Below are 71,199 nucleotides of genomic sequence, written 5' to 3' on the forward strand. Positions count from 1 at the left end.
AAGGAGGAGACGTCATCCGCTCCGTACGTGTGTTGAACGCGGAGGTGCCGTCCGTTCGGCGCTTGGTCATCGGTGATTTGGATCAAGGCGAGTACGACACCATCATCCACGTTCTAGTGAACGCTTCCGCTCGCGATCTACAAAGGTATGTAGATGCAATCTGAATACTCGTTGCTAGATGAACTCATAGATGGATCTTGGTGAAACCGTAGGAAAATTTTTGTTTTCTGCAACGTTCCCCAACAGTGGTATCAGAGCTAGGTCTATGTGTAGTTCTCTTTGCACGAGTAGAACACAATTGTTGTGGGCGTAGATGTTGTCAACTTTCTTGCCGCTACTAGTCTTATTTTGCTTCAGCGGTATTGTGGGATGAAGCAGCCCGGACCAACCTTACACGTACGCTTACGTGAGACCGGTTCCACCGACTGACATGCACTAGTTGCATAAGGTGGCTGGCGGGTGTCTGTCTCTCCCACTTTAGTTGGAGCGGATTCTACGAAAAGGGTCCTTATGAAGGGTAACTAGAAGTTGACAAATCACGTTGTGGCTTTCACGTAGGTAAGAAAACGTTCTTGCTAGAACCCTATTGCAGCCACGTAAAACTTGCAACAACAATTAGAGGACGTCTAACTTGTTTTTGCAGCAAGTGCTTTGTGATATGATATGGCCAAAGTTGTGATGGATGATGAATGATATATATGTGATGTATGAGATCATGTTCATGTAATAGGAATCACGACTTGCATGTCGATGAGTATGACAACCGGCAGGAGCCATATGAGTTGTCATTATTTTTTATGACCTGCGTGTCAATGGAAACGCCATGTAAATTACTTTACTTTATTGCTAAACGTGTTAGCCTTAGTAGTAGAAGTAATAGTTGGCGAGCAACTTCATGGAGACACGATGATGGAGATCATGGTGTCATGCCGGTGACAAGATGATCATGGAGCCCCAAGATGGAGATCAAAGGAGCTATATGATATTGGCCATATCATGTCACTATTATTATTTGATTGCATGTGATGTTTATCATGTTTTGAATCTTGTTTACTTAGAACGACGGTAGTAAATAAGATGATCCCTTATAACAATTTCAAGAAAGTGTTCCCCCTAACTGTGCGCCGTTGCGACAGTTTGTTGTTTTGAAGCACCACGTGATGATCGGGTGTGATAGATTCCAACGTTCACATACAACGGGTGTAAGACAGATTTACACATGCAAACACTTAGGTTGACTTGACGAGCCTAGCATGTACAGACATGGCCTCGGAACACAAGAGACCGAAAGGTCGAACATGAGTCGTATGGAAGATACGATCAACATGGAGATGTTCACCGATGATGACTAGTCCGTCTCACGTGTTGATCGGACACGGCCTAGTCGAGTCGGATCATGTTTCACTTAGATGACTAGAGGGATGTCTAATTTGAGTGGGAGTTCATTATATAATTTGATTATATGAACTTAATTATCATGAACTTAGTCTAAATAAACTTTGCAATATGTCTTGTAGATCAAATGGCCCAAGCTAATGTCAACATGAACTTCAACGCGTTCCTAGAGAAAACCAAGCTGAAAGATGATGGCAGCAACTATACGGACTGGGTCCGGAACCTGAGGATCATCCTCATAGCTGCCAGGAAACAATATGTCCTAGAAGCACCGCTAGGTGAAGCACCCATCCCAGAGAACCAAGACATTATGAATGCTTGGCAGCAGCGTGCTGACGATTACTCCCTCGTTCAGTGCGGCATGCTTTACAGCTTAGAACCGGGGTTCCAAAAGCGTTTTCAGCTACACGGAGCATATGAGATGTTCGAAGAGCTGAAAATGGTTTTCCAAGCTCATGCCCGGGTCGAGAGATATGAAGTCTCCGACAAATTCTACAGTTGTAAGATGGAGGAAAATAGCTCTGTCAGTGAACACATACTCAAGATGTCTAGGTTACACAACCGCTTGACTCAGCTGGAGATTAACCTCCCAGATGAGGCGGTCATTGACAGAATCCTTCAATCGCTCCCACCTAGCTACAAGAGCTTTGTGATGAACTACAATATGCAGGGGATGGTAAAGACCATTCCTGAGGTATTTGCTATGCTGAAATCAGCAGAGGTTGAAATCAAAAAGGAACATCAAGTGTTTATGGTCAATAAAACCACTAAGTTCAAGAAAGGCAAGGGTAAGAAGAACTTCAAGAAGGACGGCAAGGATGTTGCCGCGCCCGGTAAGCAAGTTGCCGGGAAGAAGTCAAAGAATGGACCCAAGCCTGAGACTGAGTGCTTTTATTGCAAAGGGAATGGTCACTGGAAGCGGAGCTGCCCCAAATACTTAGCGGACAAGAAGGCCGGCAACACTAAAGGTATATGTGATATACATGTAATTGATGTGTACCTTACCAGTGCTCGTAGTAGCTCCTGGGTATTTGATACCGGTGCCGTTGCTCATATTTGTAACTCAAAACAGGAGCTGCGGAATAAGCGGAGACTGGTGAAGGACGAGGTGACGATGCGCGTCAGGAATGGTTCCAAGGTCGATGTGATCGCCGTCGACACGCTACCTCTACATTTACCTACGGGATTAGTTTTAAACCTCAATAATTGTTATTTAGTGCCAAGTTTGAGCATGAACATTGTATCTGGATCTCGTTTAATACGAGATGGCTACTCATTTAAATCCGAGAATAATGGTTGTTCTATTTATATGAGTGATATGTTTTATGGTCATGCTCCGATGGTCAATGGTTTATTCCTAATGAATCTCGTACATGATAATACACATATTCATAGTGTGAATACCAAAAGGTGTAAAGTTGATAACGATAGTCCCACATACTTGTGGCACTGCCGCCTTGGTCACATTGGTGTCAAGCGCATGAAGGAGCTCCATGCTAATGGACTTTTAGAGTCTCTCGATTATGAATCATTTGACACATGCGAACCATGCCTCATGGGCAAAATGACCAAGACTCCGTTCAACGGGACAATGGAGCGAGCAACCAACTTATTGGAAATCATACATACTGATGTGTGCGGTCCAATGAGTGTTGAGGCTCGCGGAGGATATCGTTATGTTCTCACTCTCATGGATGACTTGAGTAGATATGGGTATGTCTACTTGATGAAACACAAGTCTAAGACCTTTGAAAAGTTCAAGGAATTTCAGAATGAGGTAGAGAATCAACGTGACCGAAAAATAAAGTTCTTACGATCAGATCGTGGAGGAGAATATTTAAGTCACGAATTTGGCACACACTTAAGGAAATGTGGAATCGTTTCACAACTCACGCCGCCTGGAACACCTCAACGTAACGGTGTGTCTGAACGTCGTAATCGCACTCTATTGGATATGGTGCGATCTATGATGTCTCTTACAGATTTACCGCTATCATTTTGGGGATACGCTCTAGAGACGGCCGCATTCACTTTAAATAGGGCACCATCTAAATCCGTTGAGACGACACCGTGTGAATTATGGTTTGGGAAGAAACCTAAGCTGTCGTTTCTAAAAGTTTAGGGATGCGATGCTTATGTCAAGAAACTTCAACCTGAAAAGCTCGAACCCAAATCAGAAAAATGCGTCTTCATAGGATACCCTAAGGAAACCATTGGGTATACCTTCTACCTAAGATCCGAAGGCAAGATCTTTGTTGCCAAGAACGGATCCTTTCTGGAGAAAGAGTTTCTCTCGAAAGAAGTAAGTGGGAGGAAAGTGGAACTTGATGAAGTATCACCTCTTGAACCGGAGAGTAGCGCAGCTCAAGAAAATGTTTCTGTGGTGCCTCCACCGGTTAGAGAGGAGGTTAATGATGATGATCATGAAACTTCGGATCAAGTTACTACTGAACTTCGTAGGTCCACAAGGACACGTCCCGCACCAGAGTGGTACGGCAACCCTGTCCTGGAAATCATGTTGTTAGACAATGGTGAACCTTCAAACTATGAAGAAGCGATGGCGGGCCCAGATTCCAACAAATGGCTAGAGGCCATGCAATCCGAGATAGGATCCATGTATGAAAACAAAGTATGGACTTTGACAGACTTGCCCGATGATCGGCGAGCGATAGAAAACAAATGGATCTTTAAGAAGAAGACGGACGCGGATGGTAATGTTACCATCTATAAAGCTCGACTTGTCGCTAAGGGTTATCGGCAAGTTCAAGGGGTTGACTACGATGAGACTTTCTCTCCCGTAGCGAAGCTGAAGTCCGTCCGAATCATGTTAGCAATTGCCGCATACTATGATTATGAGATATGGCAAATGGACGTCAAAACAGCATTCCTTAACGGTTATCTTAAGAAAGAACTGTATATGATGCAGCCGGAAGGTTTTGTCGACCCTAAGAATGCTAACAGGGTATGCAAGCTCCAGCGATCCATTTATGGGCTGGTGCAAGCATCTCGGAGTTGGAACATTCGCTTTGATGAGATGATCAAGGCGTTTGGGTTTACGCAGACTTATGGAGAAGCCTGTGTTTACAAGAAAGTGAGTGGGAGCTCTGTAGCATTTCTCATATTATATGTAGATGACATAATTTTGATGGGAAATGATATAGAACTTCTGGACAGCATTAAGGCCTATTTGAATAAGAGTTTTTCAATGAAGGACCTTGGAGAAGCTGCTTATATATTAGGAATCAAGATCTATAGAGATAGATCAAGACGCCTCATAGGTCTTTCACAAAGCACATACCTTGAAAAGATATTGAAGAAGTTCAATATGGATCAGTCCAAGAAGGGGTTCTTGCCTGTATTGCAAGGTGTGAAATTGAGCTCAGCTCAATGCCCGACCACGGCAGAAGATATAGAAGAGATGAGTGTCATCCCCTATGCCTCGGCCATAGGGTCTATTATGTATGCCATGCTGTGTACCAGACCTGATGTAAACCTTGCCGTAAGTTTGGTAGGTAGGTACCAAAGTAATCCCGGCAAGGAACACTGGACAGTGGTCAAGAATATCCTGAAGTACCTGAAAAGGACTAAGGACATGTTTCTCGTTTATGGAGGTGACGAAGAGCTCGTCGTAAAGGGTTACGTCGACGCTAGCTTCGACACAGATCTGGATGACTCTAAGTTACAAACCAGATACATGTATATGTTTAATGGTGGAGCAGTAAGCTGGTGCAGTTGCAAGTAGAGCGTCGTGGCGGGATCTACATGTGAAGCGGAGTACATGGCAGCCTCGGAGGCAGCGCATGAAGCAATTTGGATGAAGGAGTTCATCACCGACCTAGGAGTCATACCCAATGCGTCGGGGCCGATCAAAACTCTTCTGTGACAACACTGGAGCTATTACACTTGCCAAGGAGCCCAGGTTTCACAAGAAGACCAGGCACATCAAGCGTCGCTTCAACTCCATTCATGAAAATGTTCAAGATGGAGACATAGAAATTTGTAAAGTGCATACGGATCTGAATGTCGCAGATCCGTTGACCAAACCTCTCCCTAAAGCAAAACATGATCAACACCAGAACTCCATGGGTGTTCGATTCATCACAATGTAACTAGATTATTGACTCTAGTGCAAGTGGGAGACTGTTGGAAATATGCCCTAGAGGCAATAATAAAAGCATTATTATTATATTTCCATGTTCATGATAATTGTCTTTTATTCATGCTATAATTGTGTTATCCGGAAATCGTAATACATGTGTGAATACATAGACACCAATATGTCCCTAGTAAGCCTCTAGTTGACTAGCTCGTTGATCAACTGATAGTCATGGTTTCCTGACTATGGACATTGGATGTCATTGATAACGAGATCACATCATTAGGAGAATGATGTGATGGACAAGACCCAATCCTAAGCATAAGCACAAGATCGCATAATTCGTTTGCTAGAGCTTTTCCAATGTCAAGTATCTTTTCCTTAGACCATGAGATCGTGTAACTCCCGGATACCGTAGGAGTGCTTTGGGTGTGCCAAATGTCACAACGTAACTGGGTGACTATAAAGGTATACTACGGGTATCTCCGAAAGTGTCTGTTGGTTGACATGGATCGAGACTGGGATTTGTCACTCCGTATGACGGAGAGGTATCACCGGGCCCACTCAGTAATGCATCATCATAATGAGCTCAATGTGATCAAAGTGTTTGATCACGGGATCATGCATTACGGTACGAGTAAAGTGACTTGCCGGTAACGAGATTGAACGAGGTATTGGGATACCGACGATCGAATCTCGGGCAAGTAAAATACCGATTGACAAAGGGAATTGCATACGGGATTGATTGAATCCTCGACATCGTGGTTCATCCGATGAGATCATCGAGGAGTATGTGGGAGCCAACATGGGTATCCAGATCCCGCTGTTGGTTATTGGCCAGAGAGGTGTCTCGGTCATGTCTGCATGTCTCCCGAACCCGTAGGGTCTACACACTTAAGGTTCGGTGACGCTAGGGTTGTAGAGATATGAGTATGCAGTAATCCGAAAGTTGTTCGGAGTCCCGGATGAGATCTCGAACGTCACGAGAAGTTCCGGAATGGTCCGGAGGTAAAGAATTATATATAGGAAGTGCAGTTTCGACCATCGGGAGTGATTCGGGGGTCACCGGTATTGTGTCGGGACCACCGGATGGGTCCGGGGGTCCGCCGGGTGGGGCCAACCATCCCGGAGAGCCCCATGGGCTGAAGTGGGAGGGGGAACCAGCCCTTAGTGGGCTGGTGCGCCCCCCCTAGGCCCACCCCCTGCGCCTAGGGTTGGAACCCTAGGGTGGGGGCGCCCCACTTGCCTTGGGGGGTACTCCACCCCCCTGGCCGCCGCCCCCCCTTGGAGATGGGATCTCCAGGGCCGGCGCCCCCCACGGGGCTATATAAAGGGGGGGGGAGGGGCAGCCGCACCCTGAGCCCTGGCGCCTCCCTCTCCCCTGCTACACCTCTCCCTCTCGCGTAGACGCTCGGCGAAGCCCTGCTGCAGGTGACAACTGCATCCACCACCACGCCGTCGTGCTGCTGGATCTTCATCAACCTCTCCTTCCCCCTTGTTGGATCAAGAAGGAGGAGACGTCATCCGCTCCGTACGTGTGTTGAACGCGGAGGTGCCGTCCGTTCGGCGCTTGGTCATCGGTGATTTGGATCACGACGAGTACGACTCCATCATCCACGTTCTAGTGAACGCTTCCGCTCGCGATCTACAAAGGTATGTAGATGCAATCTGAATACTCGTTGCTAGATGAACTCATAGATGGATCTTGGTGAAACCGTAGGAAAATTTTTGTTTTCTGCAACGTTCCCCAACATCTGTTGCTACATACAGACAGAGGTCAGTACCCAACCCAATCATCCAGGACCTAATCAACGCCGCACCTGAAACAAATCCAACTAGGCTCAGGGGGAGACCGTTAAGCCATGCGACCTGAACACCAGGAACTAGATATCTACTAGGCCATATCAAGAACAGGGGGCCTGGCCATGTCCGAGTATGAATCCCGAACGGATCACGGACGATTGAGGTGAGGGGGTCGAGCACGTACGCATGTAGGAGGCGGGGAGTGAGATCCGGACGGATCACGGACGATCCCCGCTCGCAAGAAAGAAAGCCAGCGGCGGCGGCAGAGGAGAGGGGAGGAGGAAAGCCAGCTGCGGCGGCGGCAGAGGAGAGGGGAGGAGGAAAGCCAGCTGCGGCGACGGATCACTGACCAAGCACCGCCCTACCCCTCCTTCGCCGCTCCGGCGCCACGGCCACGCGCACGCGGCTACGGCGGGAGCTGCGAGGGACCAGCGAGGAGGCGAGGGTCCGCGCGAGGGAGGCGGCGGCGGTGGCTTCCATGGGGATTGGAGCGGAGGAAGGCGGGAGCTTGGGGGAGTGTTGCGCGCGGCCGGTGCTCGCCGGAACCGGCCGGCGTGGGTGGTGGCGGCGGCGAGGAGATCGTGGGGAGAGGAGCCGAGCCGGGGTGGGGTGGATCGAGGTGAGTTCGTGAGAGAGTTTTTTTTAGGGATGAGATAGAGTGTGTGGTGGGGTGGGAGTGGATCGGGCCGGGGTGGACATGCTTAGTAGTAGCGTGGGAGTCTACCTGCGCTACTACTACTTACTTAGTAGTAGCGCCGGTTTTACACCCCTTGCTACTACTGTGGTCTATTCCAGGGGCATTGTTCGAGACAACTTAGTAGCAGCGCGGGTTTATACCCCTCGCTACTACTATCAACTTAGTAGTAGCGCGGTTTTTATACCCCTCGTTACTACTAATTAGCAATAGCGCCCACTTTTAAACCGCGCTACTGATAAACTTTTGTGTATAAGGTTTTTCCTAGTAGTGCTCCTTATTACGCACCAAAAAATGAATACCCCTGCTAGCTGGCACCCACCATAGTGGGTGGCTGACTTGTGGGCCTACTAAGTTGACGAGGACGGAGGGCTTTTTCAAATTAGTCAATATGAACGATTCTAGCTCCAGTGACCGTACGATGTCCATCCAACGGCCATAGTGCTTCTTCAACCTCTGGTCTTCTTGCTTCAGCCGCCCAAAGCAGCGCCGGTCGTGCCGCATGCTCCTGCCTCTCGTGGCCAGCTGTGATGCCGCGGAGGCCTCACCGCCCCCTACTACTCCCACCGCTGGCCCAGGGTATCCCTCTACTCACCCACACCCCCTGTTATTCTGCGGCGACGGCAGCCTCACGCCGCAGCCGAACCAGTGAACCCTCGTACTCCTCTCCGCGTGGGCATCCACTGCGGTGTCTTCCCCGGCTCCGCGTCGTCCCCTTCCTAGGCCTTGCCGTCATCTACCGCCTTGGTGCTCTCGGCGCGGCGTGGTCAATGTGGTCAACGACCGACTTCCATCGAAAGAGTACTGTACGTGGAGAGGCTAACAGTTGGGTCCACGGCCACAGCCCAGTTTTTTGTGATTTGCCAAGTAAGTCGCTTTGTCAAGCCTATTGGGCTACAAATCTTTCAAGACGAGGAGAGCTTCATTCGGCTGGCCGAGAAAATGGCCTATCAGTAATGAGAAATGGGTTATACATTTTTAAAACACATCAAACCGGTAATTAGTTTCAAATATCTTTTTTTTTCATTTCGAGATTTTAAATTACATTAATTTTTATGAGTGGAGAATTTGTTGGATTTTATATTGATATACATTTATTTTTTAAATCAGTTTGAATGTGAGTCAAAATTTTGGGATTAAAAACAGTTCGGACCGCACCGAAATATGCAAAATTTTGTACTATATTTTTTTAACCATGGCCACAATATGGGTTGTAATGCTAACAAAAAGAATATGGGCTCCAAAAAAACCTTAAGAATTAGCAAATGGGCTGTAAATTATTAGAAATAACGGCAGATGGGTTGTATGCTATTTTCCACAGATTTGAGGCTTTCCTAAAAAAGGTTGACGCACAAGCAGTGACTGTTGGATGTCCATCGAACGGCCGTCGTGCTTCTTCAATCTCTGCTCTTCCTGCTCCAGCCGCTCAAACAAGCGCCGGCGGGACTGCCTGCTCCCTCCTCCCCGTGGTCGGCTGTGCTGCCGCGCAGGCCTCACCGCCCCACCGTACTCCCATCGCTGGCCTAGCCATCCCTCTACTCACCCACACCTGCTGTTATTCTCCGGCGACGGCAGACGAACCAGTAAACCCTCGTACAGTCGTACTCCCCTCCGCGTGGGAAACAACTGTCGAGTCTTCCCTGCCTCCGTGTCATTCCCTTCCGAGGCCTCGCCGTCGTCCACCGCCCTGGTGCTCTCGGCGCGGCCTGGTCAACGTGGTCAACGACCGACATGCATCTGAAGTGGACTGTACGTGGAGAGGCCGACAGCTGGGTCCACGGCCGCACGCAAGGAAATGCCTCCTTATTACGCGCAAAATAATGATTCCTCCACCTGACATCAGGGACCCACCGAAAGTGCCTCTGTATTTCGTGAAAAAAACGTTACCGCCGCTGACAGCTCGGACCCACCAGCTATATCTTCGAATGCAAGGAAGTGCCTCCTTATTATGCACAAAAAAATGAATACTCCCCCTGTTAGCTGGGACCCTGTATAGTGACAGGCTGACTTGTGGGCCTACTAAGTTGACGGGGACGGAGGGCTTTGTCAACTTAGTCAATATGCACGATTCTAGCTCCAGTGACCGTACGATGTCCATCCAATGGTCATAGTGCTTCTTCAACCTCTGGTCTACTTGCTCCAGCCGCCCAAACCAGCGCCGGTCGTGCCTCGTGCTCCTCCCTCCCGTGGCCGGCTGCGATGCGGCGGAGGCCTCACCGCCCCCTACTACTCCCACCGCTGGACAGGCCGTCCCTCTACATACCCACACCCCCTGTTATTCTGCGGCGACGGCAGCCTCACACCGCAGCGAACTAGTGAACCCTCGTACTCCTCTATGCGTGGGCATCCACTGCCGCATCTTCCCCAGCTCCGCGTCGTCCCCTTCCTAGGCCTCGCCATCGTCACCGCCCTGGTGCTCTCGGCGCGGCGTGGTCAACGTGGTCAAGGAATGGCTTCCATCGGACGTGGACTGTACGTGGAGAGGTTGGCAGCTGGATCCACGGCCGCAGCAAGGAAGTGCATCCTTATTACGTGCAAAATAATTATTCCTCCACCTGACAGCGGGGACCCACCGGACGGGCCACCGTATTTCGCGAAAAAAACGTTTTCCCCTGACTGCTGGGACCCACCAGCTACACCTTCGCACGCAAGGAAGTGCGTCCGGACAAAAAAAACAAAACGATTCGCCCCCCTGACTGCTGGGACCCACCAGCTACATCTTCGCACACAAGGAAGTGCCTGACAGTCGGGACCCACCTGGTCGAAGCGTACGTAGCGTTGTCATTCTGGTCGCGAACGTGTACGTACATATATACTGGTGGATGTAGAGGCGCGCACGTGTCGTAGTAGAGGCGGCCAGGGTGCAAGAAAGAAAATACGGCCACGTATGTGTACATACGGGCGGGGTCTTGAACGCCTACTCGCGCGTACGTACGGCAAGGGCTTGTTGACATGGTTGGGTCGGAACGGAGAAACAGCGTTGTCGTCATGTTCATGAGGAGGCAACGGAATGCGTCGTGTTCATGGGGAGTCAACAGAATGCGTTGTGTTCATCGGGAGGCAACGGAACGCGTGGGAGCCAACCGGCTGGGTCGGAACGGAATGCGTGGTCGTGTTCATCGAGAGGGCTTGGACGAAACAGGCGATGGAAACGAGGCCTGGCGTACCGCAGAACGGAGGAAACGGACCTCCTACGGTGGAAACGGGGGTCCTATTGATCGGGAGGGGTGTGACGTACCGCAAAATGGACGAAACGGACCTCCTACGGTTGAAACGGGGGTCCTGTTGATCGGGAGGGGTGTGGCGTACCGCAAAATGGACGAAACGGACCTCCTACGGTCGAAATGGGGGTCATGTTCATCGGGAGGGGTGTGGCGTACCGCAAAACAGGACTCCATGGGATACTGTTCATCTCCACCGTCGACCCCCTCCAGCCTCCATGAGCTACTGTTCATCCACCGTCGACCTCCTCCAGCCTCCACCTGCGACTGTTCATCCACAGGCTCATGTTCATCCAGCCTCCACCGCGCGCTACTCCACCGGCTACTGTTCAACAAGCCCTCTCCACGGGCTCCTGTTCAACCACCCCTCCATGGGCTACTGTTCATCCAGCCCTCCACCGTCTACTGTTCATCCTGCCCTCCACGGGGTGGTCCTGTTCATCCAGCCCTCCACGGGGTCCTATTCATCCAGCCCCAACCGGCTCGATCGATCGGGGTCCTGCTCATCCAGAGGCAACACCACGGGGTCTGTTCATCCACCCCCACCAGGAACTGTTCATCCAACCCCCCCCCTCCCCGCAATGCTCACTGTTCATCCAGAGGCAGCATCGATCGGCTTCAGTTAGTAGCAGTAGCGAAGGAATCGCTCGATCGTGTTCAGTTAACAGCCATCGATCGATCGCTCGGGTTCAGTAATGCATAGCCTGTAGTGCAATCGCTCGGGTTCAGTTAGAGCCCAACGCCTCGCTCGGGTTCAGTTAGAGCCAACGCCTCGCACACACGCGCGTATGTGTACGAGAGAAACGCGCATCGCTCGGCCCCCGACCTCCCACCGTAACCGGGAACTCCCCGAAATTTTCCTCCCCCTCGCATCTACCACGGTTTTTTCCATCATGGACGGCCCAAAGAATGTCATGCAGATGCGTCTCCGGCTCGCCCAGGACAAAAAGCCCATTTTCTATCATGATTTTTTGTCATAGAAGTAGGAGCCCACCACATCTATGATGATACCGGGTTTTGTCACAATTATCGTCATAGAAGTGTCATATGTATGACAAAAAAAATTCGTTCGGCCCAAAATTTCACGGATGTGTCTTTTTTTTTGTAGTGTAAACTATTTTACTAGCCATAGATTCATCAAAATAAGTAAACAACACAATGAAAACAGAATCTGTCAAAAACAGAACAGTCTGTAGTAATCTGTAACTAACGCAAACTTCTGGAACTCCAACAATTCTAAAATAAATTGTTGGACCTGAGGAATTTGTCTAGTAATCATCTGCAAAAAGAATCAACTAAATAGCACTCTCCAGTAAAAAGTTGAAGCTAATCTCGTGAGCGCTAAAATTCTGTTTTTTACAACATGATCATAAAGACTTCACCCAAGTCTTCCCAAAGGTTCTACTTGGCACAAACACTAATTAAAACACAAAACCACATCTAAACAGAAGCTATATGGATTGTTTATTCCTAATAGAACCAAAAAGCAAGAAACTAAAATAAAATTGGGTTGCCTCCCAACAAGTGCTACCGTTTAACGCCCCTAGCTAGGCACGATGATTTCAATGATGCTCGCATAAAAGATAAGAATTGAAACACAAAGAGAGCATCATGAAGAATATGACTAGCACATTTAAGTCTAACCCACTTCCTATGCATAGGGATTTTGTGATCAAACAACTTATGGGAACAATAATCAACTAGCATAGGAACGCAAATCAAGCATAACTTCAAAACCTTAAGCACATAGAGAGGAAACTTGATATTATTGCAATTCCTACAAGCATATGATCCTCTCTCGTAATAATTTTCAGTAGCATCATGAATGAATTCAACAATATAACCAGCACCTAAAGCATTCTTTTCATGATCTACTTGCATAGAAATTTTATTACTCTCCACATAAGCAAATTTATTCTCATGAATAGTAGTGGGAGCAAACTCAACAAAATAACTATCATATGATTGAAAATTAAGATCAAGATGACAAGTTTCATGGTTATCATTATTCTTTAAAGCATACGTGTCATCACAATAATCATCATAGATAGGAGGCATGCTTTCATCATAGTAAATTTGCTCATCAAAGCTTGGGGGACAAAAAGTATCATCTTCATCAAACATAGCTTCCCCAAGATTGTGGCTTTGCATATCATTAGCATCATGGATATTCAAGGAATTCATACTAACAACATTGCAATCATGCTCATCATTCACATATTTTAGGCCAAGCATTCTATGTAATTCTTCTTCTAGTGCTTGAGCATAATTTTCCTTCCCACATTTTCACGAAAGACATTAAAAAGATGAAGCGTATGAGACAAACTCAATTCCATTTTTTTGTAGTTTTCTTTTATAAACTAAACTAGTGCTAAAACAAGAAACAAAAAGATTCGATAGCAAGATCTAAAGATATACCTTCAAGCACTCACCTCCCCGGCAATGGCGCCAGAAAAGAACTTAGTTGACGGGGTGTGAGTGCCGCTTACCTAGCCTCCCTGACAACGGCGCCAGAAAAGAGCGTGATGTCTACTACGCAACCTTCTCCTTGTAGACGTTGTTGGGCCTCCAAATGCAAAGTTTTGTAGGACAGTAGCAAATTTCCCTTAAGTGGATGACCTAAGGTTTATCAATCCGTGGGAGGCATAGGATGAAAATGGTATCTCTCAAGCAACCGTGCAACCAAATAACAAAGAGTCTCTTGTGTCCCCAACACACCCGATACAATGGTAAATTGTATAGGTGCACTAGTTCGGCGAAGAGATGGTGATACAAGTGCAATATGGATGGTAGATATAGGTTTTTGTAATCCGAAAATATAAAAACAGCAAGGTAACAAGTGGTAAAAGTGAGCGTAAACGGTATTGCAATGCTTTGAAACAAGCCTAGGGTTCATACTTTCACTAGTGCAAGTTCTCTCAACAATAATAACATAATTGGATCATATAACTATCCCTCAACATGCAACAAAGAGTCACTCCAAAGTCACTAATAGGGAGAACAAACGAAGAGATTATGCTAGGGTACGAAACCACCTCAAAGTTATTCTTTCCAATCAATCCGTTGGGCTATTCCTATAAGTGTCACAAACAGCCCTAGAGTTCATACTAGAATAACACCTTAAGACACAAATCAACCAAATCCCTAATGTCACCTAGATACTCCAATGTCACCTCAAGTATCCGTGGGTATGATTATACGATATGCATCACACAATCTCAGATTCATCTATTCAACCAACACATAGAACCTCAAAGAGTGCCCCAAAGTTTCTACCGGAGGATCAAGACGAAAACGTGTGCCAACCCCTATGCATAGGTTCATGGGCGGAACCCACAAGTTGATCACCAAAACATACATCAAGTGAATCACGTGATATCCCATTGTCACCACAGATACACACGGCAAGACATACATCAAGTGTTCTCAAATCATTAAAGACTCAATCCGATAAGATAACTTCGAAGGGAAAACTCAATCCATTACAAGAGAGTAGAGGGGGAGAAGAAATATAAGATCCAACTATAATAGCAAAGCTCGCGATACATCAAGATCGTGCCAAATCAAGAACAAGAGAGAGAGAGAGATCAAACACATAGCTACTGGTACATACCCTCAGCCCCGAGGGTGAACTACTCCCTCCTCGTCATGGAGAGCGCCGGGATGATGAAGATGGCCACCGGCGAGGGTTCCCCCTCCGGCAGGGTGCCGAAACAGGGTCCCGATTGGTTTTTGGTGGCTACAGAGGCTTGCGGCGGCGGAACTCCCGATCTCTTCTGTTCTTCGGAAGTTTTAGGGTGCGTGGGTATATATGGGTGAAAGAAATACGTCGGTGGACCTTCGGGCTGTCCACGAGGCAGGGGGGCGCGCCCCCCACCCTCGTGGGCAGCCCGGGACTCCCCTGGCGTGCACTCCAAGTTTTTCCGGTAGCTTTCCTTCCAAAAATAACTTCTCCAGTTGATTTCATTCCATTTCGACTCCGTTTGATATTCCTTTTCTTCGAAACACTGAAATAGGCAAAAAAACAGCAATTCTGGGCTAGGCCTCCGGTTAATAGGTTAGTCCCAAAAATAATATGAAAGTGGATAATAAAGCCCAATATTGCCCAAAATAGTAGATAATATAGCATGAAGCAATCAAAAATTATAGATACGTTGGAGACGTATCAACTGCAAAGACCTTTGGTGATGATTTCTTCGTGTACCTCGTGGATGATACTCCCACTTCTATTTCAGAAGTGTATGCCTCTCCAGAAGCTGACTACTAGAAGGATGCAGTCCGTAGCGAGATGGACTCGATCATGGCTAACGTGACATGGGAGATCACTGACCGTCCCTATGGTTGCAAACCACTGGGATGTAAGTGGGTGTTCAAAAAGAAGCTTAGGCCCGATGGTACGATTGAAAAGTACAAGGCTAGGCTTGTGGCCAAGGGCTATGACTAGCAAGAAGAGGAAGATTTCTTCGATACTTATTCACCTGTGGCTAGACTAACCACCATTCGAGTATTAATCTCGTTGGCGGCCTCACATGGTCTTCTCGTCCATCAGATGGATGTTAAGACGGCTTTTCTAAATGGAGAGCTAAACGAGGAAATCTACATGCAACAGCCTGATGGCTTTGTGATAGATGGTCAGGAAAGAAAGGTGTGTAGGTTGATAAAATCTTTATATGGCCTGAAACAAGCACCTAAGCAATGGCATGATAAGTTTAATACAACTATGACATCTGTTGGTTTCGTTGTTAATGAGGCTGACAAATGTGTATATTATCGCCATGGTGGGGGCGAAGGAGTTATACTGTGCTTGTATGTTGATGACATACTGATATTCGGAACAAACCTCAAAGTCATTGAGGAGGTCAAATCGTTTCTATCTCAGAACTTTGAGATGAAAGACCTTGGTGTGGCTGATGTTATCTTGAACATCAAGCTACTAAGAGATAATGAGGGTGGGATCACACTTCTGCAATCCCACTATGTTGAGAAGGTGTTGAGTCGTTTTGGATATTCGGACTGCACACCATCTCAAACACCATATGATCCTAGCATGTTGATTCAAAAGTCCAAAGGCATGGCTAAAGATCAATTGAGATACTCTCAAATCATTGGTTCACTGATGTACCTAGCGAGCGCAACGAGGCCTGACATCGCGTTTGCTGTGAGCAAACTGAGCCGGTTTGTTTCCAAACCAGGTGATGTACATTGTCATGTTGTTGAGAGAGTTATGCGCTATCTGAAAGGTACTATGAACTATGGACTTCACTATACCGGATACCCGTCGGTACTTGAAGGGTATAGTGATGCGAATTGGATCTCTGATGCTGATGAGATGAAGGCCACAACTGGGCATATGTTTACTCTTGGAGGTGGCGCTGTTTCCTGGAAGTCTTGCAAGCAAACGATCTTAACGAGATCGACAATGGAAGCAGAATTGACGGCATTAGACACATCTGGTGTTGAAGCCAGATGGCTTTGAGATCTTTTGATGGACTTGCCATTGGTTGATAAATCGGTTCCGGCTATCCTTATGAACTGTGACAATCAGACTGTCATCACCAAGGTGAAGAGTTCAAAGGACAACATGAAGTCCACCAAACACATAAGAATGAGATTAAAAGCTGTCAGAAAATTAAGAAACTCTGGAGTGATAGCGTTGGACTATGTCCATACGGCTAAGAATCTGGCAGATCCCTTTACGAAAGGGCTATCACGTGTTGTGATAGATAATGCATCGAGGGAGATGGGTATGAGACCCACATGAGTTGCCATGGTAGTAACCCAATCTATGTGATCGGAGATCCCGTGAATTAGGACCTGGGAAAACAAGCCAGTGGTGAACTGAGGAGAGTAACTATACTAACCCACTCCGTTGGAGATGCAATACTCTCGATACTGTATGGTAAGATGACTACTGTCTTAATGTGTTCTGAAGCTTATATAAGCAAGATGCTATCCTACAAAGCGATCTTTGGAGGAATACACCTATATGAGCCCGACTGCTGATCACAGTTTATTAGATTGGGGTGATCTCTAGTAAGCTCATGAATAGGCCAGGAGTGTGACTTATATGCTCCACCCGAGGGGTCAGCCTTCGGCAGCCCAGTACTAGTGAGACATGTGGTGAAACTTCTTTACGCCAAACTAACAATTCAAGGTATAGTCCATTGTTCAGTTGTGAAGGTGTGTAGCTACTTGCTCTAGGTGAAGTTCAGCCTTAATAGGTCTTCACTGAAACACGGGTATATCGAAATAGTAATTGGAACAGAGGACACAATGGGCCCTCGAGATCTGGTGGGGGATTGCTGAAATTTGAGATGGGCTCTAGGCCCATATAGCAATTTCTGAAAAATCTCTAAGGGCCCATGTGGGTTATATGGCACTAGGTGTAGTGGGAAATTTAGTCCCACCCCGGAAGTGGAAGAGGAGTTGGACCTCCTTATAAGGGTTTCTCTTCTACATGCTATTGGAGCTTGAGAAGAGAAGAGGCCCTTGCGCACTCCTCCTCCGCCGCCCGCCTCGCCACGCCACGCCTCGTCACGACGCGCCGCGGGTTGCGGGATTGAGCCGAGCCGAGCTCACACCTGACTCGGACGTGGGTCGAGCCCACGTCTCTCCACGCGGTTGCGCCTATATAAGTGTGCGGTGTCTCCTAACCCTAGCCGCCACGAACAGATCACATCTGCTTCACATGCACGCCCACCGTCGTTCCTTTGCTGCTGCTGCCGCCGGTGACTCCATCCCGTCCGCTGCGTACACGGTCGACGGGAGAGCAGGTCTCCGAAACCACGCCCTTCTGGTTCCTGTACGGGGTGAGGGGCGAATAGGTTTTTGGGCAGCAATTACGCGACTGCTCACTTCCGATCGTCTACTTCCTGTGCGTCTGCGTCGCCTTCATCATCACCATGTCCACCGACGCCGAACGTGCCACCGCCGAGAAAGCTGAAGCTGACAAGAAGGCCGCCGAGGACGCCGCTGCTGCCACCAAAGCCGCGGCCTCTGCATGGCCTACTGGAGGGTATAATTCGTTTATCCCGCTCCTATTGTTTTCTGTTTTAGCTATGCTAGCATTATACGTAGATCTTTCTGCAATTAGCGTATTATGTGCTAGTTTGACTGAATATCAGTATGCGTTTATTTGCGTCAATGCCATGCTAGTGATTTACTCGTGGATTAATTTAATCAAGAAATTGTCTATTTACTCAACATTATGGTTGGATGGTTAGAGGACCAGTGGTATTTTCAGTCCATCAGGGTTTGAGTCCTGATGCTTGTAATATTTCTGAATTTATTTCAGCATTTTCGGCAATGTGCTTTTAGTGAGAGGAGACGTTCCCGTTGATGATGAGGCGTCTACGGTGACTTCGTAAATCTCAAGATGATATACCGGCTCAGTCTGTCGTAGATGCTCACTATGAAGATAGTAATTTAGACTAGTGTCATATGCATGACACTAGTATAAGGCTAGTCATAGTGGGGAGTAACTTAGACTAGTGTCATGCATATGACACTAGTCTTTGTTACGACCTTCATAGTGCAAAATAATATACAAGTAGTATCATAGATGATAGCATTTATTACATTATAGACTCATTTTGCTTTGGCTTGCGTTATGTTACAGTACTCCAAACACCTCTCTCTTCATTAACTCTATGCCACATAAGCAAACTTGTCTTGAAATGCGCTATATTACTTGCTAAGTTACTCCCTCTATGGCCAGCCTAAGTTACTCCCCACTATGACCAACCTAAAAAAACAGGGCCGCCTAGCGCCTTTCCCATGCCTTCTCGTGACTTGTCACTTCAATCAAGCACCTTTTGACCAGCGCCGCCTCGCCATTACTCCCCGCGACCCCCGAATCAAAGCCAAGAGGCACTGAGGCCGGAGCGAGCCTGCAGAGAAGCGAGGCGACGGAGGAGAGGAGCCGCCGCCGCCTCAGCAGCAGCAGCAGGAAGATGAAGGCCGTCGGCCCGAACGCCACCGTCGACCTTGAGGGCCTGGAATGCACCTTATGCTTCAGCCCCCTCCGGCCTCCGGTCTTCCAGGTCACCTCTTCACACCCCTTTCTTACAAGATTCTCCCTTCCCCGAGCGAACTGCTATCAATCGATTAAACTACCTCGTTTGATCCGCCGTTGCGTAGCGTCGGGATATCAATGCCATGCCCGGACGGTAAGCGATTTGATGGACGGGGGAGTGATTTATGTTTTACTGTTAGGGTTTGCTCCGCCGCCGGCGGAATGCGGCGGAGGAGGACGCCGTCGCTGGGGGAGGCGTTGTCGATCTCCTTTTTTTTTCGTTGGAAAGGAACCATGTCTATCATGGTTTCAGCTATTTGGCACAGGAATCGCTAGCTGCAGGGTAGTACAATTGAAGTTGCAAGTTGGTACCAGATTTACACTTCCTAGTAGCAAGTTCAACATCACCGGGCTGCGCTCTGACAAATTCCAGCAAGAGGACTGTGTGGCAGACTGATTCAGGATTATGTACTGCTATCCACGTTTCTCATGCTTGTATCGCAATTTTCGTTCTATACGTGGTCTTTTTTGTTCTCCTGCCCAATGTATTTTGTTCTCCTAATGCCAGCCAAGCTCTTTGATTTGAGCAACTTATCCCAACCTGCCCAATGTATTTTGTTCTCCTAATCCTGGTATTATTCGAGCTACACTAAAATCTGTAGGCCATGTATATTGTTCACTTGATCAAAAAAGGTCTTCTCAAATAGGAACAGGAGTTAAAGACTTACTCACTCCGTTCTAATATAAGATGTTTTAGATAATTTCAATGTAGACTACATACGGATTGAAATAGGTGAACAAACACATTAAAATGGGTCTAGATACATGCGTATCAGAAAAATGCTAAAACATCTTATATGTAGGAACAGCGGGAGTACATGTGTAATTTTGTATTGCTTGGCATTGCGTTGATTACTATTTCTTCTTCGATTATTGAGGATTTTTTTTATTTCCAGCTCTGCAGCCTCCTCAAATTTTTTTCATTCCTAGCTTCGGATGAAGTATTCGAAAAATTCCTTCACAACCTCCTCATCACCCTGTTCTGCATTGACTCTCTGCTTCATGGACGATATTTTCTCTTTATACTTTTCACCGAGCAGTTTTGGCATAAGCACTTTGCACAGATCATTTGAAATGCCTTTCATCAGATTTTTTTTCCCCTAGCATGTATCCTTTTTAAATACAGCTCTAGTTTAACATTTCTTGTCAAAACATTCTAGTGTGAATTTGCGACCTGTACAGCGTTTCCAAGTTACCCCATGATTATAAGTTTAAGCAATTAAACTCTACTTTTCAGCATTCAGTTTCGCAAATAATCATGCTCATAAAGTATAGCACATTTTCTTTCTTATATACAGTGGGAAACTTCTGATATTCTTCATCCGCATCTTCTTTGTTCGACCTGCTATGTGGAGCTCCCGGAGAAGAACAAGTCTGGCTGCACCCGGTGCTTCGCAGTAGAGCGTATACTGCAGTCTATCCAGGTCCTTTGCCCCTATGCGGAGTATGGCTGCACAGCCAAGATGCCCTACCATGAGATGGAGGAGCATGAGATGAAGTGCATGCACGCGCCATGCTTCACTGGATCAAACGAAGGGCAGCCCATGGCCCTGCACGATGGGTTACCGTCGGACTCTTACACTTTTGTTATCCAAAATGTATCTCGCATCAATATCAATATCAACAATCGTGAGAGCAAGAAGAAGCATGATAAGAAGAGTTCCACTTGTGATAATCAGTGCTCAGCGGTAATTGTGTATCTAACGTAGAAAAATTATGATAGCTTCAATCTGGCTAGGCACCTCCTGACGCTTGTTTCTCAAATGCAGGGGTCGGTTGTGAAAATGGGTCCTTGCGGCGGTGGTGGCGGCAAACCATGGAAGATGGACATGCGTGGTGTCAACCGTATCATTAAGGTGGTTGTTCGCCACGGCGCCGCGGTCGACGCCATGTCGGTGTTGTATGAGCGGGATGGCCAGAAGGAAAAGACCAAGCTGTGGGGAGGATCTGGGGGCAAGCGCTCGGAGGTACAAGTTACGCTTGCAACAACCATCATATTTCTTCATGTGGATGGGTGTCACTTTGTGAATGACTTGATAGTGACAAATAAATTCATTTTTGGCATGTCTAGATCTGTTTGGAGCCAGGAGAGCACTTGACAAACATCAGAGGCCACTACGGCTTCTTTAACGGCTGGTTCGTGATCAGGTCGCTCACTTTTGTGAGCAACTGCCGCACTTTTGGGCCGTACGGGGAGGAGACAGGCACGGCATTCAAGCTCCCAGGAGCCGGCGGCAAAATTCTTGGCTTCCACGGGCGTTCGGAAGGCCTCCTGGACGCTCTTGGCACATATGTCAAGATGGGCTAGGTATGGACATCTCCTCTCATGACTGGGGAGGGGATATTTGAGGACTCGGGATGCTATGTAATGCTTAATCTAGGTAGGTGCTTACTCTGAACTCTGTTATGTGATGCGTTTCTTTTGCTTCTGCTGTATCGCATTCGCATGTTGGTTGATGAAGGAACATCCCGTAGAGTGAATGCTATACATAAACTAGATGCTTGAAACCTGGTGCTCGTTTCCTAGTTTGATCGAGTGAATGTAATGACTAATGAGGACAGGTAGACCGTGTGTTTGCTACTGTTAAAGCATGAACCTCGAACAGTCTGCTTCGTGCTGAATTGCTGATGTTCTAAACTAGTAGGGGTTCCGGCTGATGTAAGATGTAACATGCATTTTTCAGAAGCGGCAGGCCTGATGTAGCAGAAGAACATACCACATCCGCAGCTCCACACATTCAGTAGGATACGAATACGACCACTTGCATTGCATGACAGATCTTATTGCAACAGGCCAGGTTCAGAGTGTATAAACGGTGTTTGATCTAAAAGTACGCCTTTGTTGAGCGTCACAACAGCTTCACCTCATTGTCCTTGAAGAAGTAACGTTTACACTTGTGCTTGATCATCTCGAGGCTTCCTTGCCCAACATCCTTGACAACTTCCACACCGGCGAGCAACGCAATGCTCTCAAATCTCAAGTTCCTCCGCTTAATTCTTCTGAAGAGCCTCGCGACACAGAACTTGCCAGAGCCCAGCGGCAAGATGTGCTCCCCCGTAGGGATCCATGCCTCTGGAGGTGGCAGATCTTCTTCCCACACGTGCACCAGGGCCGGCGCCGTCGTCGCCTGCGTCATGTCGGCGGCGCAGAGCTTCCCGTCGCTGGCCGAGAAGCCAAACCAGAGGCTGTGCTCTGGGGCGTACACCGCACGGTCTTTGAATGGCAGTGCCCACTCGCCGGCCTTGCTCCACACGCCGTTCTTTACGTCGAACGAGTACGTGCCGGCGCCCATGATGGACATCCAGATCTGTGAGTCACCAACCACCGTGTAGGCGCTAACCGCATAGGGGTGCCGGTGTCGCACGGGCAGGTCGTCGGGATCGAGAGGCGGCGGCCCTAGACGGCTCCAGTACCAGTCCTCCTCCCGGCGATGCCCGGGTGGTGGTCGTCCGTAGCTGAAAACCTTGAAGTAGTGTACCTCGGACCGCAGGTCCATGACGTAGAGGGCGTCGCGGACGGTGACGGACATGGAGGTGCGCCTCGGGTCTATCATCTGGTTCATGCCGCGGACAGCGCGCGAGGCCCCGTCGTAGATGAGGGTGTGGCCTGTGTGGTCCACGGCGACGATGTCGTTGTTGAGGGCCATGAAATCCATGAAGCCGTATCCTTGCCATGGGCAGGACCAGTCGAAGGATATGGCGGCGGAAGGAAGCCGAGCCGTGGCCGGAGCTGGATTTGCCGGTTTTGGTGATCCGGTAGGGTAGAACAAGCCTGAGGGATCGATGCGGTGCAGGTCGAAGGGCGGGCGGCGGCCGCCGGATTTAGTGACCAGCAGATTCACAACACGGGGAAGCAGCATGGTTCCTCTCATTCTGTTTAGATCGGATGAGAACTCACGCGTTGTTCCATCAGAAATAGAGAGGCGGCGCAAGACATGGCATCGATTATGCACGTACCCTAACAACCCCCGTTGTACCGCCTCGGCAACGTTATCTCTGACAACATTTGTGGATGGGCCCGAGCCGAATACTAAGATAGGTACGAAATATACCAGCATCACAGTTTTTGAACCAAGAAATGCTTCTAATTTTTTTTCAATCACGATCAAACCTACTCCCTCCGTTTCAAAATAAGTGTCTCAACTTTTTATATCTAACAGATGAGAAGAAAGAGGGAAGTTACAGAAATAAGTCGGTTACATCCTTTTCTTACTCTTAACTAATGGGAGTGTAGATATTTAGCCTGAACCCTCATCAAAGTTATAGTTTTTCTGTCTAAAAAATGTAGCTGGATCCCTTGACAAAATCCCTCTTTTTGAAGTTTAGGCTTTTCGGTGAAACCGGATGAAACCTCTCAGTGGGACCGAGCTCAGCTGGAATAGGAGGCGCACGGTGGTACAACTGGCAAAGGCGGAATTGCGAAGGCCGGCAATCAGCAATGCTGAAACAGGTGACCCCAGATGCTTCGAGTGCGAAACGACAATAAATGAAGCTACGGTTGTGTTGGAAATATGCCCTAAAGGCAATAATAAAATGGTTATTATTATATTTCCTTGTTCATGATAATTGTCTATTGTTCATGCTATAATTGTATTAACTAGAAACCGTAATACATATGTGAATACATAGATCGTAATATGTCCCTAGTACGCCTCTAGTTGACTAGCTCGTTGATCAATAGATGGTCACGGTTTCCTGACCATGGACATTGGATGTCGTTGATAACGGGATCACATCATTAGGAGAATGATGTGATGGACAAGACCCAATCCTAAGCATAGCACAAGATCGTGTAGTTCGTTTGCTAGAGCTTTTCTAATGTCAAGTATCATTTCCTTAGACCATGAGATTGCACAACTCCCGGATACCGTAGGAGTGCTTTGGATGCATCAAACGTCACAACGTAACTGGGTGACTATAAAGGTACACTACAGGTATCTCCGAAAGTCTCTGTTGAGTTGGCACGAATCGAGACTGGGATTTGTCACTCCGTATGACGGAGAGGTATCTCTGGGCCCACTCGGCAATGCATCATCATAATGAGCTCAATGTGACTAATGAGTTAGCCACGGGATCATGCGTTGCGGAACGAGCAAAGAGACTTGCCGGTAACGAGATTGAACGAGGTATGGGGATACCGACGATCGAATCCCGGGCAAGTAACATAACGATGGACAAAGGGAATTGTATACGGGATTGATTGATTCCTCGACATCGTGGTTCATCCGATGAGATTATCATGGAACATGTGGGAGCCAATATGGGTATCCGGATCCCGCTATTGGTTATTGGCCGGAGAGGTGTCTCGGTCATGTCTGCATGGTTTCCGAACCCGTAGGGTCTACACACTTAAGGTTCGGTGACGCTAGAGTTGTTATGGGAAATAGTATGTGGTTACCGAAGGTTGTTCGAAGTCCCGGATGAGATCCCATACGTGACGACGAACTCTGGAGTGGTCCGGAGGTGAAGATCGATATATTAGACGAATGGTATTGGAGTCCGGAATTGTTCTGAGAGTACCGGGTGACGACCAGCGTGACCGAAAGGTGTTTCGGAGGCCCCGGCAAGCGTTGGGGGGCCTTATGGGCCAAGGGAAGGGGGCACATCAGCCCACTAAGGAGATGTACGCCCCTCCCACCCCATCTCACGTAACATGGAGAGGTGGGGGCGCCTCCCCTACGGCAGCCACCCCTCCCGGCTTGGGGGCAGGTTTCCTAGGGGTGGGGGCGCCTAAACCCATTTAGGGTTTCCCCTGTGGCCGCCGCCCCTCCCCTAGGGAACCCTAGGGCGCCTCTTCCACCCCTTTCCCCCTATATATAGTGAGGGAGAGAGAGGGCAGCCGCACCATTCCCTTGGCGCAGCCCTCTCCTCCTCCAACTCCTCCTCCTCTTCCATAGTGCTTAGCGAAGCCCTGCCGGAGAACCACGAGCTCCATCGCCACCACGCCGTCATGCTGCTGGAGTTCTCCCTCAACTTCTCCTCTCCCCTTGCTAGATCAAGAAGGAGGAGACGTCCCCGGGCTGTACGTGTGTTGAACGCGGAGGCGCCGTCCGTTCCGCGCTTGGATCGGATCTACCGCGATTTAAATCGCCGCGAGTACGACTCCATCAACCACGTTCTTGTAACGCTTTCGCTTAGCAATCTTCAAGGGTATGAAGATGCACTCCCTCTCTCTCTCTCGTTGCTAGCATCTCCTAGATTGATATTGGTGACACGTAGGAAAATTTTGAATTATTACTACGTTCCCCAACAGTGGCATCATGAGCTAGGTCTATGCGTAGTTCTATGCACGAGTAGAACACAAAGTAGTTGTGGGCGATGATTTGTTCAATTTGCTTACCATTACTAGTCTTATCTCGATTCGGCGGCATTGTGGGATGAAGCGGTCCGGACCGACCTTACACGTACACTTATGTGAGACAGGTTCCACCGACTGACATGCACTTGATGCATAAGGTGGCTAGCGGGTATCTGTCTCTCCCACTTTAGTCGGATCGGATTCGATGAAGAGGGTCCTTATGAAGGGTAAATATCAATTGGTATATCACCGTTGTGGCTTTTGCGTAGGTAAGAAACTTTCTTGCTAGAAACCCATAGCAGCCACGTAAAACATGCAACAATAATTAGAGGACGTCTAACTTGTTTTTGTACGGTATGCTATGTGATGTGATATGGCTAAAAGGATGTGATGAATGATATATGTGATGTATGAGATTGATCATGTTCTTGTAATAGGAATCACGACTTGCATGTCGATGAGTATGACAACCGGCAGGAGCCATAGGAGTAGTCTTAATTTATTGTACGACCTGCGTGTCAATGAAAACGTCATGTAATTACTTTACTTTATTGCTAACCGTTAGCCATAGTAGTAGAAGTAATAGTTGGCGAGACAACTTCATGAAGACACGATGATGGAGATCATGGTGTCATGCCGGTGATGAAGGTGATCATGTCGTGCCTTGAAGATAGAGATCAAAGGCGCAAGATGATATTGGCCATATCATGTCACTTTATGATTTGCATGTGATGTTTGTCATGTTTACATCTTATTTACTTAGAATGACGATAGCATTAAATAAGATGATCCCTCACTAAAATTTCAAGAAAAGTGTTCCCCCTAACTGTGCACCGTTGCGAAGGTTCGTTGTTTCGAAGCACCACGTGATGATCAGGTGTGATAGATTCTAACATTCGCATACAACGCGTGTAAGCCATATTTACACATGCGAAACACTTAGGTTGACTTGACGAGCCTAGCATGTACAGACATGGCCTCGGAACACAAGAGACCGAAAGGTCGAACATGAGTTGTATAGCAGATGCGATCAACATGGAGATGTTCCCATTGATGACTAGTCCGTCTCACGTGATGATCGGACACGGCCTAGTCGATTCGGATCATGTATCACTTAGATGACTAGAGGGATGTCTATCTGAGTGGGAGTTCATTGAATAATTTGATTAGATGAACTTAATTATCATGAACATAGTCTAAATTGTCTTTGCGAATTATGGTGTAGATTAATAGCTCGTGCTTTAGCTCCATGTTTTAATACGTTCCTAGAGAAAAACTAAGTTGAAAGATATTGTAAGCAATTGTGCGGACTAGGGCCGTAGTCTGAGGATTGTCCTCACTGCTACACAGAAGGCTTTTGTCCTTAATGCACCGCTCGGTGTGCCAACCCCTCTGGCGTCGTCTGTGGATGTTGTTAACATCTGGTAGACACGTTCTGATGACTACCTGATAATTTATTGCACCATGCTTTACAGCTTAGAGTCGGGGCTCCAAAAGCATTTTGAACGCCATGGAACATATGAGATGTTCTAAGAGCTGAAATTGGTATTTCAGGCTCATGCCCGTGTTGAGAGGTTTGAGACCTCTGACAAGATCTTTGCCTACAATATGGATGAGAATAGCTCAGCCAGTGAGCATGTGCTCAGAATGTCTGGGTACTTCAATCGCTTGAATCAAGTGGGAGTTAATCTTCCAGATAAGAGAAGTGATTGACGAAGTTCTCCAGTCACTATCACCAAGCTACTAGAGTTTCATGATGAACTATAACATGCAAGGGAAGATGATCCCGGAGTTGTTCGTCGTGCTTAAGGCCGTAAAGGTAGAAATCTAGAAGGAGCGTCAAGTGTTGATGGTTAACAAGAGCACTGGTTTCAAAGAAGGGCAAGGGCAAGAAGGGAAACTTCATGAATGGCAAGCCAGTTGCCGCTCCAGTGAAGAAACCCAAGAACCCAAACCTGAGACGAAGTGCTTCTATTAGGGGAACAGTCACTGGTAGCGGAACTACCTCAAATACTTGGTAGATAAGAAGGCTAGCAACTTCAACAAAAGTATATTTGATATGTGTGTTATTGATGTGTACCTTACTAGTACTCCTAGTAGCACATGGGTATTAGATACCAGTTCAGTTGCTAACATTGGTAACTCGAAACAAAAGCTACGGAATAAACGGAGACTAGCTAAGGGTGAGGTGACGATGTGTGTTGCAAATGTTTCCAAGGGTGATATGATCACCATCGCACGCTCCCTCTACCTTCGGGATTAGTATTGAACCTAGATAAATGTTGTTTGCATTGGTGTCTGCGTTGAGCATGAACATGATTAGATCATGTTTATTGCAATATGGTTATTCACTTAAGTCAGATAATAATGGTTATTTTGTTTATATGGATAACACCTTCTATGGTCATGCACCCAATGTGAATGGTTTATTGAATCCCGGCCGTAGTGATACACATGTTCATAACATTGGTGCCAAAAGATGTAGAGTTGATAATGATAGTACCACTTTCTTGTGGCACTGCCGCTTAGGTCATATTGGTGTAAAGCGCATGAAGAACCTCCATGCTAATGTACTTTTGGAATCACTTGATTTTGAATCACCTGACACATGCGAACCATGCCTCATAGGCAAGATGACTAAAACCCCGTTTTCTGGAACAATGGAAAGGGCAAGTGACTTGTTGGAAATCACACATGCTGATGTGTGCGGTCCGATGAGTGTTGACGCACGCAGTGGATATCGTTATTTTGTCACCTTCACCGATGAATTGAGTAGATATGGGTATATTTACTTAATGAAGCATAAGTCTGAAACGTTTGAAAAGTTCAAGCAATTTCAGAGTGAAGTTGAGAATCATCATAACAAGAAGATCAAGTTCCTACGATCTGATCAAGGGAGAGAGTATCTGAGTTATGAGTTTGGCAATCACTAAAGACAAGGTGGAATCATTTCATAGTTGACGCCACCTGGAACACCTTAGCGTAATGGTGTGTCCGAACGTCGTAATCGCACCCTACTGGATATGGTGCGATCTATGATGTCTCTTACCGATCTACCGCTATCATTTTGGGGTTATGCATTAGAGACAATTACATTCACTTTAAATAGGGCACCATCTAAGTCCATGGAGACAACACCGTATGAACTATGATTTAGCAAGAAACCTAAGTCGTTGTTTCTTAAGATTTGGGGCTACGATGCTTATGTCGATAGGTTTCGGCCAGAAAAGCTCGAACCCAAAGCGAAAAATTGTGTCTTCATAGAATACCCAAACAAGACGATTGGGTATACCTTCTATCTCAGATCTTAGGGCAAAGTGTTTGTCATTAGGAACATGTCCTTTCTCGAGAAAGAGTTTCTCTCGAAGAATTGAGTGGGAGGAAGATACAACAACCTTTACTTCGACCAGAGAATAGCGCAACACAGAAAGATGTTTCTGTGGCACCTACCTCAGTTTTAGAGAAAGCTAATGATGATGATCATAGAGCTTCAGATCAAGTTACTATCGAACCTCGTAGGTCGACAAGGGTGTGTACAACTTCTGAGTGGTAACCGTGTCTTAAAGGTCATGTTGTTGGACAACGATGAAGCTATGAGCTATGGAGAAGCGATGGTGGGCTCGGATTCCAACAAATGGCTGGAAGCCATGAAATCCGAGATAGGATCCATGTATGAGAACAAAGTATGGACTTTGGTGGACTTGCCCGATGATCGGCAAGCCATTGAGAATAAATGGATCTTTAAGAAGAAGACAGACGTTGATGGTAATGTCACCATTTATGAAGCTCGACTTGTCTCAAAGAAGTTTCCGACGGGTTCAAGGAGTTAACTGTGATGAGACTTTCTCAATCATAGTGATGCTAAAGTCTGTTAGAATTATGTTAGCAGTTGCTGCATTTTCATTTACGAAATCTGGCAGATGGATGTCAAAACAAAGTTTCCTTGACGGTTTCCATGAGGAAAGGTTGTATGTGATACAACCAGAAGGTTTTGTCGATCCTAAGGATGCTAAAAGGTATGCAAACTCCAGTGATCCTTCTATGGACTGGAGCAAGCATCTCGGAGTTGGAACATACGCTTTGATGAGGTGATCAAAGCATTTGGGTTTATACAAAGTTTGCAAGAACTTTGTATTTGCAATAAAGTGAGTGGGAGCACTACAACATTTTGATAACTATATATGGATGACATATTGTTGATCAGAAATGATGTAGAATTTCTGGAAAGCATAAAGAGTTGTTTGAATGGAGTTTTTCAAAGGAAGACCTGTGTAAAACTGCTTACATGTTGGGTATCAAGATCTATAGAAATAGATCAAGACGCCTGATAAGACTTTCACTGAGCACATACCTTGACATGATTTTGAAGGAGTTCAAAATGGATCAGTCAAAGAAGGAGTTCTTGCCTGAGTTGTAAGGTGTGAATTTGAGTAAGACCCAAAGCTCGACCACGACAGAAGAAAGAGAAAGGACGAAAGTCGTCCCCTATGCCTTAGCCATAGGCTCTATACGATATGCCATGTTGTGTACCGCGATGTGCCTTGCCACGTGTCTGGCAAGGGGGTATAAGAGTGATCCAGGAGTGGATCATTGGACAGTGGTCAAAATTGTCCTTGGGAATAAGGAAATATTTCTCGATTATGGAGGTGATGAAGAGTTCGGAGTAAGGGGTTACGTTGATGCAAGCTTTAACACCTATCCGGATGACTCTGAGTAGCAAACCGGATACGTATAGTGGAGCAACCATTTAGAATAGCTCCAAGTGGAGCATAGTAGAAACATCTACAATATGAAATAGAGATTTGCGGAGAACACATGGATCTGAATGTTGCAGACCCGTTGACTAAAACCTCTCTTGTAAGCATAACATGATCAAACCCTAGAACTCATTGAGTGTTAATCACATGGCGATGTGAACTAGATTACTGACTCTAGTAAACTCTTGGGTGTTAGTCACATGGCGATGTGAACTATGAGTGTTGATCACATGGCGATGTGAACTAGATTATTGACTCTAGTGCAAGTGGGGGACTGTTGGAAATATGCCCTAGAGGCAATAATAAAATGGTTATTATTATATTTCCTTGTTCATGATAATTGTCTATTGTTCATGCTATAATTGTATTAACTGGAAACCATAATACATGTGTGAATACATAGATCGTAATATGTCCCTAGTAAGCCTCTAGTTGACTAGCTCATTGATCAATAGATGGCCATGGTTTCCTGACCATGGACATTGGATGTCATTGATAACGGGATCACATCATTAGGAGAATGATGTGATGGACAAGACCCAATCCTAAGCATAGCACAAGATCGTGTAGTTCGTTTGCTAGAGCTTTTCTAATGTCAAGTATCATTTCCTTAGACCATGAGATTGTGCAACTCCCGGATACCGTAGGAGTGCTTTGGGTGCATCAAACGTCACAACGTAACTGGGTGACTATAAAGGTGCACTACAGGTATCTCCGAAAGTGTCTATTGGGTTAGCGCGAATCGAGACTGGGATTTGTCACTCCGTATGACGGAGAGGTATCTCTGGGCCCACTCGGCAATGCATCATCATAATGAGCTCAATGTGACTAATGAGTTAGCCACGGGATCATGCGTTGCGGAACGAGTAAAGAGACTTCCGGTAACGAGATTGAACGAGGTATGGGGATATCGACGATCGAATCTCGGGCAAGTAACATAACGATGGACAAAGGGAATTGTATACGGGATTGATTGAATCCTCGACATCGTGGTTCATCCGATGAGATCGTCGTGGAACATGTGGGAGCCAATATGGGTATCCAGATCCCGCTATTGGTTATTGGCCGGAGAGGTGTCTCGGTCATGTCTGCATGGTTCCCGAACCCGTAGGGTCTACACACTTAAGGTTCAGTGACGCTAGAGTTGTTATGGGAAATAGTATGTGGTTACCGAAGGTTGTTCGGAATCCCGTATGAGATCCCGGATGTGACGAGGAACTCCGAAGTGGTCCGGAGGTGAAGATCGATATATTGGACGAAGGGTATTGGAGTCCGGAATTGTTCTGGAAGTACCGGGTGACGACCAGCTTGACCGAAAGGTGTTTCGGAGGCCCCGGCAAGCGTTGGGGGGCCTTCTGGGCAAAGGGAAGGGGGCACATCAGCCCACTAAGGGGTTGTGCGCCCCTCCCACCCCATCTCACGTAACGTGGAGAGGTGGGGGCGCCTCCCCTAGGGCAGCCACCCCTCCCGGCTTGGGGGGCAAGTTTCCTAGGGGTGGGGGCGCCTAAACCCATCTAGGGTTTCCCCTGTGGCCGCCGCCCCTCCCCTAGGGAACCCTAGGGCGCCTCCTCCACCCCTTCCCCCTATATATAGTGAGGGAGAGAGAGGGCAGCTGCACCCTTCCCTTGGCGCAGCCCTCTCCTCCTCCAACTCCTCCTCCTCTTCCGTAGTGCTTAGCGAAGCCCTGCCGGAGAACCACGAGCTCCATCGCCACCATGCTGTCGTGCTGCTGGAGTTCTCCCTCAGCTTCTCCTCTCCCCTTGCTAGATCAAGAAGGAGGAGACGTCCCCGGGCTGTACGTGTGTTGAACGCGGAGGCGCCGTCCGTTCGGCGCTTGGATCGGATCTACCGCGATTTAAATCGCCGTGAGTACGACTCCATCAACCGTGTTCTTGTAACGCTTCCGCTTAGCAATCTTCAAGGGTATGAAGATGCACTCCCTCTCTCTCGTTGCTAGCATCTCCTAGATTGATCTTGGTGACACGTAGGAAAATTTTGAATTATTACTACGTTCCCCAACAGATTGGAGATGGCAAACGCTTCTACCGTTTCATGGCGCTGCAAGCCAATAATGATGAATCGGAGGGGGTGACGATGGCGATTTTCCGACCAACCACATCGGATGTTGGGATTGCGATGTGGCAATGCTACCAGCAGGGACAAGTGAGGGAGGATGTTGCGGCGATGATGTTGTGCTAGGGGTGACATCGACACGCACGGAGGGTGTTATGGCCTTGCGAGAGATGCGGGAGGCTGGTGGTTGCGGTTAATGGTCTACCTTTGTTCTTCTAGGGCATCAAGCACAGGGGGGAGGATGATTGGTACGGGAAAGGATCTGAGGATGACGCCTAGCCGTCTAGAGGATGTCAATTCCTTAAGGGTAACATGTCCAAGCTAGGCTCGATCATATTCTTTGGTGATGCTCAATCATTTTGTTCTTCGGATCAGGTGTTTTCCCCACTTAGGATTGAATCAAAATGAGTGAGAGGGATACCCACTGCTTACACTTGGCATAATTTCTCTCAAGCAACCACCCTCTATCTGAGGGGTAGGGGTCTATTTATAGCTGGGGCCAGGGTTGGCACCAGTATGACCGTTGGAGGGTGGTGGAGACATGCCCACCAACGTGTTGTTGCTAGTTGTCAGAACAGTCAGAATTCAAACTCTCAAATTCCTAGGGTTCTGAAGAACCTAGGACAACCTTGCAACAGGTTCCTAACTCCTCACGGAGGAATATAACTCAAGTTTTCCAAAGAATCACCCTCGATACAAGAGCTAGAAGGCTCACTTGGAAGAAGAATTCCAAGTCTTAACTCACAAGTGTATATAGGTTTGATTGAGCACACAGATGACGAATTCAATCTTGCTTCACTTAGACCCCCCTTAATACTACGATTTTCCCTTCGACTCAAATGAAGAATAAAAGAAACTAACAAAGAAACATTATTCTTCACGCTTCAATCCTCCATATGGCATTCAGAAGACTTCAATGTTCTTACAACACTTTTAGGGGTCATAACCCATTGGTTAAACCAAATCATCGGAGACTTTCACCTGTGTATACTCAAAAACATATTAGTCCCTTGACCATTATTTCATTAATCATCCAAAACCCACACATGTGACAATAGATGCACTTACACATTAGTCCCTTGACCATTATTTCATTAATCATCCAAAACCCACACATGTGACAGTAGATGCACTTACAAATCCCCCCTCCCCCAGACTTTTCAAACATAAAACATCCTCGTTGTGGAAGATTGCAACTGGTCGATCTGCGGGGACGTGCCGAAGAGCGCGGACTAACTCTCTTCCGATGTCCCTTTATCGTGCGCTTCAGGGATGTGTTGGACCTCACTCGAGACGTCGTGGACGCGACTTCATCCCCGCGTGAGCTGGTTGTCGATAAAATTGCGCCGCGGCGCACAACCCTGACGTTCTTGCTGCTATGCTACTAGTGGTTGTGGAAGCACCGAAATGGAGCTGCCTTCAACGAGGACACCTCCCTCACTCCGGGGCATAAGACAATGATGACGTGATGATGTTGTCCGATGGTGCAACGCCTATCGATCGATCACAGGGGTGACGTTGACTGCTGGCTCTCCTGCCTGGCCACGAATAGCTAGTGCGTTGGTCTATCCCCGCCCCCGGTGAAAATTCAAAACAAAAAGGTTGTACCAAATCTGCATGCTTCAATTCATCATGGCTTTGGTGCGTTCAGTTGATGCTGTTGAGGATCTTTTTTGAAGTACCAAAAGGTTGAGGATGTTAAATTCCAGAAACTGGAAAAAAAATGTGCATTGTAAAAGATCAGGCATTAGCTGGGATCTATATTACTAAAATGATAACAGTGCCGCTCTTCATAGCTTATTGTATTATATTACTTGATGTGTTCCTTGCAGGTTATCGTGATTTTCTTTTTGTGGAATATGCCTTTGGAATGCCTTGATTGGTCAGAGGCGCTGGCTGGCAGAATGTGTCTTTGGAATGCCTCGATTTGTCAGCATTGCTGGCTGGATGTTAGCTGGTTCATTTTATCATTGCCAGTGATGTATTTAGGCTTATTTTTTATTTAATTTTTGCGAATAACGTATTTTGGCTTATTAACACGCAAACGTACATTATATATTGGATAAAAATACAACCGGCTCGCGCCAGTTAACTTGTGTATCCTCTAAACTTTAGTATTATGTGTATGTGTAATGTGTAAAGTAGTGTATACGCATGAGACTTCTACCAAGATGGGGACTATAGCCTGGTGCTATTATGAACCGCATCATATCTGACTCAAAAAATATAACATAGCTGCTTCAGGAATTTGATATTAATACCATCGGTATTTGATAAATGAAATAAAGAACGCCATGGGTATGCGCCAGGGGCGCGACTCCTCTCTAGCTGGATAGCAATGGTTCGAACGGCTCACTGCTCTGCCTTGATGGGCACGAGACAGCAAATAAGAGAGAGAGCAAATAAAATGATTGCTGCTCTACCTTGGTACAAAAAGATAATGTATCATGCCTGTATTTCATTGCCTTTCATGGTGTGATTACAGTCTCAAGAACTTGGGATCTACACAATCATAAAGAAAAAAAGAATCTGTAAAGCAGTTAGAAGAATACAACCTGGCCATCCATCATTGTACAACTAGGATTCTACGAACCCTCAAATCCAATACTCATCTACCATTCTGTATGAACTAAAACCTATACAACCTGTATGGTGTCCCATTTCATATAGATTGCCCTTGTCAGATCCAATTAAGCTTGATTGCAGTCCTAGGAACAAACAAACTCTGAACTGTAAAATGGTAACAAATTTCTATGAACACGGAGTTTTCATGCCGACGAAACCGAACCCTAATACAATGAATGCCAAGGCCTGGAGGTAGATGTACATGAAGTATGTCTGGCTTCCAAGCACGTAGTCATACGAGGCGCATATCAAGAGGTAGAGCGCGAGCAAGAGCTCAGGGATGTAAATCCTGCAAAGGGCGAATTGTTGGAGTTTGAAGCACATTCTTCAACATTTGTTTTGTTCTTGCACAATTTGACATAATTAGTTACAAACTTGAACTGCATGCTATAGGTTTGTTCACGTACCTCTCCACACATTCAGTGGGCTTCAGTGGTTCAAGGAGTGGGACTTCAAAATCGTCCTTCACCACATCTCCTACCTTCTCAGTAACCACCCAATCATTTACGTGCGCAGTCTCAAGTAAACCGGTTAGAGCTGCACGCATACGGTGCATGGACATTACATTTTCAAACAGAATCCAGAATGGCATCAGATGGAGAGACCTGGCGTACCAGATAAGATCATATAAAGATGTCAACATTAACAAGAACATGAAGCTGTACTCTGGACGAAACGAATAGTGCATACCCAGGATTCCTGATGGCATTCATGATAGTAATGGCAGTAGGAATGTAGACCAACCCCCACACAGGAATATGGACTTCAGGAACCATGGCAGATAATGGAATGACAACGCAGTAGAACAAGAATGTGAGGATGGGAGCAATGACCCTTCGTACAAACAAAAAGCTGTATAAAAGGTGCCATTTCTTCCATATTGATACCCCCTGCATAATGAGATGACAAACATTACATGATATTCATATTGTCTTTTGTGGTGAGGTTCAAGAAGGCACACCTTGTTTGTCACAATTTCCCATCCCATTTTTCTGAAGAGATTGGCAGCACCACAAGTCCACCTATGCTGTTGATGACGGTAGGCCTTGAAGGTACTTGGGAGTTCACTCTTGACCTGTGTAAGTTCTGTACTTGTAATGATGTAGGGCACAATACAGTATAGCGCATGTTCAATGAAAAACAACTATTTGGAATTGCAGACTGCAAAAACATACCCTTATATCACCTACATACAAGAATTCCCATTCCTTGAGACATGCCCGTACAGCCAGGTCCATGTCCTCCACAGTGGTGCGATCTTTCCATCCTCCTGACTCATTAATAGCAGATACACGCCACACACCAGCTGTACCTGTTGACAAAAAAGAATTTCTATTAATCACATAATTTAAATTCAAATGAACCATTTCAAGAAACTAACAGTGTCAGGCTTCATTGAAGCCTCGAATAAATGGCCATAAGATTGGCTCTTACCATTGAAACCAAAGAAAGCATGCATAAATGAGCCTGATTCCTGCTCGACTTTGAAATGATAGTCCAGGGACATCTTCTGTATCCTTGTCATCAGGCAAGCATCGTAGTTAACTGCAAAATCGCCCGGGCAAAGGCCAGGTCAGGAACATCCTGTAACCAGAATAAACAGAAATCCTCACTTCAAGTTATCAATATTATCACTTTCATATAGAAGGGGGAGAACTTGCATCAGAACTTCAAATCTTCAAAAATAATCTTAAGGGAAAAAGTTATCAAAGTGGCTAAACTGAAGTTTGAGTGAAATTTGTTAGCCATCTTTTCATGTTAAAAGGTTCCACAGCCTTTTGTTACTGCAGTCACCAGTATCGTTGAAGCCTTGAAGGCCAAGAGAATCATAATAGGACAAAATAAGTGCCTCAGAATTTAGTTGTGCCCAAATTTATGTCAGTACTGACCACTATGGAGTCGAAAGACTGATACTTCTGTCATAGGATACGACAAAGGTTCACATCAAAATATTTACCCAAAACAGTTTCATTTTTAACCAGTATCACTTCAAGCCATGAAAATATTGTTCCGACTTTGAGCACGACTACCGACACTGGTAAGCACGAGAGTTTTGAGGTGAAATTTCAGCTTCAAACATCTCAATAACAAGAATCTCACATTTTATCAAGACAGGACCAGCATTTGTGCTGACTCCATTACTTTCTGAGTAAACACTCCTGATCTTAAATAGCAAATACTTCTTGGAGTTGGAGCAGAAAAAATATCATGCAAATCCATATCTAGGTACTTCACTCCAGAACATGCACAGTCAGATAGTCTTAACTACGTGCATATACTAAAAAATATAATGGTTATGCTCACCAAACTTCCAGCGTGTTTGCACAAGCGCAATCTTCGGGTTATGCACAAGAAATGGTATAGTTTTTAAAAGGAAGTCAGATTCAGGTTGGAAATCTGCGTCGAAGATAGCAACGAATTCACATTGTTGCGCATATACATGTTCCATGCCTTTCTTCAAAGCTCCAGCTTTGTATCCCTTCCTGTTATTTCTAATTTCATACTTTATGTCAATTTTCTTGCTAGCCCACTCCTGGCATTCAAGCTCCACTAGTTCCTGCACTTGCCAAAAAACGATTAAAAGCATACAGTGGCACAATAATCTGAATACAGCTAGGAGTATTAAACAGACTATCTTTCACTTCGTATACTCATATATACATTCTTAGCATGTGGGATTCAAGCTGTCCTCACACCTATTATTGCCTTCCAAGATAAATAGAGCAAACCTTGACTACTTCATAAACATTGAATCAGATTGTGTCCCATGCATTAAGCCATAGTCAACAGCAATTTCAAGCAATCAAATGATCCTATTCATGTAACTGAATAAAAATAACTGACAAGAAAGTAAGTTAGTACAAGATCATAAAGACTTCAACAAGAGTGGTTTATAACTAGTACGTATGTCAGGTGTTCAACTAGACGAGGCATAGTGATAGGGTACTGTCTCCATGGGACCAAAATCCAGTTCATAGTAATACTTTACCCATGCTTAGATTAATAGGCAACTTTGACCATTTCACAGGATTACGATGTTGAATGTACATGGTATAACCATTGAATGTAATGCATTCTTCTGTACTTTCATGTTTCTGACACCGTTGTCTCTACATCTGAAGGGTGCTGGAAGTAGGTGTAAAACTGCACATACACACTTTCATATGTTGATGCAGATATACTAATTGTTTATTTGGGACAAGCATTCTGGTGCATGAACCATTTCACATGAGCATCACAGCAAGCACCCTTTGATCCAAAACTTAATAAACAAACATTTATTTTCATTCAATCAAGAAACCTTGTCACTGCAATCTAGGCTTACTTTAATAATGGGATCAGTTGAATCATCCAAGACTTGGATTATAATACGGTCTGGCGGCCATGTGAGAGCACAAACAGCTCCAATGGACAACTTGTACACCTGCAAAAGGCATAAAATAAGAATAAGCAACAGTCCTTGTGTCAAATACAATGAATCAGCAAGACACATAAGAACAGCGTTCAGTGGTTCAGCCACATTTCAAACTTAGCAGAAAGCTATCGCGAGGCAAAACCTGGCATTGCTAGTCAGCTGCCAGAGAGATGTAAACAAAACGCTAAACCTGTACTGGCAACTGTTTTCACATAACAACACAAACAAGAATCTCACCTAATGAGCTAACAGTTATTGAGCAGAACACTTCTACTGTACTTGACACCATGAAGGCAATGCAGAGACGCATTTTTCCAAACCCCGCCCCAATTCCTCAGTTAGTCCTGAGCGTGATACTACTAGCTTTTTCGTAGACCAGAGCAGTTTATCGACAATGTCAACACCCAAAGCTACATTTCGCAAAAGGAAAGTTCCGCAAGTACGGCACTGCAGAGGCATTTCAACTTTGAGTCGGACCGGGGCGCGCACAAAAGGCCAAAAGCAGCGCGAGCAGCACGAGGCATTTCAGCTTTCAAGCAGCAGCACCAGCCAAGCACCCCGTGACGGAAATCTGGGAGGACGCCTCACCTCCTTCTCGTTGTACATGGGGATCTGCACGAGCACCATGGGGAACTCGCAGCGGCCCGCCGGGTCCTCCACGTCGGCCTCGCCCCCCTCCAGGGCCCCGGTCATGGGCTCCCACTTGAACCTCCGCTCGGGCCGCAGCCGCAGCAGGCGGACGGCGACGAGGCTGACGAGGCTCATGCAGGCGGCCTCGAGGAGGAGCATGGCCGACATGGCGAGGCACGCCCACACCGCGGCCGTCAGCGCCGGGGCGACCGCGCGCGCTCGTACGGCCGCCCACGCCGCCGCGGCCGCGCCGGCGCTGAGCGGCGCCATGCGATGCGACGCGGATCCGACCGAGGGGAGAGGGCGCGGCTTTGCTTGCTTGGAGTGGAAGGGAAGGAATCGAAGCGAGGGGAGGGAGGGAGGGAGGGAGGGAAGGGAAATGGGGGGAGGCGTGGGCGCGAGGTGGCTCGCGAATCTGGTTGGTGGTGCGAGGCGACCAAAGCCGCCCAGCGCGAGGGGAAAGAGGAAACGATACAATTTTGGATGTGGATCTTTTTGCTTTCGGTACCTGACGTTATGCGATATGCGCATCGGACACATCTACTAGTAGTAAGCTTTAACCGTTTCCCCGACTCGAATCAAGTCTTTCGATCGATTCAATCATCACGCTCGGGCTTCAGAAGAAGGAAGACCCTGGTTTGCAGCAAAGATCCGAGAAAATACAAAGTAACTCCTGTGACAAAGGATCATAATGACATCTTTTGAAAACACCTTCTTCATGGTATCAATCTTTGTTCGAAGATCAGAGAAAATACAATGTAACTCCTGTGACAAACATCTCCTTTGCGGTAACAATCTCTGCTCGAAGAAATACGTCAAAGGCTTCGGTAAAGAGCTGCAATAGACTGGAGCAACGATGTTGTCACTCTTTCACCCGCACAAACATTATCAATAATCGTTTTTGAAAGAGCCTTGGGTCGTCCATCAAAAAATATGGGAGGCCGATGAACATACTTGTGCCGGGGATGACCCCCTAGAAGTGTAGGCAATTGAATCACTATATCGACATCATGGTGTCGATGAAAAATTTCACCCTCAGAACAAATCAGGCCAACAACAAAAAATTGACACAGCAACATAAATTCATCAAACCCGAATAATCGGACCCGCGAGGACATAGAATTCTCTAATCTTATGGCACCACCAAAAAATGAGAGGGGATTTATTCTCACAAAACTATGATGATCACCAGACATTGAGAAGAACATAAAGGTCTTGAACTTCCGAGGTCCCCTCACCTCTCAGCACCAAGATGACAGCCGGAGACGAGGGGACTTAAATTTCTCAGATGACAACGGCGACGGTGGCTCGAGAAACCTCCTAGAACTACTCTGCTTGCAAGTGTAGTAGATGCCACCAAACCTGGCCATATGGGTCATGCCACGCGGGCATGGATTTTTGGCCCGGCACAGCACGTGAATAAACAGGTCGGGTTGGCCTTCGGCCTGCCACAAAATAAGGTCAATCCTCAAAGTCAGGCCATAAGACCGCATATGATATGGTCCTTTTAAGTTTCCTATATATGTTTCTTTCTATTTTTTAGATTCTTTGTATTTCTTCTTTTTTTACATTTTTTTGTATTTTTCCTTAATTTCTAGCCGCAAGGCCAAAATGCAATGGGCATGCCACGACCCTTTTTATGAAAGGGCCCACACGGGCCGTGTAGTGTCGGGTCGGCCCATGTGGCCAGGTATGGGTGCTCCCGCAGAGGGGCCCAAAATTTAGGGACCCCACTTCATGTATGTATTTTTATGATACACTCGCTAACTAACGCTCATGATCACTAATGGTAGGGCATCTCCAACGTGATCCATAAAAAAATGCCCCTAAATGTTTGATTTGTGTGGTTCGGGCACTTTTTGTCCTCCAACCTCATGCATCAGATGTCTGTAGACCAGCCGTGATGTCTGGATTCCCATAAGCCCGAACCAACCTAGGGGAGCTTTGGGGTTGTCCGGACACTCCGCTTGGCCCACTGTCAGTTAGATCACATGTTCTCATAGCCCATATGTTTTTCCTCTAAGTCCGCCTGGCCCACCCTATTGTTCGGATTTGATGCATATGGTTAGATGACCGACTCCCCTAACGTTGTCTGCGAACACATCTGCACGTGTCTATTACCAAAAAAACTGCACGTGTCCATGGACATTTGGTCTGTCTGTTTTGAGGTACAGGGTTGAAGATGCCCTTAGTAGGTCGGTCCACTGGTAGCAAGAGCAAGCGATTGTCTGGCCAGCATTTTGATACATATTGTCAAAAGAACTTCTTCAATATCTTTTTTCTCACTGTTTGTATATTTTTATCACTTTTATTTCATTTAAAAATGGTCACAAAATTTAAAAGATTACCAGTTTTAAAAAATCATAAATTTCCTTCTTTTTTAAAAAAAATAATGAACTAAAAAATTATGAATTGACATTAAAATTTAAAATATATTCATGAATTTTTAAAAATGAGAATTTAAAAAAAATCACTGATTAGGAAAATTTTACGAAATTTACGAATATTCTCAAATTTGAGGATAATATTAATGAATTTTAAAATTTTCACATATTTTAAAAATGTAAATTTAGAAAATGTTCATGAACTAAAAAAGGAAAAGGAAATAAAAGAAAAAGCAGAAAATAAAAACCCTTCAAAACCGAAAATCTGGTAGATAAACACTAAAGCCGAATGTTTCCTCAAACCATGTGGAAGCTGCGTAAACCGACACTAAACTGGCCCGGCCGGCTCGCCAACTGATGCACCTAGGCGAGTGATGTAGACCGCTCACAATGAGAGGTGCCTAGTATATGCGCAAACGATTCTTGAAAAAAAGGCATATGTACAAACTTTTCTAGAAATAAATTTGCGCGAACTTTGCGGTAGCCTATGGATCGTCCAGGCCCTCACACTCCTGGTTTTTCTGTATAGAGACAAATACAGATCTCGTAAGATTCTTTCTCTTGTACTCCCATCCGTAAAAATATATAAGAGCGTTTAGATCACTAATACTCTCACAATGTTAAAAATGGAATACAAAAGTGGAGAGAAATGATTGCGGGAACACAATAAGAGAGACTACACAATAGCCTGCCAAAATCCAAATCAATCCTTGATACGATTAAGAACAGGGTAGGTTGAAGTGATTGAAACGATCGATAGTCCTAAAGGCGCAGACTTAACCAGGGCAAACCAGGTAAGTTTCCCTCTATGATTCAGTATTTATTATTATTATTATTATTATTTGAGATTCCCTCTCTGATTCAGTACTGGCCCATGGAACCATGATGCTGATGATGGATCTCACACGCCAAATGTAAGAAATCTTACTCCATTCTTCAGCATGAATCATAACCAAATTCTCCAATTTATTCCTGCAGCAAAAACATATATTTCCGCCATTCTTTTTTAACAGTTCTACAATAGGGTTTTATCTAGAATTTTCACCACAAAAGCAGTTATTGGCGATCAACTCTTTATGGCGAATCTGCCAGAATTGCTCAAAGGGCCAGTTTCCTTGCGCCTCCGCTGTCGACCTAACTATATGATGACACAGAAACTTTAAAATCTGTACTCATGCACGCAAAATAACAAGATCACAACTTGAGCTAAGATTAATATACTCCTCCTTCCCAAAACAAGTGTCGCTGATTTAGTACAAAATTGTACAGTATATGCCAGTAAAACGATTAGTATGTAACAAAATGTTCTACAGCATTTCAATACATGCCACATACAAGTGTGCTACCTTTCATGCTCCACCACCTGCACAACGCTCAGCGTCAGCTGATGCGTGTCATAATGTATCGGCCTTTCTCTAAATCATATATAATCTTTGTCTTGGGCTTCCTCCATCTCAACACCAAATATATTCCACAAGCAAGAAACGCTCCCAGCACGGCGAGCAGTGGTCTGTGCTTAGGTGACCGTGTTGCCACAGCCCCTGATGCCCCTAGAATCCTATGTTTTGTATTTGCAATGAAAGCTCCTAGGGCCCACTCAATATGAGTGTCGCCGACCTGATTTGAATACTCGATCCTGCTCAGAGGAAATTTTAAGTAGCAAGCGCATAAGATTAGTCAAGGGTAAATTTCACTCAAGAAGAATGATGGTGTCCTGATATGATATGCTTGCCTCTTGTCATCCAATGGTACACCAAGGCTGTCGTGCAGTAGAGCTACAATGTATGCCGACGAGAAGCAATACCGAGAGAAATCTTCATCTGAATGATTGAGATACTTTTGTCTTAGTGTGGACAAGTCCTTGTTGCAAAGTTGCTCTCCAGCAACCACAAAATCAGACAGTGATGAAGACCGGTCTAGTCCAAAGAACTGGAAGAGGATGTATAGTCAGAAGTGCCCTAAGAAAAGGATGGTATGTGCCAATGGAAGAAAAAATGAGAACATGCAGTGGACCTTGGACGTAAAATAGAAATTTTCAGTTGCTAGGAAATGCCCAAGCAGCTCAGGGACGAAATTAGATCCTAGGTGACATTGCTGATACTCACACCTTTCTGCATTCAAGACAAAAGTTACGGGTATGCAGGTGGATATGGATATAGAATATAAATGCTGGCAGTGCAAATCTAAATGTCCGATAAAAATGGTACTAAATCTAAGAACATCATGCTTAATTGAGTTTCTTATAAGTCACGATAAAGAGCAAGCTCAACAAGGTATTCGAAGTGCCAAGATTTGCAAAAGATATTAATTAGGTTAGTAGGAGCCAAGATTTACCAAGATGGGTGGTGGGTGTTTTCACTCCCCCTAGGTTTCAGGGTTGGACCATGTAACTCCCTCATATAGAACTGTGTCAGTAGGAGCCTTTCCTACTATCTTGACCGTTCAAACAAAAAAGATGTTAGGTCAATGCAGTCAAGAACCTCCATCTTACTTGACATCAAACAGTTACATCCTTACAGGGATATCCCTCATTATACATTGCAGTTTTGAGTTCATCATGACAGTGCCAAAATTTCTAACTTCAGCTGACGGTACTCTTAAGCATAGGAGCAATAAAGAGAAGGGTATGCCATTGAAAAATTACAGGTATATCCCTCTCATTATGCATTATAGTTCATGACAGTTCCAAATATTATAACTTCATCTGATGGTACTTTAAGCACAGGAATCATGAAGAAAAGGATATGTAGACTAAATAAACATAAATACAGATAAAGAAAAAGGGATCAAACTTCACATGCATTTCTTACCCTTTCCTTCTTGCATCATCATCAGTGAAGAAGATCTACATTCTTTATAGTTTCCGCTTCCATTATCAACATATTGGTTTTCTAAATTTGATCTTGATGCACCGCTTGTTCTCGCCAATACTTTCCGTTTGTGAGAAAATCCTTTAGGGGCACAAGGATCAACAAGTGTACCGTTTTTGAAAGATCCTTCAATTGCACGAATCATGATGAAACACTGGTTGGTACTTGTACTTCCAAAAGAGTACTACATTTGTAATTTAAAGTTAACCAGTGGAATTACAAGAACATCTCTTAAATTCCTAAAAATAATAAAGGATGCAATACCTTCAACAAACTTTTTCTTTGAACTAAAATCCTGGGACATTTGTACTGTGGGAGCAACCATAGCTAAGTATTAGTTGTTGGCATTCTACTATGGACTAAGAAAGGGTTTTGTGATTAATATTAACATTGACATTCCTATTTGCAGGTAGTTTGTGTTCCCTTATCCATCAGATGCTGAATTGCCTCATTGCAGCAGATGGAAAATGGCTGGATTGAATGTTTTAACACACAGTAATACCTCTTGACTTCAGTATTTCACGGTATGAGTCTTGTGCTGCATTCTGTGAAAATAAGTGAGTAAATCAGATTTTCAATCTACACCACAATATCACAAGATCAGAAATACATCATATTCCAGGGGAACCCCCCCCCCCCCCCCCCACACACACACACACCCTAGATCCCTGGGATATGTGTTTAGCATGCGTAACAAATGAACCTCACAACACTTTTGGCAGGTCGATTAATTAAGGTGCAAATAACACATTAAACCACAATGCATGGAAACCATGCAGCTACCAATCTGTTTATATCTCACCAAATGGACAGGCACATAGCGTTATAGATGTTTCTTCTAAAACATTGCCAGACTGCATAAACATTCTTTTGAAAATTAAAAACTTCAGGAAACTTGCTCAAAACTACCTTTTGAAACTTCAAGCTCAATAACAATGTGCTTCAATCATGTTTTTGAAATTTTACTTGTCTGGAACTTTGATTATCAAAATTAAAACTCTCAAGGAACTCTTCAAAATTTGAGTTTTGAGACTTTACTTGTACTCAACACCACCATGTAACTTGAGACAAGAAATCTGAAACTTTATATCCAAGTTCCGGAGGACGTAACTTTAGACATGAAGCATGACTCTCTTTCTTATGAGTTGTGAGCATATTCAATGCATCCGCGGGCCGCAATTTGATGTTTGGGAGCATTTAACAGTGCACAAGATATGAAATGCCTCGTCCAGTGAATTGGTAGTAATCAGTACCAATAATTATAGCTTTCTCTTAGTGAAACAAATTATAGCTTAACGGAATGTGTTTGGTTGCTATTCACACAAATCTCATAGTCACACTGCTATATGGGTGACATTTAGATCCCTTGGAACTATTCAATCTCTGACAAGAACCATGCAACGGAATGTATTTGGTTGCTATTCACACGAATCTCATAGTCACACTGTTATACGGGTGACATTTAGATCCCTGGGAACTATTCAATCTCTGACAAGACCATGCAAATCAGGATTCGACGTATCAAATAACTCACTTGTCCAAAGTTTAGAAAGCTGTTGCTATAGAGAGTGTATGTTGTTCCCCCAAAAGTAAAATTAGTTGATAGTTCCAGAGGAAGTACTTCGTCGGAAACAAACGTCAGCTGAAACAAATAGCAGCAATTACATTAGCAGGAAACTGCAATTTCTTGGAATACAACAGAACAATAACCAATTATGTGTGTGTGTGTGTGTGTGTGTGTGTGTGTGTGTTGAATTATGCACGACTATACTGATGTTATTAGCATGCAATGCATCATGGTTAAACAAACAGAGCCAGCACATGAAAGCAGACCGTGTATGTGTTCATGAGAGAACCTGAGCTGAAGCACCCCCGAGTTCAATTATTCCAATTGTTTTGTGAGGATCCCCTCCAAGTGTGCCCAGAGCATAGTTTGCCGCAACCCAAGCATAGACGCCTTCATCAGAACCTATATAAGAAACATACCAGCCAAAGTAAAAAAAAACTCAGACATATTTCAGCTAATGACACGATAACCATCTAGATCCATCATACAATCACCCTCACCCACACAAAAACTAATTTGCAGTCAGTTCCATACCGCCCAATATTATTTGTATCAGTCAAATCAATGTTTTCCATGCCCCATGATTTGCTCAGTTTGTTGATGTTATCTTAGGCCCCTCCAATAATCCATAGCAGAAATTTCTTAGGGGTTCGACACATAATCACTTTGGTCATATGCAGAGGAAAGTGGGGGGACAGAGAGAGCAAATTCATTTCTTGGGGAAGAAATGATCATGCCGGAGGCTTACTTGGTTGCTTTAATAAGTTAAAGGCCAACAATAATAGACATGCAATAATTTACTTTCTTTAGTAAGGTGATGAAGAAATTGGCGGTACCTGGGATCACCTTTGCCCATGAGTCCTCGAACCGGAACCCGGAGGCCCTGAGGGCGTTCCTGCAGGACACCAATATCGCCTCTCGAACGCTCTCCTCGAGCAGCCGCAGGCCAGCGGTTGCCATCAGCCGCACCTCTGTTGCTGCGGCGGCCCCCTCGCTCCCTACCTTCTCCTTGGCAAATTCCAACAGCGGCCGCAGCGACTCCCCTGCGCGCGCCGTGTCCGCGGCGAAAGAGGAGAGCCCCGGGGAGACGCGCATCACGGCGGAGCGCGCCAGATCCGGCCGGCCGTCGGGCCCCAAGGAGAACACGTGGGCCCGGGTACCGGTGCTGCCGCCGTCTATGATGATGGAGAAGCTCGGGGAGGGGGCCGGCTGAGGCGGCGGGGAGAGGAGGTGGACGAGGGTGGAGACGACGATGGCGAGGAGGGCGGAGCCGAGGCAGAGGCCGCAGAGGCGGCAGCGGCCGCGGCTTGCGCGGGGGGAGAGGGGCTTGGTGGGCTCCGGCATGGTGGGCCGGGGACGAGGTGTCCGGCCGCCACCGATGCCGCCGCAGTGACTCGTCGACGGCGAGGGAGGCGGCGACGACGACGAGTTTTATTTTTATTAATTTATTTATTTATGGACGCGGCTAGCCAGCGCTTTAAGCGATCGCGAGCAGCCGGTCGAAAAGTCTCAAGCCGTGGTTTCTTCCGCTGTGGTCGTCTGAGCAACTTCGATAGTTTCGAAGATATCGAAGGTTTGCTTGTTTTTTTAGGCTTTATCTCTTTCAATATCAATATTGGTTATTCAGAGCCAGCAACTGGCTGCCGGATTTCGGCCCCTCAATAGCGCTTCGGAAGTCACTTTACATCATCGCCTACTCCGACGTTGAGTTGACTGGGTTGGCTACTCGGACACGCATCATTTCAGGTCAGGCTATTGTGTCTACCTCAGGCCTTTTCTGCAAAGGCTCCTTAAAATTGAAGGATTCTATAAACGCATGGATAGGAAAAACACAGGAATAGGATAGGAATGCACGTGCAAAACGGAGCATTTGGAAACATATGATTTCCGTGAACCTGGGTGTTTGGTTCACATGAATTGAAAGAACACAGGAATGGAGAAACATGGTCAAATTAAAGTCAGACCACATGAAAATGAAAAAAATAAGAATCTTATTATGCCAGTAATGCAATTAGTCATGTTCTTCATGCATATTAATTTGAAAAGGACATCCAACTGGATATTAAAATTCCTATGTTTTTTCTTTGAAAGAGACACCAAAGGAAAAAAAATCATCCAGTTTTGCTTTGCTCCACTCCTAACCAAATGCACGAATAGTAGTACCATGGTAGTTCCATAGCAAAGGATCCCTGAGGGATCAACATGAATGCAGAGTAACAAAGTGATGCAACGAGTGTACAACCTCTTTGGCATAACCTTGTCGACCTCAGCATCATTGGGTTGGACATAGAGGATGGTGATGCTGGTGTGTCTGTTGGAGGCGGGGAAGAAGATCTGAGGCCTCGGGAAACGGCGCTGAGGGTACTGCTCCGCTGTGATGGACGGTTCCGTCGTTGGAGCAGCTCCTGTGACGTGTACGGCGGGAGGCTAAAGCGGGACAAAACATACAACATTAATCTGAAGTGGGACTCTAATATCATCTGCAATAGATGATGTAAAATACATCACCAAAAAGTGATAGATGTAAAACGCATCAGCCTCGCCATGGCTGCTCCGACAGATACTGTAAATACTGTTTAGTCTGAACTTAACTGAAAAAACTGAACTTTAAAGTCGAAACTAAATTTTATTGTCGAAACTGGTTGAACTAGTAGAAGAGCATTGCAATAGATGTTTAGGGCGTTCGAGCACTAGTAGCAGAGAAGCAGTTATCTAAATCAGCAGGCACTCGAGCAGGGAACGCACTAGCAAAGAGCAAGTCGTGCAGCAGCACCATGAGCGAGTGCTAAAGCAGCAACTCCTGTAGCTGCTGGAGGTCGTTCAACAGCAGTAGCAGCTCGAGCGAGAGCAAGAGCAGAGCAGCAGCACGAACGAGAGCAAAAGCGGAGCAGCAGCGCGACCGACAGCAAGAACAGAGCCGCAGCGCGAGCGAGAGCCAACACAGCAGCAGTAGTAGCGCGAGCAAGAGCAGGAGAAGCTGCAGCTAGTGCTGGTGTGGAAGTCGCCGCCGAGGAAGCAATTACATGGGGGAGAGATGTCGTGGATGAACTGGCCGATGATGGTGCCGTCGATGGAGACCCGCCTTGGCTACTCGGTATCGAGCACCGACAGCCCCGTGAGATCGAATAAAAGATAAAATGCAGTGGTGAGTGCAGAACCTCCTTGGTGGCGCCGAGTTGACCTCGGCTTCATCGAAGGATTTGGTGAGGGTGCTGCAGTTCCGGTGGGGTAGGTCAAGACGGTGTTGTGGGGATGGAAGTGGCACGATAGATGAGGCGAACGTCAGGGCAGCACCTTGGAGGTGGAGGACGGGGCGGCTGATCCGGTGGGACGACAAGATCGATGATGAATCCTCATCCGATGCGGTGGATGAGGGACGACAAGCTGTTGCGGTGGACGACATTGTTGGGGAAGAGTCTCTGGCTGGGCGGCGGTCGGGAGGCCGACCGAGGAGCGTGGGAATTCATGGGTTTTGGCGGCCTCGGTGTACGAATGGGGGGACGAAGGGGAAGGTAGGGGGAACCATGGCTTAGGGACGCGCTTGTCTGAAATATAGGGTAAGTTACCAGCATACCTGAGGGAGTCCTGGATTAGGGGGTCCTCGGACAGCCGGACTATATACTTTAGCCGGACTGTTGGACTATGAAGATACAAGATTGAAGAATTCGTCCCATGTCCGGATGGGAATCTCCTTGGCGTGGAAGGCAAGCTTGGCAAATACGGATATGTAGATCTCCTCCCTTGTAACCGACTCTGTGTAACCCTAACCCCCTCCGGTGTCTATATAAACCGGAGGGTTTAGTCCGTAGGACAACAACAATCATACCATATGCTAGCTTCTAGGGTTTAGCCTCTATGATCTCGTGGTAGATCAACTCTTGCAATACTCATATCATCAAGATCAATCAAGCAAGAAGTAGGGTATTACCTCCATCGAGAGGGCCCGAACCTGGGTGAACATCGTGTCCCCCGCCTCCTGTTACCATCCGCCTTAGACGTACAGTTTGGGACCCCCTACCCAAGATCCGCCGGTTTTGACACCGACATTGGTGCTTTCATTGAGAGTTCCATTGGCCGTCATCATAAGGCCTGGTGGCTCCTTCGATCATCGGTAACGATGTGATCCAGGGTGTGGTTTTTCTCCCCGGACAGATCTTCCTATTCGGCGGCTTTGCACTGTGGGCCAACTCGCTTGGCCATCTGGAGCAGATCGAAAACTACGCCCCTGGCCATCAGGTCAGGTTTGGAAGCTTAAACTATACTGCCGACATCCGCGGAGACTTGATCTTCGACGGATTCGAGGTCATGTCAGGTGCGCCGCACAGTCACGACGAGCATGATTTAGCTCTGTCATCGGACAATGCTCGGGAGATCACACCTGTGACTACTCCGGCTCTCAAACCGGAGCAGAATGCGTCATCCGAGGACGGGTGGATGGACCCCGCCTCGGAGGCCGCACACTCAGTGGTGATAGAGCCGAATACTGAGTCCACCTCCTACGGGACCCGTGTTGCCGAACCATTGGATTCGTCCCTGGCCGCTGGCCGCGAACCGCTTGTGTCGTTGCCTATCGAATCTGATCAGGCACCGATCATGAAGTTTTCCTCCGCGGATATCTTTCAGCACTCGCCCTTGGGCAATGTGCTAAATTCATTAAGTTCTCTCTCCTTGTCAGGAGGCCCTTGGCCGAACTGTGTCTGGCTTGCAAAATATGAACCTACCTTTGTTAGGGGGATCTTCAGCTTCTTGCCATCATAGTGCCTGGCGATGTGAAGTATGCAAGCCCCAGTTTCATCCCTGATGCGTGATCACCATTTGCATTAAAAAGCCGAAGAGGAGTGGGATGAGTTCAAAAGAAAATACTTGATATGTACATAGAATTCATAAGACGGACGAGCAAGCATGCACACATATCGTAGGAATATTTAAAAAGTGTACCTATCGAAATTTTCCTCAGCTACGGCAGGGTACTTTGTCGCCCACTGTCCATCTTGCGTTGGCCATCCAGCGTAGTACTCGTTCAAGCAGTGGAAAAGTGCATGATGTAGCTTCCAAGCAACCAATTCGTGGCTATCTTTCTTTGTGTCGCTTGGGCCATCTCCTCTAATAAGTGGGTCGAGCACGTGCAGCTTCCTTGCCATCATGTCCCACATGAGTATTATCCAACCGTCCTCCAATGGGACTGGCAAGAAGAACTGCATACAACACATTGCGAAATTAGATGTGAGATTATTTATTTCAAAAAGGAACTGATGTAATGAAGAACACATGTCTGCGAAACATTAAAAAAACTATGTTAGTGCTACCCATTTAAAGGTGCGATAAGACAAGGTGGATGTACCATCTGGGAAGATGTTATGTCATAGGGGATGTCCTTCCCAACCAGCTGTTTCTGAATCAAAATGTTTGTCACATATTCATGGTCCGCCAAGACAATGGTCTGATGAAGGGATGCATACGAGACAATATGTTATTCAGAGCCTTTGGAAAAACTGAAAAGGGAAACATAATCCCATAATAGAAGACTGGTGTGAAAGTTTGAATCATCTTAGCCGGAACAATGACTTACCGCAAAGTCAAGTTCCATGTTGTGCCTCCAATTCATGTATGGGCTTTCTGAATTTGCTTCTTGATCAGATTGAGAATATCTTCTCATGATTAAAGACACGAGCTCATGATGTAGATGCTGGGTGCCGATTAGCTGTTCACGCAAAGCCATCCCCGAAACGCGGACAAGCCTAGGATTAGCGTGTATAATATAGTGCCTACATAACAAAACAAGGTAAGTCCAAACATTGGCATGGTGAGCACCATCATTAGTTCATACCATTTTTTATGAAAAAAAACTTTTAGAATAATAATAACTCAGAAAACATGGAGATGTCATTGGGTAATGGGATGGAGATTCGCAAAACACCTCTGCAGGTCTTGCGGTGTCAGCTTTGAGAAATGGGTGACAATGAGATCGGTGGTTGGCGCATGCGGTGGGCGTGGCACAACTCCATTCACCCATAGGTGATGAGGTAGCGTGTGCTGCCAGCGATGTCAGCGAGGGATGGCAAGCGCGCGAGGCCGGCAGGCTAGTGCGTCGACCATGCGTGGAAGAGCGGGGACGGTCTAAGACGACCCTGTTGTTGGCAAAGGTATCAAAAATAGGATATATATATATATATATATATATATAAGAATGGATACAAACCGTTTGCATCATGGTAACCTTTCATCTTACTTCTCGCTATTGATGAAGCTGTAGTGTAGAAATTTTATCTGGCGAAACAACAGAAGAGTATGACTCGCGGAAACTTTCGGGTTCATACGGTTTGGGGAAGGCATAGGTTCAACCCATCGGGGCATCTTAGAAACAGATACCACGAGCTTCGAGAGTAAGTATTACCAGCTCGAAGGCAAAGCATGGTTGGTCAAATCAAGGAATAGAATTTACCAATGGCATTATGTATCATGGAAAGACTTCCAAAGTGGTTGAATATGAAGGACGTTATCGGATAAATTCCAACAAAGGATCTGGTGGTCCACAAGGGATCTGATGTGAGCATCGGTACTCAACCAGGGGAAGAAAGAACGAAAGGGCGTCGGATTATAGAAACAACTGACTAGTCCAAAGCTCAAATGCAAAGGAATTATCATTTCCAAATCAAGGGATCAGAAGCCAACAGACTGATTAAGAATGGATAAGTTGAATATACTTAGGGGTACAATCGACGACAATTTGACTGGTCGATAACCAGCTCATGTTCAAAATGACATCTGAGCCGGAAAGATTAATTTAAAGGATCAACCGATGATTGCGTGCATTCGCACTCATGTAGAATCAATAGGATCAAAATGACGGTGTCAAAGGAGACTAATGAATATTGCCAGACATATGGGAGGCATCCATAATGCAAGCAGACAAGTATTTGCAGAGCAATAAGCTGCTAAGGATTTTCGGAAGATCGAATATTATTTCGAAAATCTTAGTGAAACACATAAAAATTGGATGTGAGCAGATACTCGGTAAGTGCGAGGAATTATCTGTAGGGATGTTCATGTGGTAACAAAGTATTCTCGGGACAATAGAGAGAATTTTGAGGTATCTTGTAATAACAAGATCAATGGGATTGAAATGGCAAGTGTATGTAGTTATCCATAATGATATAACAGTTGTAGGGAATTTGCAAAGGCGGTGGCCACAAGTGTCCCTAGAGAACATCAGAGATTATCTTCAGAATCTTCTGGTGCACCAAGCAATCATCTGGAGTGAGGGGCTCTCTGGGAGAAAGTAGTTATGAGAACCTAGAGTCAGAGTTTAGTAAAATCATTTAACCCGAATAGAAGAGAGATTGGAGTCCCAGAGTAAAGGTGGAGAAATAAAAGATCATAATACCACCCAATGGCGACGTGGGCCGTAAGCCACACAGCCATGTTTGTAAAAGTTTTGCAATGTCTAGACTCGACATCGGCCAAGGAGTGTGGAAGGGGGATTCCTACAGACAGTCGGCTCTGATACCAACTTGTGACGCCCCCGATTCAATCATACACTAATCATACACGCAAACGTGTACGATCAAGATCAGGGATTCAGTTGAGATATGGCAACACAACTCTAAAAATAAGATAATTCATACAAGTATCATATTACAAGCCAGGGGCCTCGAGGGCTCGAATACAAGTGCTCGATCATAGACGAGTTAACGGAAGCAACAATATCCGACTACAGACATAAGTTAAACAAGATTGCCTTAAGAAGGCTAGCACAAATAGGGATACAGATCGAAAGAGGCGCATGCCTCCTGCCTGGGATCCTCCTAAACTACTCCCGATCGTCGTCAGCGGCCTGCACATAGTAGTAGGCACCTCCGGTGTAGTAGGAGTCATCGTCGACGGTGGCGTCTGGCTCCTAGGCTCCAGCATCTGGTTACGACAACCAGGAAGAAAGGAAAAGGGGGAAAGAGGGAGAAAAGCAACCGTGAGTACTCATCCAAAGTACTCGCAAGCAAGGATCTACACTACATATGCATGGGTATCTATGTAAAGGGGCAATATCGGTGGACTGAACTGCAGAATGCCAAAATAAGAGGGGGATAGCTAGTCCTGTCGAAGACTACACTTCTAGCAGCCTTCATCTTGCATCATGTAGAAGAGAGTAGATGGTAAGTTCACCAAGTAGCATCGTATAGCATAATCCTACCAGATGAACCTCATCTCGTCGCCCTGTGTGAGAGCGATCACCGGGTTATATCTGGCACTTGGAAGGGTGTGTTTTATTAAGTATTCGGTTCTAGTTGTCATAAGGTCAAGGTACAACTCCGGGTCGCCTGTTACCGTGGACACGGCTATTCGAATAGATCAACTTCCCTGCAGGGGTGCACCACATTACCCGACACGCTCGATCCCTCTAGCCGGGCACACTTTCCTGGGTCATGTCCAGCCTCGGGAGATCAACATGTCGCAGCCCCACCTAGGCTCAACAGAGAGGTCAGCACGCTGGTCTAAATCCTATGCGCGCAGGGGTCTGGGTCCATCGTGCATTGCACACCTGCACGTTGCGTACGCGGCCGGAAGCAGACCTAGCCCCCTTAATACAAGCACGAGCTTACGGTCCAATGCGGCGTGCGTCGCTCAGTCCCTGATGTCAAAAAGAGCTTCAGCTGATACCACGACGCTGGTTGCCCATATCTTGTCCCACATGGCGGTTAGTGCATATAAGGTCAACCACCCAACTCAGATCAAATAGCAAGATCTCGTTAAGCGTGTTATTATGAAGTAACCGCGGACGCCGACCACGGCCAGGCCCACCTCTCTATTAGGTGGTCTCAACATTCCCTGTCGCTCCGCCACAAAGTAACTGTCGGGGGCTGTCGGGAACTCAGGCCCACCACTACCTGGATGGAGCCACCTGTCCTGTCAGCCCCCACATCAGAATCACATGCGGGTACTCAATGAGCCGACCCAACTTTAGTCACCACCTGTATAGTATGTGTATGTATGTATATACCCGTGATCACCTCCCGAGTGATCACGACCCGGTAGTATAGCATGGTAGACGGACAAGAATGTAGGGCCACTGATGGATACCAACATCCTATACTAAGCATTTAGGATTGCAGGTAAGGGTAACAACTGTAGCAAAAATGAAAGGCTATGCAGCAGAATAGGATTAACCAAAGCAGTAACATGCTACACTGCTCTAATGCAAGCAGTATAGAGAAGGAATATGTGATATCGGATTGCTCAAAGGAGGGGCTTGTCTGGTTGCTCTAGCAAGAAGGAGGGGTCGTCAACAACGTAGTCAGACGGGGCACCAGCAGCGGCGTCGGTCTCGTAGTCTACGGGCGAGAAGAGGGGAAAGAAACAATGAATACAATGCAAGAAGATGCATAACGATGCATGACAAAGAAAATGGCGGTGTTAGGTGTGCCCTAGCGCAGTAAGAGGTGATACCGGCGAAGGGGGAAAACATCCGGGAAAGTATCCCCGGTGTTTCGCATTTTCGAACAAATGAATCGGAGGGGGAAAGTTGCATGTTTGCTATGCTAGGGATGTGTGGCGGACAAACGGGCTGCACCAGGATTTGTCTCATCGTTCTGAGCAACTTTCATGTAGAAATTATTTTCATCTGAGCTACGATTTATTTTATATGGTTTTCTAAAGTTTTAAATCATTTTTAGAATTTATTTAATTAATTTAATTCAACATTATCCAAAACAGTGCATGCTGACGTCATCATGACGTCAGCAGTCAATAGAGGTGCTGACTGGGTCAAACTGACGGTGGGTCCCACATGTCATACTCTGTTAACTAATTAACTAATTCAATTAGTTTAATTAGCAGATTAGTTAGCTTAGTTAATTAATTAGGTTAATATAATCAGGATTAATTAAGTTAATTAAGTTAATTAATTAATTAATTGTTTTTTTAATTCTTCTTCTTTTAAATTCCAGGGTGCTGGGGGCCCGCGTGTAAGTGGCCCGGGGGAGGTTGCGGGCGCCGGGCGAAACGGGCACCGGGCGCCGCGGGTGTGACCCGAGTAGGCGCACGCCCAGGAGCAGGGCAAGCTGGTGGCCGCGGCGCCGGCCAGGTGGCCGGAGCGGCGAGGAAACGGCACAACAAGGCCACGACGACCAGTGGTGCGCGGGCGGGCGTGGTGGCGCGCCCGCGGGAGGAGGAGAGGGCGAAGGCGAGGCGCGGTAGTGGCTGTGGAGGCAGGCTCGGTGGCGGGCGGCACGAGAGGAGCGACGCGCATCCGGCAGCAGCGGCGAAGGCATAGCTCGGGGGGTCAGGGCAGCAGCAGCAAGGCAGCGCAGGCGCGGGCGGGCGCAGGCCGGGGGCGCGAGCGGGGAGGTTCGGCGAGGGTGGACGCGAGCGGCGCAAGGCGGGAGCAGCATACGGGCGCCGGGCGACGACGTGCAGGCAGGAGCAGCAGGAAGGGGAGGAGGGCGCGCGTGGGGGAGAGGGCGCGGGCATTCGGGGGCAGGGGACAGCAGCGGCAATAGCAAGCGCCGGAGCCAAGCAACACACGAGCACGCAGCGCGGGGAAGAGGATGGCCAAGGGCGTGAGGCCGCCGTGGGCGCGGCCTGCTGTGCGGGTAGCCGCGGAGGGGGACCTGCACGGGCGAGGTACGGCGAGCACGAGGCAGCCCCACCACGGGAAGCAGGCTAGGCGCGGTGACACGGAGCTCCGGGCGCGGTGAGCACGATGAGGCGCACAGGCGCGCGAGCAGGGCCGCGGCGAGCGAGAAGCAGGAGGCGGTGGGCGGTTGGGCGTGTGCGCTCGTGCATACGGGGACAGGGGAAGCAAAGAGGCCTGGGGCCTCACCGTGCGTCTGTTGGGAATGGGGCAGTGGGGGTCGGGGAGGATATGGAGACGATGGCGACGTGAAGGAGGCAGTCCGACGAGGAGGGTCTCCGGCGTCAGTAGAGTGGTCCGGTGGGGTGGCCTCTGGCGACGGCGTCGGGCGGTTGTTCCCCACCCCGATCCAGATGGGATCGAGAGTGGTGGGGGGAGAGGGAGAGAGCGAGTGGGGAAAAGTGGGGGCGACGGTTTACGGTTTTGGTATCCAGGGGGTTAAGGGAGTGGGTGGGCTGGCCTGGTGGCCCGGTTGGGTTGGTGGTCTGCTAGGCCGAAGCCTAGTGGGGGGGTTCCTTTTTTTGTATTTGTTTGTTTTCAGTTTTTATTTCTGTTCTTTTTTATTTTATTTCTGTTTTATATTAGTTACACATTATTTTTAGTTTATTAAAATGTGACAATAGCTTCAAAAATAGTGTTTCAAAATAACCCACTACCCTAAAAAGTTCTACCTCAAAAATAAATAGTTTATCATTTTATAAAATATCAAAGGCACTTATTTAATCGTTTCAACTACTATTTTCATCATCTTAGAGTATTAAAACATTTTATATAGGTGGGGTTTCTTTACCACAATTAACTTTGCATTTCTTGGCACAACCCGGACATTTTAGTTTTAAAGTTTGAAAACTTTTGTTGTTTACTTTTAATTCAACTTTGAATTTGAATCGGTTTTGAACTATCCTGAGATTAACTACAGTGACAGAGGTGACGTGGCATCATTAACAGGGAATTACTGTAGTCTAATTATTCGGGCGTCACAACACCCCAAGAACCTTAAGGTATAGTTTACTTATTCCACATGCATTGCTCTAGCTGCATGTGGGCCTTTTCCGCTTATGCACTCGAATCTAGGTGTTGGATCAAACAGGAAAGTAGTGGGGAAAGTTGTGTACCATGAATCTAGGACGTGGTTCAAAGAGAAAAGGAATGGGGGAAAGTAGCGGGAAAAGTTGTATAGCATGAATATAGGACGTGGTTCAAAAAGGAAAGGAAGGGGGAAAGTTGCATCGCATGAATCTAAGACGTGGTTCAAAGAGGACAGGAATGGGGGAAAGTTGTGGGGAAAGTTGTATAGCATAAATCTAGGATGTGGTTCACAGAAGAAAGGAAGTGGGGAAAGTACTAACTAGCTATCCAGCACTTACGTTGGTCGAAAAGGGAAAACAATGACCAACGCAGTACGCACATCTGACAAAGGCTGTAGAGTTTGAGCAGGACTAGATTTGCTGCGCTCACATAGGGAAAGGTGTTTAAAGATAACAAAACTGGGACCAACACAAATATGCTCCTTTGTTGTTTGTTCTTCGTTGCAACAGACTGTGCATCACCCCAGTACATCGGTAGATGCACATGGTGCTGGTGCGTCCACTGTCCCGTGCAACTCTTTAGCTGTGGTTAATCTAAGGCCCTGTTTGGTTAAAAACTCCCTAGTACCTACCTGCTTGGTTCCAGGGACTAAACATGGACTAAAGGTTATTAAATGACATGCTAAAAGACCATGCACTAGTAGAAAACAGGGCTCTTGTTCGGGCTTGGCCAGGCCATTACGCCCGGTTCATCCATGAACCGGGACCCATGGGGGCATTCGACCCGGTTCGTGAGCCCAGGGGGCCGGCCGGGGCCTCGTGGGTATTGGTCCCGGTTCATGTGGACCCATTTGTTCCGGTTCTAGGCACGAACAGGGACCAATGGGCATCGCTCCTGGCCCACAACCATTCGTCCCGGTTCTTGGCTTGAACCAGGACATATGGCTGGGCTTTAGTCCTGGTTTCGACCACGAACCGGGACAAATGAGCTGCCTATATATACCCCATCGCCACAGCAGAGCACTCCACAGTGCTCTGTTTTTTTTGGCCGGCGAGGGGAGGGCATTTGGGTGCTCTAGCTCACCTCCTATGCACATGAGGTGTTTGATGAAATGTCTGAGCCACACTAGTTAATCTTTCTCCTCTCGAAACTCGACCTCCGAGCTCCATTTTCCCCGAGATTTGTCCAGGTTTAGCGGTCCATCACGTCCCGTCCATGTCTTCACCGCCGTCGATCGCCTGCGCCAATCTCGTCGCCGGCACCACCGTGGTGAGCCTCTTGTTCTTATCTTCTTTCTGAAAGAAAAAAAAATTCTTACTTCAGATAGATACTTGTCTAATTTTCTTACTTTTATTATTCCTTGTTATTATATAGTGCGATGGTTTTGGTATCCGCCCCCGTCAGCCCTCGTCCTGTCTATGATTCGGATGTGGTATATATTATCTTTTAATAACTATTTGGTTCATTTATTGTTTATGACAATTATGCCGACCAACGTGACATATATTTTATTTATCTAGGAGGTGGTTGAACCGGAAATTCCAACCGACCCTATTGTCGAGAGGTTAAATTTAGTTGAAGAAGAAAACAATTACTTGAAGGAAAAAATAAAAAAATTGAGGAGGAGAAGATGATATTGGAGTTGCATGTTGCGGATGTCGTCGATGATCACAAGATCTAGATGGATGCAATGCGGTTGAAGATTAGAAAGATTAGAAAATATGCCATTCATACCGAGGCTTGGTATCATTATGCAGTTGGATCAATTGTTACCTTGGTTGCGATTATGATCGCATTTCTTGTTGCATTGAAATGTTTTACATAATTTCAATGTATGGTTTAATTAGATGCTCTGGAGAGCTATATGTTGTTCAATGAGAACTATGTATGTACTTTGGTTTTAATGTGATGATGAACTTCTATTAATTTGGTCACTTATCAATTTCAGGGTCTTACAGCTCAAAATAATCAGTAAATGCATGAAAAATAACAAATGAAGTCAGAAAGGGGTGAAAATTGATGATGTGGCTTTGAATGGTGCATTTTGAACACAGAAAAACTTTGGAGTTCAAATAATTTCAAAAAAAATGAAATCCCTTTGTAACAGACGAGTTTCCGTATGAAACCCTGATACTTCGAAAGAGATTGTCCGTTTTGTACATGAAGTGCATCTAGTTTTTGCCGTAACCCTCTCTAATTTCTTGCACATTCTATGTGGGTGAAATGATGATACCATGCCAACTTTCAACCTTTTCAGAGTTCATTTGAAATGCTTTTCAATTTCAGGGTCATACAGCTCAAAATAATCAATAAATGCATTAAATATAACAAATGAAGTCAGAATGGGTTGAAAATTTATGATGTGGATTTGAATGGTGCATTTTGAACATAGAAAAACTATGGACTTCAAATAAGTTCAAAAAAATGAAATCCCTTTGTAACAGACGAGTTTCCGTATGAAACCCTGATACTTCAAAAGAGATTGTCCTTTTTGTACACGAAGTGCATCCAGTTTTTGCCGTAACCCTCTCTACTTTCTTGCACATGCTATTTGGGTGAAATGATGATACCATGCCAACTTTCAACCTTTTCAGAGTTCATTTGAAATGCTTTTAAATTTTAGGGTCTTATAGCTCAAAATAATCAGTAAATGCATGAAAAATAACAAATGAAGTCAGAAAGGGTTGAAAACTGATGATGTGGCTTTGAATGGTGCATTTTGAACACAGAAAAACTATGGACTTCAAATAAGTTCAAAAAATGAAATCCCTTTGTAACAGACGAGTTTCCGTATGAAACCCTGATACTTCGAAAGAGATTGTCCGTTTTGTACATGAAGTGCATCCAGTTTTTGCCGTAACCCTCTCTACTTTCTTTCACATGCTATGTGGGTGAAATGATGATACCATGCGAACTTTCAGCCTTTTCAGAGTTCATTTGAAATGCTTTTCAATTTCAGGGTCTTATAGCTTAAAATAATCAGTAAATGCATGAAAAATAACAAATGAAGTCAGAAAGGATTGAAAATTGATGATGTGGCTTTGACCCACTGCCTATTGATGATAGCTTTTCTGGTGAACAATTAAATGTCATAAATACTTCTCGTACTGCTCCAGTGTATGCTGATTATGCTAATTACATTGTTGCTAAATTCATACCACCTAGTTTCACATACCAGCAAAAGAAAAAGTTTTTCCATGATTTGAGACATTACTTCAGGGATGACCCGCATATTTATAAAGAAGGAGTAGATGGTGTTATTAGACATTGTGTGCCTGAGCATGAACAGGAATAGATCCTACGCAAGTGCCACTCCGAGGCTTATGGAGGACACCACGCCGGGGATAGAACTGCACATAAGGTATTGCAATCCAGTTTTTATTGGCCTACTCTCTTCAAGGATGCCCGTAAGTTTGTTTTATCTTGTGATGAATGTCAAAGAATTGGTAATATTAGTAGACGTCAAGAAATGCCTATGAATTATTCACATGTTATTGAACAATTTGATGTTTGGGGCTTTGATTATATGGGACCTTTTCCTGCCTCCAATGGATACACACATATTTTAGTTGTTGTTGATTATGTTACTAAGTGGGTAGAATCTATTCCAACTAGTAGTGCTGATCATAACACTTCTATTAAGATGCTTAAAGAAGTTATTTTTCTGAATTTTGGAGTCCGGAGATATTTAATGACTGATGGTGGTTCACATTTTATTCATGGTGCCTTTCATAAAATGCTTGCTAAGTATGATGTTAATCATAGAATTGCATCTCCTTATCACCCACAGTCTAGTGGTCAAGTAGAATTGATTAATAGAGAACTCAAATTAATTTTGCAAAAGACTGGTAATAGATCTAGAAAGAATTGGTCCAAGAAACTTGATGATGCATTATGGGCTTATAGAACTGCATATAAAAATCCTATGGGAATGTCTCCGTATAAAATGGTTTATGGAAAAGCATGTCACTTACCTCTCAAACTAGAACATAAGGCATATTGGGCCATTAAAGAGCTCAACTACGATTTCAAACTTGCCGGTGAGAAGAGGTTATTTGACATTAGCTCACCTGATGAATGGAGAACCCAAGCCTATGAGAATGCCAAGTTGTTTAAAGAAAAAGTTAAAAGATGGCATGACAAAAGAATACAAAAGCAGGTGATTATGTATTGCTATACAACTCTTGTTTAAGATTTTTTGCAGGAAAAATTCTCTCTAAATGGGAAGGTCCTTACATTATCGAGGAGGTCTATCGTTCCGGTGCCATAAAAATCAACAACTTCGAAGGCACAAATCCGAAGGTGGTGAACAGTCAAAGAATCAAACATTATATCTCAGGTAATCCCATAAATGTTGAAACCAATGTTATTGAAACCGTAACCCCGGAGGAATACATAAGGGACACTTTCTAGAACGTCTCAGACTCCAAAAAGGAATAGGTATGTGGTACTGAGGGAGTCCTGGATTAGGGGGTGTTCGGATAGCCGGACTATACCTTCAGCCGGACTCTAGGACTATGAAGATACAAGATTGAGGACTTCGTCCCGTGTCCGGATGGGACTTTCCTTGGCGTGGAAGGCAAGCTTGGCGATGCGGATATTCAAGATCTCCTACCATTGTAACCGACTCTGTGTAACCCTAACCCTATCCGGTGTCTATATAAACCGGAGGGTTCTAGTCCGTAGGACAACATCATCATACAACAATCATACCATAGGCTAGCTTATAGGGTTTAGCCTCCTTGATCTCGTGGTAGATCTACTCTTGTACTACCCATATCATCAATATTAATCAAGCAGGAGTAGGGTTTTACCTCCATCGAGAGGGCCCGAACCTGGGTAAAAACATCGTGTCCCTTGTCTCCTGTTACCATCCATCCTTGACGCACAGTTCGGGACCCCCTACCCGAGATCCGCCGGTTTTGACACCGACATTGGTGCTTTCATTGAGAGTTCCTCTGTGTCGTCACTTTCAGGCTCGATGGCTCCTTCGATCATCAACGGCGATGCGGTCCAGGGTGAGACTTTTCTCCCCGGACAGATCTTCGTCTTCGGTGGCTTCGCACTGCGGGCAAATTCGCTTGGCCACCTGGAGTAGATCGAAAGCTACGCCCCTGGCCATCAGGTCAGGTTTGGAAGCCTAAACTACACGGCGGACATCCGCGGAGATTTGATCTTTGACGGATTCGAGCCACAGCCAAGCGCGCCGCACTGTTTCGAGAGGCATGATCTAGCTCTGCCGCCGAACAGTACCCTGGAGGCCGCACAAGCGCCGGTTCCGACCCTTAATTCGGAGTCTGTTGCGCCAATCGAGGATGAGTGGTTGGACGTCACCTCGGGGGCTACGATGTCAAAGGCGATCGAGCCGAACGTCAGCCCCGCGCTCCGCACGGCCCGTGACTCTGAGGAGCCGGATTCTTCTCCGAACTTCGAGCCTCCCGCGCCCCTGCCGATCGAATCCGATTGGGCACCTATAATGGAGTTCACTGCCGCGGACATCTTTCAGCACTCGCCTTTTGGCGATATCCTGAACTCTTTAAAGTCTCTCTCTCTGTCAGGAGAGCCCTGGCCGGACTACTGTCAGCAAGGATGGGATGCGGACAATGAAGAAATTCAAAACCCACCCACCACCCACTTTGTAGCTGCTGTCGACGATTTAACCGACATGCTTGACTTCGACTCCGAAGACATCGACAGTATGGATGACGATGCAGGAGACGAACAGGAACCAGCACCTGTAGGGCGCTGGAAGGCCACCTCGTCATATGATATATACATGGTGGATACTCCAAAAGATGGAGATGGCGACGGAACAGCGGGGGATGATACCTCCAAGAAGCAGCCAAAGTGCCGGCGTCAGCGGCGCCGCTCTAAATCCCGCCAAAGCAAAAACGGTGATTCCGGCACGGGAGATAATACTACCCCGGATAGCGCTGAAGAACACCCCTCCAGCAAGATTCGGCATAGGAAGATGGAGAAGCCAACCCTCATGAGAGAGCGGCGGACCGAGAGGTTGAGGATGATAACTATATGCCTCCCTCTGAAGACGAGGCAAAGACGTGCCAAGGAAACCGCCTCGCTAAACGCACTGAGATGGAAAAGTGAAAACAATCTGTATAAAGAGCTTGGCCGCAGTGTTATGACGCACTACGGAATACGTCAGCAGATTTGATTTGTGTTAATGTTATTCTCTCTATGGCAATATGTGGAAACTTGTTTTGCAGAGCCGGACACTATTTTTGGTGTTTACAATCTTCTATGAAGGACTTGGAGGAGGAACCCGCCTTGCAATGCCGAAGACAATCTGCGCGTCGGACTCGTCGTCATTGAAGCCTGGTTTAGGGGCTACTGAGGGAGTCCTGGATTAGGGGGTGTTTGGGTAGCCGGACTATACCTTCGCCGGACTCCAGGACCATGAAGATACAAGATTGAAGACTTCGTCCCGTGTCCGGAAGGAACTTTCCTTGGCGTGGAAGGCAAGCTAGGCGATGCAGATGCTCAAGATCTCCTACCATTGTAACCGACTCTGTGTAACCCTAACCCTATTCGGTGTCTATATAAACCGGAGGGTTGTAGTCCGTAGGACAGAATCATCATCATACACAATCATACCATAGGCTAGCTTCTAGGGTTTAGCCTCTTTGATCTCGTGGTAGATCTACTCTTGTACTACCCATATCATCAATATTAATCAAGCAGGAGTAGGGTTTTACCTCCATCGAGAGGGCCCGAACCTGGGTAAACATCGTGTCCCTTGTCTCCTGTTACCATCCGACCTTGACGCACAGTTCGGGACCCCCTACCCGAGATCCGCCGGTTTTGACACCGACACTCGGCGCCACGGCAAGCGCAACAACTCGAAGGACAACGGAGAGGGCCTCGCGGGCCCTACGGATGGTCTGATACAGCGCCCGCTACTCATTCAGGAAGCTAGGATCATCGGACACCTATGAGCACCTTCAAGAAAATGAGACGGCATGAAACGGTAAGGCCGCGCTTGGGAGCTCTGGTTTATTTCAAACCTGTATTAACACAGAAGTGTAATTTACTCGTCATCGAAAACAACGCATAAAATACAGGCGTAATGAAACCGAGGACCCGAGGTCTGTAAGTAAAACTGGCGGGTTACGCGTGTAATTTGAGAGACCAGTGTATATTTTACGAGCACTGTTATATGGACGACATTACCAGACGATACATGCACGACGTGCGTATCATGCCATCCATGGGCAAGGCTGAAACAACAGCTAACGGCTGGATGAGCAATCGTCCGAGTGTCGTTCAGCGTTTTTATCGTGTGTCAAGTACTTCCAACATTTTACTAGTCGAAATCGACCAACCAAGCGCCTTCGCCCGAGACCATATGCTTTAATTTACAAGCGTCAGTTTTACAAGCGGTTTTGGTTGGAAAACGACAACCCGATCACGGCCTAATATCATGAGTTGGTCGGAAGATCATATGGTTTCACGTGTAACCTACCCGACCTGTCGTATAGGCTATGAATGAAACATCAGACGATGAACTTCTTAAGCACGGAAACAACAGAATAGGATGATCTTCTTAACAAGAAAATCACTGGCATTAGATCGACATGCAAAACAATACGAAGCATTATTCTTAGGAGGCACGGTGAACAGCTCGTGATGCCGCATGCCACAATATTTCAAGCTCAAAACACAAGGCCTGGCATTACATAGACAATATTCAGAATAAACTCTTAACACAGGAATATCTTAGCAGAGTAACTATTTACTTCTAAACTAAACACAGGAATAGTAAAAAACACTCGACGCTGCTCACAGCAAGGGCGTCCCACTCAAAAATATCAAAAGCATGTCTTCTGGCTAACATCAATGAGCAAATTTTGACAAGGTTTTCCAATTCCAATATATTAAACTAACGTCTTCTTGATAACATCAATGATTAAACTTTGACAAGCTTTTCCCATTCAAAATATGTAATGCCTATGATCGTGGAGTCCTGTCGCTTCTTGCTAACATCAATGATTAAACTTTGACAAGCTTTTCCCATTCAAAATATGTAATGCCTATGATCGTGGAGTCCTGTCGCTTCTTGTACTTGTTTGGGCACTTCTTGCCCAGGGCACTCCACGTGTTGTTAAATTGCCAATGGTCTCTGTAGACTAGTCATGTCACCGGTGTCTAATATTTATAGCACCGGCTGTAGCAATGGACGGATTCGGTGCCAAACTAAGAAAAGGTGAAATTGGCACCTCTTTTGGCCTACATAGTGGAAGGCCTAATACTCTGTAAAGCTTCTCCGTCATTCCTTATGTAATGTAGCGCAAACAATGACTGCTTCTTTCTGCAAAGTGGAACTACCAACTGGACCCAGTAATGCAGCAGTTTGCCTTGGACACATTGGCTCCTTTTGTGCAGTTGAACTAAAATCGAAGTAGGAATAAAACCGAGCTTTAATTTTGATATCCCTGTAAGCAACAAAAGGTATAAGGGAAACAATTACTGAGAAATAACGGTTGATGACTTGTACTCCCAGAAGAAAAACATCTACTGATCTACCTTATCTTAATGGGAAACAAAGCAGGAGAGTAGCAATTCTCAATCAGTGTGATTCATTCATATTAACTGAGACATTATCTTAACAATGCCTTGTTTCAGGATGTATAAAGAACGAAAAAGCAGATAAGTATCATTCCTAAAACAATGCGACTGATTCATTTTAACAGAGACATTATCTTAACAATACCTTGGTTAAACATGTAGAAAGAACTACAAAGCAGGATAGTACCATTTGTAAAACACTGTAAGTCTGTAACTGATATATAATAACAGAGACACTATCTGAACAATACATTTCTTAAACATGTACTCTGGCCGATCCCTAACAGAAATGGTACTCCTACCGATCCCTAACAAGTGTTTGCAGTTTTGAACTAAGATTCAGTAGTTAATTCTGAGGAAGGTCGGTACTGACCATTCAAGACCAAGATTTGAAACAACTCGTGAGGAAGATCTCAAAGAGATCTCAACACATATATGGAAATCTGGTCTCATTTTGTGCAGTTCCACCAAAATTAAGCGAAGCAAAATGTTGCAATAGCAGCAAGTTGAATAGATATCCCTGTTTTAACAGAGGCAAAAAAGGAATCAATTACTGGCCAATAAATGAGGATGAAACATGCAGCCACAAAAATGGTAATCCCGCCAATCCCTAACAAGTGCTATAGTTTTGAACTAAGATTCAGTAATTAATTAATTCTGAGAGTGGCATTGCTTAAATTTACCAGCGGCATTAGATTAACGAAAAGCATAAACAGTTCCAGGGGAGAGTGGGCGCAACAACAGTATGTGCTTCCATCTACTTATAAAGGGGGTGATGCCAAGTTTCTTGTAACAAAGCAACAAGCATCATGTCTGGGTTGGTCCCATTTTTGTTCACTACTTAATGGGAAAAGTCAGCAATACAATAGCTTCAATTCAAAATTTATTTAAAACAGTACGAATACAAGTAGCACAACATCTCAAAGCACACTGCACAATCATGTGGATGAAGGCCTGTACTGACCTTTCATGAGACACACAAGATAAAATACGAATCTGCCAACACGAATAGGAAATCCAATCTCATTTTGTGCAGTTGCACTGAAATCAAGCAAAGTGTTTCGCGAAGAGAAGCAAAATGTCGCAATAGTAACAAGTTGAATAGATATCCCTGTTTAAACAGAGGCAAAAAAGGAATCAATTACTGGCTAATAAAGGAGGATGAAACATGCGGCCACAAAAATGGTAATCCCGCCAATCCCTAACAAGTGTTGCAGTTTTGAAATAAGATTCAGTAGTTAATTCTGAGAGTGGCATCAATTACTGGCTTATAAAGGGGGTGATGCTGAATTTGTTGTAACAAAGCAACAAGCATCATGTCTGGGTTGGTCCCATTTTTGTTCACTACTTAATGGGAAAAGACAGCAATACAATAGCTTCAATTCATCATTTATTTAAAACAGTACCAATACAAGTAGCATAGCATCTCAAAACACACTGCACGATCATGTGGATGAAGGCAAGTACCAACCTGTCAGGACGCACACACACTACAAGAAATATGTCAACTTATGACCACCACTATTGGTCACTGAATGGTCACAAATTTCCATTTATGACCTTTTTGTGACCAAAAACATAAGGTCAAAAGTTGGGCGTCGTAAACTGACTATAGCGACCTTTCTTCTAGAATGGTCGCAAACGTTTATGACCAAAATATGTCCACTGTGGCGTTTTGGTCACTAGCAACCTCTCCAGGCCACGTAGGCATCCAGCGTGGCAAGCTGATGTGGCACAAGATTCAGCCCGGTCCAATTCAGTTTTCTACATGGGCCTAGCCCAACAATTCGGCCTTTTCAATATATATTTTTCTGTTAATTTTCGCTAGCTACATGGGCCTATCCCATTTTATTTTCTAGGACGTGGCCTTCTATAATTCATTTCTTTTTTGGGCCTCAGCCCTTTTACAGCCCAATTTATTTTGGGCCTCCACAACATACATTTAGAAGCTTGACATCACAAGGGCAGCTATTCCAGCTTGACATATCAGCATGTACGCATGTATCCAAACCATTTTATTTCTTTCAACAGCCACAGTCACAAAGTAGATAGTAGATACATTCAACAGACTAAATTAACATAGGAATGAAGCAACAAAGGGCAGCCCGAGTAGAGGAACTACATGGTACTACAACTACATGGGACTACAGCTACCATTTCTATTTCTACCAGCAGCAGTAGGGACTACCAAGGAGCTAAACGAACAGCGACCGAGCTAAACTAACAACGATCATCCATCATCAATCAGTGACAGTAGCAATGAGTGGCAGCGGCGACGTTCGAGAGAGCCCCTCCCCCTGCTGCTTCTTGGTTGCCTGCTACTGCTTGGTGTGCTGCATCACTAGTCACCCTGCACAACAAGAATTTTAGCTTTACATAAGGTTTACAAGAACAGGACCCTGATACATGAGATTGACATTCACAAGCTATTTGCATTTATATTTAGAACTGGGTCACACCATTTGCATTACTAGTTATGTATTGACATACTAATCTAAAAGAACATATATAGAAACATATGAATTTTATTTCTGAATACCATTACAGAAGTACTAAAAAACAAGAGCTCATTACACAAGAATCCAGGAAGACCCATCAATTATGTGCCGGAGCGGGAGATGTGCAGGAAGATCAAATAGTAGATTCGAGCAAGAAGGATGTACTACCTGAAATGGGAAACTAGGAGGCCAATCCGACGAGTCCCACCCAAGCTGTGGAAGGAGCAGCGGCAGCAGCTGCAGAAGGACTCGACGGCCCAGACATCATCGTGGACCTGGTAGGTGACGACGACATGGTAGTGGTGGAAGCCGCCGTCGAGGCCGACCGCGCCTACGGCGTCCTCGTCGTCCTGCAAGGCGATGAGGACGATCGGGTCGGCGTTGAGCCGGTGGTCGTGGTTCCTGTAAAAACTACAGGAAACTTAATTACTTCTCAATACTGTGGGGTCACACTTTCAGAAAACCTGTCTATCTATATACAAACTTGAAAGATAAGCCATGCAAAGGTTCAGTGGATCCAAATAAACACGCACATCAGAAAACTAGAGGAACAGACAGTCAACACGTATATATCTAGTCAATAAAATATGCATGCAAAGTTGTACTGATGTAGACATGCTTTCACATCAAAATTCAGAAACATCTGAGTCTCACTGCATCTCAAAATCAAGCCGATCTAACATGTAGGCACTGATTAACAGATCCAATAATACTAATGCAATTGTAATCATACGACAGAACAGAGTACAGGAGGCTCGATCGTTCAACATTTCCAGTGCAAGCATTGTACAAAGCAAAACAAATTAAGACCCAATAAGACACTATTACAGTACAGTACGACGGCGTCTATTGCCTCGATCGTTCAACATTTCCAGTGCAAGCATTGTACAAAGCAAAACACCCAATAAGACACTATTACAGTGCAGTACGACGGCGTCTATTGCCCATCTAGAAAACAAGGTGACATACTGCAGGTTCAAAAATTTCCTACCAATAATGATATGTTTGTACAATGGTTGGTGTATGCGGAGCTCGTCATTGTATCATGTATACCAGATGTTGTATAACAGAGAAGAATGGCAAAAAAACATTTGGTGGCATTGAGATGTTGACAGAAGTATGCAAAAAAGCTACTCAGTTGCTAGCAAGATGAATCAACGAGAACTGTGAAGGTTGGAGTCTAGAAAGATATTCCCTGTTGGAAATCGACTACGACAGCAGTTAAGCTATGCATCATTCTTGGTTTTGGATCTCATCCCTGTCATTTTTAGCAATCACTACACGTAAAAGAAGTAAAGCATGTCAGTTGTATTGATTTTCAAACACACAAAAATGAAGGAGAAAAAGGCAGCCAAAATATAACTGCAGGGCCCTCTTAACAAATAATGTTTGTGCTCAGTCTGTTAGTACAAACACTACTATATCTGCCAAATGCATAGGCCAATTAATATGCCTATTTATATAAATGGACGGGTTAAGTGTACAAGAGTGGTAGGCCTAAAATTCCCAAAATTAGACAGGGAAACGAAATGCTTGTTGCATGCCGCACGCTGTCTAGAACAGTAGTGGAAAGAGATGAGTCTGTAGGCTGCCCGCCTGCCTGCCTGATATGATGGTGAGAGAGATGGGCGGTAGCAGCGAAAGATAAGCCATATAGCTTTGTTTAATATTACTAAGATATATAGCCATTAGTTCGTTTTAACATGGAACCCAAGAGTATGTGACTCTAGCACCCTGAGGAAGATGTTAATATGCCATCATACTAGCTGATAGACAAACATTCCAGGAAGAATAGATGCTTGTTTAACGGGTACAATCGGAATTGCTATCTCTAACAGACAAATTTAAAGATATTAAAAGAAGCACCTGATAGAGAATTTTGCCAACAATTGCAGTGCTTCAGTTATGTTTCAGGAAATAACAAACTATGACTTAGAGCAACAGTTTGAATAACAGTGGGTTCTGACATCAAATTGGAATTTTTATGAGCCTCACGAACTCAAATCACATTCCATATATACTAATATGGTTCACTATCATCACGAGAGCCCCTCAATAATGCATCAATCTTAATATCATCATCAGCATAGCACTTGGAAATAAGACAAAGAATAGAGGAATTACCGAAATCGATGAATCTCTTCCTGGGGACATGCATGAACTCTGCATACTCCCTGTCTTCATCAATCCTATGGAGTTGCAGAACCAGCGGGCAATGGGTGACAATGCCTGCAGAATCAAACCAAACAAAACAAATCAATGCGTCACAAAAACAAAACAGGACGCCAAAATGGACAAGCTCTTGCTGCTTGAATAACCATACCTGAACCCTGGGCAGGAAATCCTTTCCAACAACGCTCTCCAGCACTGAAGATTTGCCCGAACTCTACAGTGTGCCAAAGGAGTTAAAATGTCAAAACACAGAACCGCATCTGGTAATTGTATACCCACTTGTACTGAGATGCGCTTGAACCACTCTTAACAACATGAGTTCATGCATAACTGCTTGCTTGAAACTAGGAGGATTCTCATTACGCGAAAAAACATGCCCCCTAGTTGA

General features: G+C 45.7%; 5 protein-coding genes across 6 annotated transcripts; 1 reads left to right on the forward strand and 4 right to left on the reverse strand.

The window, feature by feature from the left end:
* Positions 1-19,005: 19,005 nt before the first annotated feature.
* LOC125514327 (uncharacterized) lies at positions 19,006-21,924 on the forward strand. The gene is made up of 4 exons (XM_048679640.2): positions 19,006-19,251; positions 20,582-20,971; positions 21,053-21,250; positions 21,355-21,924. Exons 1-4 carry the CDS (start codon positions 19,162-19,164, stop codon positions 21,589-21,591), a joined length of 915 nt encoding a protein of 304 aa, XP_048535597.2. The 5' UTR covers positions 19,006-19,161; the 3' UTR covers positions 21,592-21,924.
* A 208-nt stretch (positions 21,925-22,132) lies between these two features.
* On the reverse strand, positions 22,133-23,143 carry LOC147964081 (uncharacterized). The gene has a single exon (XM_087529819.1). It carries the CDS (start codon positions 23,141-23,143, stop codon positions 22,133-22,135), a length of 1,011 nt encoding a protein of 336 aa, XP_087385945.1.
* Positions 23,144-34,839: 11,696 nt separating this feature from the next.
* LOC125514730 (putative glucomannan 4-beta-mannosyltransferase 4) lies at positions 34,840-39,468 on the reverse strand. The gene is made up of 9 exons (XM_087526711.1): positions 39,040-39,468; positions 38,362-38,460; positions 37,341-37,593; positions 36,471-36,581; positions 36,212-36,348; positions 35,998-36,111; positions 35,727-35,926; positions 35,444-35,641; positions 34,840-35,325 (listed from the first exon to the last, which is right to left on the reverse strand). The coding sequence occupies exons 1-9, from the start codon at positions 39,349-39,351 to the stop codon at positions 35,163-35,165; spliced, it is 1,587 nt and encodes a 528-aa protein (XP_087382837.1). The 5' UTR covers positions 39,352-39,468; the 3' UTR covers positions 34,840-35,162.
* Positions 39,469-42,656: 3,188 nt separating this feature from the next.
* LOC125530403 (putative apyrase 6) lies at positions 42,657-47,567 on the reverse strand. 2 transcript variants are annotated; one of them, XM_048694800.2, is made up of 8 exons: positions 46,739-47,567; positions 46,192-46,304; positions 45,870-45,977; positions 44,838-44,880; positions 44,276-44,416; positions 43,479-43,576; positions 43,198-43,394; positions 42,657-43,101 (listed from the first exon to the last, which is right to left on the reverse strand). In XM_048694800.2, the coding sequence occupies exons 1-8, from the start codon at positions 47,244-47,246 to the stop codon at positions 42,846-42,848; spliced, it is 1,464 nt and encodes a 487-aa protein (XP_048550757.1). In that variant the 5' UTR covers positions 47,247-47,567; the 3' UTR covers positions 42,657-42,845. The 2 variants fall into 2 exon arrangements, with proteins under 2 accessions (XP_048550757.1, XP_048550756.1); XM_048694799.2 differs by having other exon boundaries at positions 44,276-44,461; positions 46,739-47,564.
* Positions 47,568-47,663: 96 nt separating this feature from the next.
* On the reverse strand, positions 47,664-51,507 carry LOC147964082 (uncharacterized). Its single transcript, XM_087529820.1, has 5 exons — positions 51,472-51,507; positions 51,244-51,342; positions 50,841-51,097; positions 50,624-50,699; positions 47,664-47,708 (listed from the first exon to the last, which is right to left on the reverse strand). Exons 1-5 carry the CDS (start codon positions 51,505-51,507, stop codon positions 47,664-47,666), a joined length of 513 nt encoding a protein of 170 aa, XP_087385946.1.
* Positions 51,508-71,199: the final 19,692 nt, after the last annotated feature.

The sequence above is a fragment of the Triticum urartu genome, chromosome 6A (assembly GCF_056163025.1).
Source record: "Triticum urartu cultivar PI428250 chromosome 6A, HENAU_Tu73, whole genome shotgun sequence".
Lineage (NCBI taxonomy): Eukaryota > Viridiplantae > Streptophyta > Magnoliopsida > Poales > Poaceae > Triticum > Triticum urartu.

What these genes read in the sequence shown, in the direction of transcription:
- LOC147964082 (XM_087529820.1), bottom strand. Translation starts at nt 51,507, where the DNA reads ATGAATTGGAGGCACAACATGGAACTTGACTTTGCG. An exon ending in ACATGGAACTTGACTTTGCG is followed by an intron (nt 51,343 to 51,471) that starts GTAAGTCATTGT and finishes TCCCTTCATCAG; the next exon opens with ACCATTGTCTTGGCGGACCA. An exon ending in TGAAGATCCCCCTAACAAAG is followed by an intron (nt 47,709 to 50,623) that starts GTAGGTTCATAT and finishes ATGCGTTTATAG; the next exon opens with AATCCTTCAATTTTAAGGAG.
- LOC125530403 (XM_048694799.2), bottom strand. Translation starts at nt 47,246, where the DNA reads ATGCCGGAGCCCACCAAGCCCCTCTCCCCCCGCGCAAGCCGCGGCCGC. An exon ending in ATTTCTATTTTACGTCCAAG is followed by an intron (nt 43,395 to 43,478) that starts GTCCACTGCATG and finishes ATCCTCTTCCAG; the next exon opens with TTCTTTGGACTAGACCGGTC. An exon ending in GTACCATTGGATGACAAGAG is followed by an intron (nt 43,102 to 43,197) that starts GCAAGCATATCA and finishes TCCTCTGAGCAG; the next exon opens with GATCGAGTATTCAAATCAGG.
- LOC147964081 (XM_087529819.1), bottom strand. Translation starts at nt 23,143, where the DNA reads ATGCTGCTTCCCCGTGTTGTGAATCTGCTGGTCACTAAATCCGGCGGC.
- LOC125514730 (XM_087526711.1), bottom strand. Translation starts at nt 39,351, where the DNA reads ATGGCGCCGCTCAGCGCCGGCGCGGCCGCGGCGGCGTGGGCGGCCGTA. An exon ending in GCAAACACGCTGGAAGTTTG is followed by an intron (nt 36,582 to 37,340) that starts GTGAGCATAACC and finishes GCGATTTTGCAG; the next exon opens with TTAACTACGATGCTTGCCTG. An exon ending in TGTATGTAGGTGATATAAGG is followed by an intron (nt 36,112 to 36,211) that starts GTATGTTTTTGC and finishes GAACTTACACAG; the next exon opens with GTCAAGAGTGAACTCCCAAG.
- LOC125514327 (XM_048679640.2), top strand. Translation starts at nt 19,162, where the DNA reads ATGAAGGCCGTCGGCCCGAACGCCACCGTCGACCTTGAGGGCCTGGAA. An exon ending in TCCGGCCTCCGGTCTTCCAG is followed by an intron (nt 19,252 to 20,581) that starts GTCACCTCTTCA and finishes TCTTATATACAG; the next exon opens with TGGGAAACTTCTGATATTCT. An exon ending in GTGATAATCAGTGCTCAGCG is followed by an intron (nt 20,972 to 21,052) that starts GTAATTGTGTAT and finishes TCTCAAATGCAG; the next exon opens with GGGTCGGTTGTGAAAATGGG.